Source organism: Sinohyriopsis cumingii, chromosome 11 (genome assembly GCF_028554795.1).
Source record: "Sinohyriopsis cumingii isolate HCF-2022 chromosome 11, ASM2855479v2, whole genome shotgun sequence".
Taxonomy (NCBI): Eukaryota; Metazoa; Mollusca; class Bivalvia; order Unionida; family Unionidae; genus Sinohyriopsis; species Sinohyriopsis cumingii.
This window is the reverse complement of record NC_142971.1, coordinates 93,643,152-93,715,240: the sequence shown is the minus strand read 5'-3', so window position 1 is coordinate 93,715,240 and position 72,089 is coordinate 93,643,152. Positions and strand designations below refer to the sequence as shown.

Below are 72,089 nucleotides of genomic sequence, written 5' to 3'. Positions count from 1 at the left end.
CTGCATGCATTTCAGACGCTGGTCTCCCTTTAGGATGTATGCATGAGTCAACTACGTGTGTTGGATTAGTGATTGCTCAATATTACTTCATTCCATAAGAGCAATATCATTCTCAAATAGTGTGTTTGATGTTCTTTCCACATATATTGCCAAATATGACAAACATGCTGATTTCTATATTATGTGAAATCAGTATTTGGAATTTATTTTTGGATATAGGCTGGTGAAGAGCAGATTAAGGGGCTATACCGGACTTTTTATTACCCTTTATTATAATGTGGTTTTCAGACATCTAAGCCATTTATGTTGTGTCTGCAGATTTTTGTGATGCACGAATAATGACAATATTTGTATCAGTTGTTGAATGTTCCACTTTTTATAATGCTTATCAAAATGGACAAACAAATCACCCGATTTTCACCCCATGGAATTGATGGGTAACATTTGTATTTGAAGAATAAAATAAGCACATATATGACACTGAAACAATTTAAGAATTAGCATTGTTATATCTATTCAGTTAATAAGCTCCACTGAACAATTTTTGTTTGACATGCATTTGTTGTAGCGGGTATAAATCCACGTGTTGATGAATTTCACTCTTATAGTATTGCCGGTTGATGTTGTCAGTTTAATTTAGCTATTATTCTTTAAAGCTGTATTGCAGTTGCGACAAATATCATCTGCATATATCAGAGCGACTAACTGGACATGCTATATCGTTATGCAGTTTAGCTGGCAAAAATGTGTTTTGGAATCACTTATAACCAATGAAAATATCATGAGCTAAAATTACAACCGTGTCCTACCATGAATAGACAGCTAATTGTGAATTGTTAAATGTTTCCGTAAATATATTGGGCTCTAACATTTCACGATTAGCATCTCAAGAGTCGCTTATAAAGACCCGGAGGGAAATTCGTCGGCGCCGCTTACGCGGAAAAGCGCTGATAATGTAAACATAATTTGTTCCAGACGTTGAGCGACGACTTCGCAGCCTCTACTGACCAGCTCCAGTCACCCTTAGACCACACTTGTTTAATTAGGTACTTGGGAATCTATGCCATATTGGCACATACGTGTCGATTCAAGTAGAAATGGCATGCCAGTATAAAATACTGAGCAGCTGTGACCCGTACATGCTTAAGCCGTCACACGTATCCGAAGCAAAATCGCTGACCTGCAATGAGTGTGCCTCACTTGTCTGTACAGGGAATATGCCAAACTGCAACGAGTGAACCGCGAACGTATCCACTGCGAGCCTGCCGATCTAGCACGCACTCAAGTGAATCACAACATTCAGGAAAACGATTCAGTTAGGCACAATTTTGTGCTAGGTTACAACATACACCATCTCACACGCGCCTGCGAGGACGCGCGCGTATCCAAAACCAATCTGATGAACTGCAACTAACTGAAGTACATGACAATTTGCCGAAAATCGTTGATGTAGACAAATGGTGTGCTCTAAGTTCAACAGTATAATGCCATACATATAAGTGAGTGTGAAGGAAGCAACACGCAAAGAGTCGCTCAAATCAAAGATATAATTCGGGTGGCTCTCAAGGGGAAGAATGATATCGATAACACTATTTCCATCGCGGCCCTCCAGGCCATGCGAAACGTGTTATCTGTCCACTATGAACCCTTCAACTTTTCCCTGACCTTTGATTCCATGCCTAGCGGTCTCTGGCAATCACACCGTCTTCCATGCCGACGGTACGTTGCTCGGCAACGGCAAGCGGTTCGTTAAGCCACATGTTGGGGAGGCTGTCAGGCTGGCCATCCGCTATTTGTCAACACAACCTGGGCAGAAAATGCCAACATAAACGAAATGTTGACAATACGACAATTCAGAGAAGTATGCCGAAGGCAAATACACTGGGGAGAAACATGTATGTCGACGACCAGAACTCGGTCACAAAAAAACCCACTGACGCGGCTCAAAACAATCCCTCGAGGCAAGAATTCGGCACAATGATTGCTACATTGTATGTCGAATTGGGTTGGTTTAAATGCTGACGAAGCTAGGCGTGTGACCTAATCAAACGGGATCACGCGTCAGGCGATTATGACGCGGTGAGAAACCAACTATCTCCTCGATTTCATTACATGCTGCTGCTTATATTAGTCTTTCTAGCGTTTATAAGGCAGCCGTAAACAGAGAAACATTTTTCTAATAGACTGAAAGCTGTTTCTGTTGCTGAATCAGCAAAAACAGAGATTCACTGAGACGGCTTGATAGCAATTTCAGTTCTCATAGCGTAGTCGTAGTCTACACACAATTCTCATTTTTCTTGAATCAAGAAACGTCTATGTCATAGTTTGAGTCTCTCACAAGATAGACCAGGAAATGCCACAGTCCACATTCAACGATCAAATGAGTCTGGTCAAGTCTTAAGACACAAATCCTCAGTGTTTAGCTCTAAATGTCCTTCTCTTCAATCCAGTCAGGATGGCCCATAGTTCTAAATTTTTCCTGGACTTTCATCCAGTTGTTGAGTCTCTCAAAGTCCTCTTTCTTCTTTATGCTCTCTTTTTCCTTTGTCTCTTTGGTCCATCTTTCCTTAATTTTCTTTACTTCTACTTCAATTAACTTTCTCATCAGTTCTTCAGTCTTTTTTAGTTGGTCCATTCCCATTGTACGAAAGACCACTCTGTCCATTGTAGTATATCTTGCAAGAAGTACCTGACTCTCATGACAATATCTAGGGCTTCTTTCAAGTTACCAACTTTCACATATGGAAGTTGAATGAAGCCTCTTAACTTTTTGACTTCCTCTTCTATTATTCACTGGACAAAGATCCCTGGCTAGTCTGAGACTGGTCACTTTGACTTGTGACAAAATCCTTCGTAACTGGATGCAACCATTCGTTCGCTAACCTTTCCAGTACATAGGCTACATCCATCATCCAATACCAAGAGTCCTTTAGCTTGTTAAATAGGTCTATGATCATCTTCTTTCGTTATTCGGTAGAATGGCGCGAATAACGGACGATTGAGTTTTTGTCAAGCACGGACGTAAAGGAAAACATCCCCTACACTCACTTCTCATATTATATACTATCCACACACGGGAAGGAACAAAAACAAATCCTTATCATACTATCAAAAACCAAAATATACTATCCACACATGCGAAGAAGCAAAAAATCAACCATAATATACTATCCACACACGGGAAGGGGCAAAGATCAACCATAATATATTATCCACAAACGGGAAGGAGCAAAAACAAAACCAAACTATAATATCAACACACGCGAAGAAGCAAAAATCAACCATAATATACTATCCACACACGATGAGAAAGAAAAAAATACAACAAAAAACAAAACAATTATACCATCCACACAAAAGGAAAGTTAAACAACCACACACTCTACTATCCATACAAAAGTGTGTCTGGGATCGCAGAGGAGGGATGATTGGCTTCAGAATCACAATTTTCCTATTGTGGGATTCTGAATTGTTCTTGCTTTCTTTGCCACACCCGTGGATGACCAATTTGTGTTACTGCTACATGTTGTGGTACTGCTGCTTGTGGTTGTTGTGGCTGTGGCTGTCGTGCTGATGCTGGTGCTGCCTGTGGAAGCGTCTTCATCACAGGCTTTACCTCACAACTCTGCCTTAGCATGAGGTGAGGTAGGATTCCTCTTTTCTTCTCCTCTTCTTCTTTCTTCTTCTTTTCCTTCTCCCCCTCCTCTTCTATCTTGGCTTCCTCTGCTATTGGCTCCATAGCCAGCTCATCTAGGAGTCGCCTGGAGCATTCCAGATGCATCTGGAATTCAAGATGTTTGGTGAGTCTGCTTCTCATTTTTTCAATGTTGTTGAATCAACGATGGGTAGCCAGCCTGACGAGCGTTTCCTTTATATTGGCCAAGCAAGGACGTGAAGGAAAACATCCCTGACACCAAAACTTACATTACCCATATTATCACCAAAAACAAGCAGACTTAAAAGAAACACTTACTCACTTTTGTACTGACAATCACTAATTTAAAATTTTGATAAGCTACGGAAATGAAGGGCTTATAGTCGCACTTTCTAACTAAGATAAAGAAATAATGTGCTTATAGACGCACTTCTGTCTTTTTCAAACTGACTAGCATACCATTGACACTTGAATTAGTGCTTCATTTCTAGAGTATTGGGTAACCCTGAAAAGGGCTTTTTTGTGGACGACGATCTATGGCAATCTTTTACGATGTAAGATTGTGGCCTCGTATGGCGACAGGTTTTCCCACAGGATAGGGTCTGCTTCTTCGGAAAGAGAAGGAGAACTCTTTGGTGTCGACACGGCAGCCGACAAAACCTCTGTCAGGTTCCTGCTGCTGCTGCTGCTGCTGCTGATGATGTTGCTGTTGCTGCTCTCCCTGCTGTTTCTGAAGTCTGTACTTCTCCGTCCATTCTTCTTTCTCCCTGTTTATTTCCTCTCTGAAGAGCTCTTCTATCAGGTCTTCAGTTACTTTTAACATTCTGACATTCTCTATCTCTTCAGGCTTCGGTATCAGGCTTTGCCTGACACGATGCAAACTGACGTAACCTTCGTTCAGCTTGGTTAATTTTGAGCACATCTTCATAGGAGGATGAGTCGACAAAGGATGGTCAGACTGGAGACTACCCCGCTTTATATCGTTCAAGCGCGAACGCGATCGAAAACATCCCTACACGGTTTAGAGTCAGAACGCTGAAATAGTTTGATCTGAGGGATAGAGAGAAGTCAAAGAGCATGGTTCGTGATACAAATGGCAAACAAAAGACAGACTAATTTTTTTCAAAACACAACATTTTTTATGCAAATAACTAGACTTCCACTGTTGGAATTCATTGGGCCATTGATGTACACTACGTTTCTTAGCTAATGACAAAAGTTAACCATAATGGTCACAAAACCATTAATCTACTTTTTCATCGTTTCTAGAGGAGTGACGATCAAAATAAGTCACTAAATGTTCTAAAGAATATCCAAGATTACGTTGATGAAAAAAATACACACAATATTTTCCATACACTAATGAATCTGTGCCTTGTAATTTCACATTATTGAATCGTGTTGTCTGGGCATTTCTTCTCATAAAGTCAAGGATGTCGTCTACCAAAGGGGGCAATCCATACGAATCAAAATACTCTACACAACCATCACGGGGAAAGTAGACGGCTAACCAGTGGGTTCCTGGGAGATGACTTCGTCCGTGTTGATAACATAAGCTTGATGGTCTTCAGGTTTGCGATGAGGTAGTTCATCTTTAGCACACACGACAGGATTCCAAGAAGCAGTGTACGAACTGTGGTTCAAAAGGTAATAAAGTTCGGAGGTATCCATTTTTGTGTTGTTTTCTTTTTCTTGTTTTTTCTTCACAGGTAATGATAAGTGATCAATTCAATCAGGACTTTTTGCCTGAATTTGTCTGACAAGTAAACGGCTATTAGCTCCGTCTTCGTACCCTGGGCCAAGAGAGTTTCGATGCGACGGATCTCCTGAGTAGTTAATGGAGGACAAGTATGTTCACGCAGGCCTTTATACCACTGATGAAACACGGCTTCTTCCGAGATGAGACCCCAAGCTTTGTCCAGATACTCATCCAATTTTTCTTCTTGACTCAGCATCAGACATTTATCGTGTTGAATTTGACTGGGATGATCGTTTGTCGAGGAGTATTTCAGGGAAGGATTGGGAAGAAGGTAACCGATGAAACTGCTCAATAAAATGGTCCACAATTGTTTGTCTTCTTGTTGCAAACTCAAATTGGCATTGGCTGCACCGATGACACAATACACCACAAAGGTTTGGCAGAAAAAGACGATTTAAGTTTTAGGCACATGTTCTCCACACCACACCCACAAGGGTTGCTTTTGTAGATCTTGCAGAGAAGAACTAGGTGAAGGAGTGATCGGTGTAGTGGTAGCGGTAGCTGAGGCTGAGTGGAAGGGCATGATGGTCACTTCTTTTTATAGTCGATGACTTTCGACGAGTCGATCCAAGAATCAAAACTGGGAGAATATCCTTTCCAACGTACATTGACTTCTTTGACACGTCGTTTTCCCACTTTACGGGCTCTTCGTTCGAGGATGCTTTCGATTTCGTACACGTCGTCTTCTTTTTTGGGGACACGTTGTAACTCGGGTAAGTAAAACGTTCCTTTTAACACTTCCCCGCTCATGTCTTCCAATTTATAGACGTCAGGATGACGATCATGCACTCGTCCAGTGACACAAAACTATTCGGTGGTCCAGTTTGGTAAGTAACCTTTGTCGAAAGTGCGTTTGGTTTTGCCAATGCGTAGCCAATCTCCTACAGCCAACACTCCACCTTTCGTGGGGACAGCTACCGTCGGGAACGTACCAAACAGGCGATCAGAAACCATTACTTCATTGTCGGGAGTCACATCTTGGGGCGTACGTCCAATGCTTTGATGGTAAGATTGGTTGTACAATTGAACCAGGTACGGTAAGATGTCGATGTATTTGAGAGTGTGGTGATGCGTAAAATATTTCAACATGCGTTCTTTCAAAGTACGTTGAAAACGTTCCACGATGCTGGCTTTGGTTTCGGGATTCTCGGTGGTGAAAAAATGAAAATAACGTTTCTTTAATTATTTTTGGAAAGCTTGGTTCAGAAATTCGGTGCCTTTGTCAGTTTGTCATCGAAGAGGGTGACGACGGCTTTGTTTCAACACCAGTTGGAGGGCTCGCACTAACTTACTGTTCGATTTGGAAGTGAATGGCACGACCCAGGCAAATTTGGAAAAGACATCGATGACACAAAACAAAATATTTGTAGCCACGATTGTAGCTGGTCAAATGAGAGACATCGGCTAAATCGGCTTGCCATTGATGATCGATGCCCTCCACTCGAGTGCGACTTCTGTAAAACTTTCGTCGAATGGGCTTGTGTAAAGTGTAGGTAGCTTGTTCTTGTAGCCATCGTTGCACTTGAGGTAAACGGAGACTTTTCAGTCGAGTTTTTGCAGCACGAAACAATTTCTGAACTCACTCTGTAACCTGCAGGATGGGATGGATCGTAGCAAATGCCGGCTAACACCTTCTCCATTTTTGTTAATAAGTCACCCACCCTTCTCTGATGGAAACGGATTTACGTGTCCGATGGGCCACGGGAGTAGAAGTCAAAGGTAGTGGTGGAGGTGGTGGTAATGGAATGATTTTGGTCTTCTTTTCTTTTTTCACTTCTGGTTTCCCGTCTTTCTTGTTTTTACTTCTGTCGAAGGAGGAGTGGACATCATCTTTTTAACCCAAGCGTTCATTTCTTCTCGTTGGAGTGTGGGGGATGGGGTCAACAAGGACGCTGCAATGTTACTAGCAATGGGAGCTGCTCACGGTGTTTGAAAGACTTCTCGTACCTCTTCATCCTCAGGCTTTCGTGGGGTTACGTCTCTCATGACCACTGGGGGTGGTGGTGGTGGTGCTGGCGTGGGTGATGGACTTTTCATCAGGGCCTTAAAGCCTTTCAGAGTGGGTAGAGCTGTTTCGTCTAAAGATTTCTGATGAAAGAGTTGTAGTCGTTGCAAGTGTTGACCGTACTTTTGCGATTTTGCTGTTTCGGACAAATCGTGGCGATCCATCAATGACTGAAATTTGTGTTGTAACTGGGACATCTCGGTCAAATTTGGATTGTGAGGCAAATGCGGTGTCCGTTCTTCTTGCCAACGATGGTATTCCATCCATCGTTTGTATGCCACTAAATCCAGTTTTTTTCCTTCCATTCGATTTTAAGGGTCACGTCTGAGATGTTTAGACTTCAGATATCCCTTTTTTCTTGCTACCACGAGTCCTTCCAACATGGTTTCCAATACTCCTTTCAGTAAAGGTCCTAATAACAGAGGCAAAATTCCTCCGCGTTGGAGCAACATCTTTTTCTTTTGACGAATGGGGATTTTCTTTTGAACCATTAGGCGATGAACGTGACGATATTTGCTTAAGCATTGTTTCTGGTATTTCGACAAAGGTATCGTGCCTTTCAAGACGTTCAAATAACATTCGCACACGGTATCGATGACATCTTTGGAGGCAGTTTGAATGAGTTTTTTTCGCATGGGAGGAGAAGCGTTGGACAGGACGGACAACATGTCCCCATGTTTAACTAAACGAGGAGGCAGACCTTTCCTTTTCTTTCCTTTGGGTTTAGAAGAGGAATTTTTCTGGGGGGTGACATCTTTGCTTGTTGGTTCCGCGACACACACCAAATATACACTGACGTCGATGACTTAGCACACGCCCTTTAATCTTCTTTTGACTATCGCTTCGTGAAAAAGGTGACAATTTGTTTTCCAAAATCGCCAAAGGATCCCCCATTTGGTTACTCCTCCTTTTCTTTGGACGGCTGTGTCTTTTCTTATGGTAACGTCGATGCTTGGTTAAGCATTTTGTCTGACGACGAGACTGTCTTTGTCTCTTTCCATTTTGCACAGGCGAATGATGATAGTGACGGTGTGCACTTCTTTGAGGTGACATCTTTGGGCGTTCAGGAGCACAAAAACACTGGTACCCATGCTTTGTCTCAGGTCTTTTTTATACTGGAACGCGTCGCCACTGAGTATCTTTACGTCGTATCAACTTGATGACAGGCCTCACGTGTCGTGGATTCGTTCGCAAAGGACTAAAACGGGACAGTTCTTGCTTGGACAAATCCAGTAAATTCTGTAACATACCCGATCTCTCTTGGAGGGTGTACCATTCAAGGAGAAGTTCTTGGAGACGTGGGTTTCCATGGTTTCATCAACTGAGGAAGAACGGGTGTCAAATTGGGTTTGGCAGGCATCACCAACAGGCATCACCAACAACGGAGAAGTGGAAGAACCTGAGGCTACCCGAGATGCGGTCACCGTCGGTGCAGGTCGTGGTTTGCGAATGTAAGTTTGCGTCCTGGCCGAAGTGTCTCTCTTGCGTGTAGAAGATGTTTTCTGAGGGCTTTTCTTTGTCTGAGGATTTTTTTTCTTCGGTGGGCTGTGACCTGGTCTTGACACCATTGCTCTTTTTCTTCTTTGGGCTTCGTTTGGCTTTTTTGGGAGTGGCTTTTATTGTGGGGAGAACTTTGGGGGCATTTTAAAAGGGTGCGAATGATAAAACCTCTTAGAGAACCGCTCTCTCCAGGTTTCAAAATGATTTGCTTTTTGGTTTGAGTGTCGATGCGGATATCGGCCAGTTGTGTCAAGGCTACTTTGTTTATATCAAAAAAGCGTTTGGTTTGATGAGGACCATCGTAAGAATTGTTTGAGACTGGCGTCTAAGACACGAGCACGTAATTGTGGATTTTTTTCGCGACTGATGCCATACAAGGCACGAAGGACGTCATGTTGACGCTGTGTGAGACAGACGAAAAGTGTCCGAGGATTTTATAGATTTTTTTATGGTTAAGTCGACGACGGAGACATATACAGGACAGGCCCTCCGTCATGACACCAGTGGTGAAGCAAATGGCTACGAAATCGCAAATAATCGGGAGTGGTGGGTTTCAAATATATGAGTAGATAGGCGTGTGGGGTTTGAGTGGCATCGTCGTACGCATGAGTGAGCCAAGGCGTTCCTAACTGTTTGGCTAAGGCTTGCATTTGCAATTTATCTCTATGGCTTTTAAACAAGACCACGTAATGAGCATTGAGACTGATGGTGCGATGGGCTTTACTTTGTTGAAACAAATGTTGAGTAATGTAAATGACACTGGCATTACGATGATGACCTTTGCGCGTAAACCACAATTGTATTTCTTCGTCCTCTCCTAACATATCGTCGAATATGACCAGATGGGTTTGACTGGGGTCAGACACGATCTCGTCGTCTTCGTTAGAAATGCTTTCCACAAACACAATGGAATCGCCTTGACTTTCTCGCAAGAGACTGTACGCCGATTGCCACTCTTTCTAACACCACACGATTCGTTCAGGTGGACGATCGATTAAATGATGTTTATGTTCAATCATACGTTTGACAAATTCGGTTTTGCCTGAACCACAAGGCACAGCAATTAACATGTTAAAGGGATGGCGAAGATACAAGGCCTCCCAACTGGTACGATCTAAGTGTTCGTCGATGACTTGAAAGTGGAGGAAGGGGGTGCAGAGACAGTAGAGGTAGCCATATTGCAAGGAATGTCACTTGTGTCAGGAAGACAAACAACAGAAGAGTTTTCATACTTTTTCAGGACACGTTTACTGTTTTGCAAAAATAAACACGAAAGACAAAAATACAAAAAAGCTAAAGAGTTAAGTACAATGATAAAATACACATCAAAACAATCAAAGTGGAATAGAAACAAGTCTCTGTACAACATGTTTTTGGTAACCAAGATGTCCTAGGGACAGTGTGTAATGTTCTTACAGACTATACATGGGGTAATGTCACACAAGTGTCCTCTCGGAATGGTCTTTCGGGAATGTCCACGACAGTCCTGTCCTGAAGGAAGTTGTTGTCCTTGGTGACGGGTTCTTCTGGCACTGTCACTAACACAGGTTTAAAAGTGACTTTTTTCCTAGGACGTTGGAATGGAGGATCACAGCTCTCTCTCGAGCAAAATGGGCCACTTCTTGGGTGCAAGCCTCAAAATCCCAATTTTTGCAGTCACGTACATCTGTCCAATGAGGGTCACAAGCTACATACACATCGTCGTATACATATGCGGTACCTAAAAGGTGACAAATCTTTTTTTCCCGTAGAGGTCGAGAAATATACAAATGAAAACGCAAGGCTTTGAGCAAAATGAGTCTCTCGTGGACATTTATAGGAACCACTTTCATGTTTTATTCGGTAGCAAGTACTGTTCGTAAAGATTCCACAAGGAATCGGCTGGTAAACGAAATACCAGTAAAGAAGTCACTAAGACACACGCCACACGTCGACCCCACTTGAATGGATACATTTCTCGTAATAAGTGTTGGTAATCTTCCACTGTTTGAATAGTGTCATTGATTTCCTTCCACGGAATCTGATAACGGTCGTGGCATGGTAGCCTGTTTTTATACCCTCTTTTTTCGGAAGCAATACATGTGCTTTCTGCACGGAGATAATCGTACTGCAGTAGCGAATCTAAATGGTTCAATCACTAACATACAGATCACAGAAGCTTCCTCTTCCACTAAGTTCACGTTGTGCAAAAGATTTTGGTAATCCTCCAACTCTTCTTCTGGAATTCGTTGCAGTATGTGTATCTCGTAGAAACGAAAATCATTTACATACCGATACTTCTCGTCCTCGAACAGTTTAACAAGGCCTGACCACTCTTTTGTTGGAGGTAATAAGTGTACTTTCTGAACAGCATCGGTTTTATTTTAGTTCCGTACCAATATGATTTAGTCACTAACTCGCACACCACACGTCGTACAGAAGTTTTCTCTTCAATCAAGATTTCTTGGTGTAATAGATTTTGGTAATCCTCTCGTCCGTTGGAATTCGGTGTATTATGATCGTCTTGTAAGTAGAATCAGTGTCATCCAAAACTTTATGAATGTCACGAGAATCATCAATGTCAGACCAATGGAACAACTTGAAATGAATCAGTGCTCTTATACCATTCGGGTACCAGTGGTTTAAACATCGGTGACGTAACGGTGTAATTGTTCTTTAGGTTTCACTTGTATTTTGACCAACTCTCGGTAAATTCGTTCCCTCAACTCCACGGGCAAACCCAAAATGTTATCTTGTAAAGTATCCATTCAGGGATTACTGATATCGTGCCACGAAAGGTAAATAGTGACAATTCGGAGACCATCGAGCATATTTCAGGTATGCTGAATATTGTTGTTCCCACTGGTGAAGTGACACACCGCAACGGAAGCACTTGACTTTATCCCCTTCGCCCAAGTAGAAAAATCCGGCTCTGGCTAATTCTTTGGGGGTCGGTCCTCCCAGATATTTAGGCCATTTTCCTTTGAACAATTGAAGACGATTTTCAAAGTCGCAGTATTCAGGCAAACGCACAGGGAACGAATATTCGTTTTTCACAGGTTCGTTTCGATGAGGCCAGGGTGACATCGACAGGAATTTGCTCAGTGTTGGATGACATCCGTAGGGTGGTAGACGTGAAGGTTGACATCCATAATGAAAACCAGTAAAGAGTCCACGATAACGAGTGGCATCGCTTTCGCATTCGTCAGGTTTGACACGCACATCATCACTTTCTATGGTAGGTGTAGTGGTAGTAGTAGTAGTAGTGAGAACAAAGTTCCCATGCTGCTTTACTGTATCGCTGAGGTCACAGCGTACGGCATCGCTCTCATCACAAGGCACAGCATCGCACTCCACTGCAAACTCCGCTACGCAGTTACAATGGTAACCGCATGGACACTTACAGTTTCCTTCCGGACAATTTCCGTCGCAGTGCACGGGTCTTATCCATGCACTACTAGTCACACAATGGGGAGGTGAACTTTCTCGCTTGGTCTTGGTAGTAACAACGAACTATCGATCATGGACATTGTCCCTTTTTATACTAGACTCAATGAAGTCTCAAGCTTGTACATCGTTCCTTTTTTATGTCTAGTTTTGAAAGTCTTCCATTTTTTCTTCCTGGACAACGGTACTACCTTCTCTAAAGTACCGTCATAAATGTACCGTAGTGTGATGGGTGGAGAGGCACTAGAAAGATATGGACAGTGCGGAGACCATCGAATATGTTCCAGAATAGCTGAACCTTTATAGATACATAGATCCATTCGTAACTTCAGGCCGCAACTGATACACTGTACTTCGTATCCCAATACAGTCTCAGGTCCCAAGTAGACAAATCCTGTTCTAGCTAACACATTCGAAGTAGGTAATTCTTCCCTATCCATAGGCCATTTTTGAAACGTTTCCAATCGACGGGCAGAATCAAAATAGTCAGGCAAGAAGACCGAAAAAGTTATGGTTTGAACTTGGAGTTCTCATTGGGTCTCTCACTCGATTCTTGCTGTGGCGAAGTCATCCTTCTTGTTGGTGGCTGTCCTCTTACAACCATTTTATTTATACCGACATGTGAATACGGTAAAGAGAAGTGATTGGGAAGAAGCACTCGCTTCTGGTACACGATTTGATATAGCTTTTCCAAGGGCCGACTGACGATTTGGTGAGTGGGTAAACGTACAATCTTGTGCGGTTCGTAGGTGGTAACTTTAAAGATTCCATCCTCTCCAGACTGCAAGGCTTCTTTCAATACCCCAAAGTTTACTACTCGACTGGAGCGATAATTATGAGTGAATCTTTTCACTTTACACTCTGTGTGCACTTCTCCTTGTGGGTCCCGGTATTCGTAGCCGTAAGTTTTAGGACCGCCACTAGCGAAACTTAAAATCTTTTCGTCGGGGTGTTCGTCTGTCCAGGCTCTCAACGGTCTCTTTCGATGTCAGGGTGTTGCTGACCCGGGCGATCGATGTAGATGCAACTGTCCGTGTCAAAGTACAGGACGCGTTCCCCTAACAGTTCTAAAGCTTTGTACAATTTTAAGCGAACTTGGGCTGTCACGTAAGCCGCAGTGATGACATTTCCAAATTCGTTGGCTTGTACAAAGTCCAGATCTTCTTCGCAATTGACTGAGATCAAATCCTCGCGAACGATGTCCACGTTTCTCATGTATTTGGTTTTGTCGTGAATCATCTGGAAGTACCGGGAAGGTTCTGTCAAATACTCTGTCTTAGGTAAACACGGTCGTTGTGCCATTTTGCCCCACAAACAATTTAACATCACTTTGGCAAACGATCGCCTGCCTTCGTTTTTCTCGATGTGGTCTAAAGTGATGCCTTCCTGCTCCCAGTATTTCTCTTTTGAATGTCTTTTGGTCTTAGGGAGTGTGGCACCAGGAAGGATAGCCGCTGACTTCTTGTTTCAGTTTCAAAAATGCATCAACATAGTCTGCGAAAATGTCTTTCTGATTCTCGTCACCTTTGTGGTATTTTTGTATCTTGGGAAAGTGGTAAATTTCGTACACTTCTAGCAGTTGGTATCCCATGTCCAGAGCTTTAAACAATTCCACGCTGACCCACGTTCCCGTCAAGGCGCATTCTTCCTGGGTGTGCTGACAAGGTTGGTCTTGGTTACACGTTTCAGCACAAGATCGGCACAAGGGAAACATCAGTTTGCCTTGGCAAACGTGAGGTAACATGGAATGGTACAAGTCCGTGGGAGGCAAGACTTTGCACTTGATCAAGCCTTCGTATTGTCGAATATTGTCCAGGTCAATGTGTTACGTCAGTAACTGCGGATGCCCTGTTGGAAAGTGACAATATTTGCATAAGGATACAGTGAACACACGTCCAAGTATTTGATTTATTCTCCTTTCTCATCGTCAGCGTGGTACAACAAACAGGTGGCATTTGTCTATCCTCCGTACAAACTACCCCTCGGGATCGGTTTACAAACGGTGAACGTATTCGTGTTCCCACACATAGCAATTATCATCATCATGATTGCGACCGGAAGAAGAGAGGTATACAAATTTAATTTATATCGTTAAACTATGAATATGACGGCTGGTGCTACCACTATTAACCCAAAGCACTATTATTGTTGTTTATATTATTATTGATATTATCAATACCAGTAGAAGCGGTCGTTTAAATAGTACATGTATAGTAGTATTATTAATTGTTCCTCTAATTATTATTATATACATTATTATCTGTATTACAACTGCTTATATATATATATATATATATATATATATATATATATATATATATATATATATATATATATATATATATATATATATATATATAGTGAACAGTGGTAGCGAGGGTGATAGTACTTACAATAAGGTTATTGCGTAGCTTGACAATGTCATCAGATATCTAAGATAGGTGAAATACGTGTCCAGTCACGTATAAACATGGTTCTTACGTCAACGTTATCTAGTAAAGGTGAAATTGCGGGATTAGGTGCCACGAAGAGAAAGGGACAACATGCTAAAGTTCAAAACCAGTAAGCATTTGTTTCTCTATGAAAGTATGCCTATGCATTATTCAATCATAAACGTCTATATGCAATGAAAATTGTAGTTCTATGTCAGCGAGTTCTCGTTATATTCTTATGGTTTATATCACGTGCATACAGACTAAACATTTGGTCTTTATATTTACAAAGATATATATTATGTTGCAAAATTGTTAAACAACATATACATGTCTTACAGCTACAGTCGGCTTGGAAAAATCTTTGTTTATGATGCGATATTCGATATCTTTGATAGTCAGTCTAGGCCACAAGCCCATCATACAAAAATTAATATGAACAAACATTCAGTCACCTGAAGCACACATATGCATATAATTTGTATGTTAAATACTGTATGTTGTTTAGTGTTGACATAGCAAAGAGAATATCAATAATGCAACAGTTTACTGTGTGAATAACAAAAAGATGACTGTTGGCATAAAGCCATATAATTTTGTTATCGACGTATTATTATACAAAGGTTTGTATTAGGTCTGGATACTGTCTACAAATAAAAAGTGCATGATATTCATATTCAGCGAAAGTCAACTTACCGTAATAACAACAAATTCACAAAGAATATGCAGTCGCAACACCATTTTGTCTAACAATTTCTATAAACGTTTATGACTAGAACACATGAACCTCAAAATAGCTTTATGGTCATAGATAGGTAAAACCTATGGAAATATAATTTTCAACATTTAGTAATGTTTCTTAAGTTTGATAACACCTACATTTCGACGACTGTGTGGCGTTGTCTTGCAAGATTTGAGTAGAACAATCCTTCATTCCTGAGACAGTTATGATAAAAATACACTTACATTTCTAACCGATTACGATATCCATGCAAAGACAAAACTATACTTAAATAATAAATGTCGGACTCGTGATGCCCATGTAATACATCCTTCTGCTGGGTATCCGCTCCTATATATATATATATATATATATATATATATATATATATATATATATATATATGCAACATTATACTCCAGTATTTTACATACACGGGTAGTCTATCACGTTCTCATAGAAAAACATAATTATTCACATTACGTGGGAGACACACACACACACATACAATTAAAAAGTTTGCTGAAACAGCTTTGGACGGTAGTCTGCCACACTCTCAAAGAAAAACATAATTATTCACATTAAGTTGATATATATATATATATATATATATATATATATATATATATATATATATATATATATATATATATATATATATATATATATATATAGTTTGCTGAAACAGCTTTGGACACTTTGAATACACTATGAATGCTCGTGTCCAGAGCTTTTTGAGCATTGACATAATATGCGTTTTAAATGAGTATCAAACATTTTTAATAACTAATGAACCCATATTTTGGTAACAAAATAGATATTATGAGCTAATACCGTTTCTTTAACCTTCGTCCAGTAAAAATTTCTCGTCAAGACAAGCCCCATGTATTTGTTCATGAAATTCTACCAATTGGTGCCCGATATAAACGATTTTTCATTATTCCATAGGGGTCTTTCATTGCGAAACACAATTCTTTCTGTCTTATGTAAGTTAAACACAACTGCTTGGTATTAAAATAACGTTTTTGTGTGTGACTTTGTTATTACAATGCCTGCGCTCTATCTTCGTAATTAGCTACATCATCAGCAAATAATAACAAATCGTTACTAAACAAAGGAAATAGTTGTGGACCCAAAACACTATATTATTCAAGCCAAAGTATGCATTAAAAGCTTTCACTTGACTATACACAGTACCGCAGGTTAGCATAAATTGCATTTAAAATAATTAAAAAAAATACAATTTATCAATAATACTTTTGAACCAAAGACACTTCCATAATTCCGTTGCTCATCTTGTCAAGCGCTTCAGAAAGATCTAATACAAACAGTAAAACCTGCCTCTTTTGTGTTATGTATTGCTATATGAGAGATGGAATAGTCACTGTGTTATCAGTAGGAACTATTCCAGGATTTTTGTAACTTATCTTTACCCCAAACCGAGACACCAGCTGTGTTTCTGCACCTAACAGAAAGTATTGATATTATACTAGCAAAATATTGACATCCCATCAAAACGATAGCAAATTCGTAGCTGCTACTCCTACATTTATCACACAGATGCACAACGTCGTATTTAGAACAATATTGAAGAAAACTACATGGGAGCTTATATCAAGAAAGACCTTCAATGTTCACTGATAAATTATCGATGAATACAAAGTGAACAAATATTTAATTGTATGTGCTCGGTGCATCAGAGATTTTCTTCTCAGATTTAGATGGGGAAAGGGCAACGTCCAATAACGTTTCATCACTCTCACACATAATTACCCCACTCCTTGTCCAATTGCCGTTGGATATGGTACACGTATGTTTTGTTGAGTGACCGGTGCCCCGCGGGCGCTGTAACCAAGCCCGGGCTTCGCACTTGTCCCTGTCAGGAGCAATACCACTTGCACGTTGTTTAGCAATATATAAAAGATCACTGTTATCCTCGGCATACGTATATGCTGAGTCATCAAACACTAATTTGTCAAATTTCAGAAATATGAAAACGGATTTTTTTCCAGCATCATTTAAATATGGAATAAATGTATTACTGATATCACGCACTTTATGTTTAATGTCCTCGGATAACATGCCAGTCACACCTCTCGCAAGTTGTCCACGGAATTTCCGAAGCACGTTTTCCTGGTCAGTATAGTCAAATTGATAACAATGGGTTGGTCAGACTTATTGTTTATCGATTGGAATCCAAGGGCACGCTCTATATCAATATTCCACACATCCGGCAGATCAAATTAGTACTTGATGAAAGACTTAATGTTGGACCCTGAATTCCATTGGATGACATTGTTTTCGACAGAATGCGCTTAAAGTTTGTCCAATTGACTCCGGTTTGTCTGAATATTATCTTTTTATCTTTTCTAATTTGTTCACATTTTTCAGTTTTGTTCTTTTTTTTTTAAGCTTTAATATTACTAACAATTTTCAAGTCGTAGCAAGTCTCCTTTAGTTGGTCGATTTTCGTGTTTAACATGGTGACATTGTAGTTCATTTTACTCATCTCCCATCTTATATTTTCATCACTTTATTTGTATCTAAAGACATACGTGTTTCTCGTCAGCAACAAATAATTGTGCCAGTGCGGGCCCCGGAGTAACCTCCACGTTGCCATTCACAATAAGAAATGTTAAGGTCAATTAGACTCTGAAAGAGAGCGTATATGCAAATCCACCATTCGTCATCGTCAGCAAATGCAAATCCACCATTCGTCATCGTCAGCAACATTTGTCTTCTCTTTCATACGCTGAAGATATTCAACAATTCTCTCTCGCCGAGTAAGAGGCCTTTGCCCATTTTAGCTGATTTTTTTTTCGAACGAGAGAAACACGAATGTCCAACACAATAACTAGGTGTCGCTCCCTTTGATCATGGGTGCCCTTAGATTTAACAACATTCTAGTGACCTGCTTGTTTGTTGGCACTTTCAAACTCAGTGTTTAAAACGACAGCATGTAATATTTTCCTTTATATTATATGAGATACGAATTGTATGTTCTATACTGAATGCTTTGTCACACGCGAATTGTTTGATGTTTTGGAAATACTATAAAGGACAATAAAAGAGTCAGTTTCTAAAGAAACCAAGAAAACAATTGTAATTATACCGCTTGCGCTACTTGCTGCATCTTGTTTTATCACCTGTTAGCAGAGAATATTATGTCTCGAGAACTGAGATGCGTTTAGTTTCATACAATTTACATATTACATTTTATCAAACTGACTGGTAAAGTGCTTTAGGTTCTCCTAGTAGTTTAAATGCTAATAGCAAATCACGTATTAGAATTTAATGGAATACAGCATATTCAGAATTTTCCTTATATCTAGGATTTTGAGTGTACTGTGTCGCTAATTAAGTTTGACGGTTTTTCAATGTTGCTGATTTTGATTTTTCAGGCATTGCTTATTTACTCGTACTTGCTTATCTGAGTGAATGTGGTAAGTTTATTTATTACGTTTTATTTGATTACAGCTAATATAATCAAAAGTGTTATGTTGTGTGAAAGCATTTAAGATATGAACTAGAGCAATGCTGTGTCATAATCATTTAAAGGTGTATCTTAATGACGTTTCTACAAACTGTTCATTTCTGTTTTACTTAGGTATCCTTTCTGTATGAATTCGTATTATACGACATAGTGAGGTATATATGCTTTTAATTTATTTTTGTTAAGACATTACCTATCCCTTTAAAATTCTCTCTCTGATTTGTTTTTCAATGCGAATTTTTTTTATAGATGCAAGTCTTACGTGTAATAAAACAGGATTAAACAAAGTTGCCCACTATCGTGCACAATAGAAACACATTATGAAATACAAGTTTAGACGAATCAGCCTAAAATCTCTCTCTCTCTCTCTCTATATCTGTGTGTGTGTGTGTGTGTGTGTGTGAAGACATTCCATCATGACTAAGACAATCCTTTAAAATTAGAACAACCCCTCTGGATTTCGAAACGTGTCTAACTAACTATTGTTGTCAAAATAAAAATCCACAAATTATTGATGCGAAAAATCAGTATGAAGATGATTGCATCAAAAATTAGTCAGCAGGTAAATACGTTTAAATCGCAAAATTTCTATATGTAATGTCTAATTCTGTGTGTTTGGTTTGAAATGGTGAGGAGGTAACTGATTTGTGCCCGGTCACACGATGATTTTTTTTTCAAGATTGGGTCAGTATCTGGTCTTGATATTTGGTGTGAAAAATGAATATATTAATTATGTAAAGACATATGAGGTTGAGGTTTATATGCTTTGCAACCCATGCTCTCTATAATGTATTTCCTCTATCTCATTTGTTATAAACTTCCTGTTATCTCTTCTCTATATATTCTCTGCTGAATATCCATTCAAATGTATATCAGTAATTTCATGAAGAGAAGATATTCAGATAGGTCTGAAGTCAAGCGAAATGTAGGAATTGAACCTGATCTCACTTGTATCAATAACACAGTTCGGGAATAATGCCAAAGTTTTAAATAATGTTCTACTTTATCTGATTTTTGTTAATTGAACTGTCCGTAACTTTAACCTGTCGTACACTTATCTGATATTCAAACTTACCGTCAACCAGAACCTAAAATGTAATGCACATTATCTTAGTTTATAGTATCAAGCAATTATTTATTAAATATATCTCTGTCTAGAATAAAGAAGATAATAATGTATCGTGTACAATATGCGCATGATTTATTTACAATTTCGAACAAAGATAATATATAAAAGTAATTTTATTTCTATATAGATGGAGGCTTGAGCTGCTTTAAGTGTTCCTACATTTCAAATGCTGCAGACTGTGACGATATAGTACAGTGCGGCTCCAGCCAGGTATTTAGTATATTTTGCATCAGAACTTTAAAACCATTCCATCACTGACTCGTGGCTCAGTACAACGCTGTCATTAATTATAAATGTTGTATCAGTTTGCAATAATGTTGCAATCTAAATTGACATTAATATGCATTTTCGTGGTAAATGAGATAACCTTTGTTACGTTAAATATAATTAGCTATCGTATATTGTATGACAAGAGAAACAATATATTTTGTGTAATTTTATTTCAGAGTTGCTTCATACGTCGAAGTTACACACCTTCTACCGCTACATACACACTTGGTTGCGAAGAAAATGAGGTAAAATAGCACACTGAAAGTAATACAAATAATTCCAAAACCTTATAAATCAACAATTTAATAAGATAGTTAATCTTTATTTACCTTTACCCCTGGCATACGCACACACACACGCGCGCGCACACATAGACACACATAAATTACTACTTTTTCGACGAGCCACGGCACAAGATTATACGTGTTTGGGATATTTGTTCTGTTTTTCAAACATTATTATCATCAATACCACAGGAAGGCATTTTGACAAATGCGGTATGGTGTGGGGAATTAACATTAACTAATGTTCAACATATGGAAATTTCAACAGTCTACTACGTAATAAAATGGGAAATTAATAGCAGATAGCTACGTTGAACTTTGTGGGGATCAGTGCAGTGGAATTTAAAACGGGAATAACAAGATCGGGCTGAAGTGTAATTTTGACATGATAATGGCAATAGGGATCATACGGAGCAATTAACGTAGGGCTGCCATGTTGCGGATTTATTGGGTCATGGGTTAAGTAATGCTAAATATCCGTAAGTGTAACAGTGTGAAACTGTGATCAACGGGACTTTTACACGGGTATTGATATACAGAGTTCAACTGGATTTGCAGTGTGAATACTACATCTAACACTGATCAACTATTGAAAACCTCACACTATATCACCAACACACCAATTGGAATGACACAAGCCCACTCACACACATAAGGAAAGCAAATTCCCTTCCTCCCCATATATAATCATCACCATCGAAATGTCTATACCTTTACTAGTGTAGTGAAGGGACAGGGAAACAAGTAACAACCAAACACACACAAACACATACATACGTAAATACAAGGAGTTGGCCTACTTTTTACAACTCATTTACAAACATATCCTTTGGGTAAATCCGTTATTGTAGCCAATGGAGTTGTACATGTTTTCAAACTATTTTTCTAATTATTTGTTAATGTTTGAAAGCTCTAAATTTACGGTACCCACACAAAGCTCTCTTTATTACGTACAATACATAGGGGCACACATATTTATTGGTATATTCTTTTTAATAAGAATCACAAAGACATTTCAAGAGGCAGAGATCGTATGTTTTTCTCTTTCTTTATTGGATATTTCCACTGGTATAGGTTCTTCTGCTGTCTCTTCTACATGCCGTGCTTTAAATGTGTTCACTGGCTTGGGATCTGTCATATGCCTTAGACATGTCATTGGTGTAAATTTATTTGCTGAAACTGGTTTTCGGTCTTTTTATGAATTTCTTCCTTAATCTGTTTTCGCGCATTCCCAAGGCACTCTGTAGGCCAATGTAATTTTTGCAGATATCTTTGTGTCTGTATATGTTTTCTTCAATTTTAGATGGTTGTTTTTTTGACGTTTTTGAGATTGTGCAACCTCTTTTCTGCATTGTGGCTTACGTGATCATTACCCGGACATTTAGCATGACAGGAGAATTCTTAAGTATCTCCAGAAGTGTTTAAAGAGGTGTACGTTCCAATCACTCTTTTGTAATATCATAGGAGAAATGTAATCCATTGTGTGTCTTACATCTTCACAGATTGAAATCTCATGGGTGTATTCGTATAGATAAAGGCGGCCTCGACAAATGTTGTGCCATGGCAAGCCTTATAACGTGCTTTTGGAAGAGTCTTTTCACAAAATACAAAAACAAGTACTTTTGGTCTTCAAGTTGGTTTATTCCTTTACTTCACTTTGATCGGATACAAATCGTTTAAAATTATGTCTCAGAGTTAATTGACATTGTACTTTAATTCTTGTGCCGTGCATTGCCGCGGTACTTGCGTGTGTACTTGAATAAAGAAACACATACATATTTCTGTATAGTACTATATTCCCCAATGGCTTTAACCATGTATAATGAAATACATATATGGTAAAACTTAGAGAAAGTCAGTTTCTACCGGATATTAATTCCACCTCTCTAACAAAATTTTAGACTAGTTAGATTCTAAGTATTGTAGCAAAAATCAAATCTCAGTTTGCTACTTTGCGCCACACAGCGATCAATTCTTTAAGATCTACGTCGTACAATACAGACTCCATTTGACGTGACCAAGATCAGTTATTGAGATATGCTATGCTACAAATTTAGATAGGTTAGCTTGAGAAGGTCTCTATGGTCTCTAACGAAATTTTGTTTGTCAGTTTAAAGGCCTCTAAAGGATATTAACATCAAACATAGGTTAAACATGTAAAGACTGATATGACTTCTCACGGGAATAAAGTATTAAACGTACTGTCCATAGGTGTAACAGCATGGATACATAATGGTGACCGGAAGACTGGTTTGACATGCACTTTGACTCTTAATCACCCAGACTTATCATCAAACACGCATACTACCCCATAAAAACGCCGTATGGAGTGACCATCACCCATTTATGTACTGTTTATTACCTAGTTATATGGTATTTAATGCACAGTTTCCATTAACCGTCACCCAGTTATATTCTATCCAGCATCCCAGTTCTCTAATATCCAGCCCTACTATCAAACACTCACATTATACCATCAAAAGCCGTTTTGAGTGACAAGCTCCCAATGGTGTCGGTTCTAGGTGTTACTATTCATTATCTTCTTTATCCTTTATTTTATATCGCTATTCAGAATACGTCCTGCTTAGTAAAAGGGAAGGTTGGTTTGTAGGTACGGATACTTTTCAATTAGGCTGAATGTTGATCAGCGGAAATGGATTCTAGTTAGTAGAAGCTTGTGCTGGTCGAACAGACATTGTTTTAGTAAATAGGTGTATATTATATCTATGGGCTAACGTAAAAATAATGTAGTACCATACATTACATTATTGTGTCCTTATACATAAGTACAAATGGAAATGCAGTCCAATAACAAATTCCGCTTTTACCCCAAGTAAAACCTAACAGTAAATTCCCCTTCAACGCCAAGTGACATCTTTCAAACCTCAAGCGAGATGCTTGCACTCAAAGTGACATACGTAGCTACTTGAAATTGTTCCTATTGTTTGTTTTTAAAACACCATTATATATTATCTACAGCAGTTCACAATCTAACCAAAGCTTATACGATTTGAAATTTACACTGACAATTTTGACATAAATAAAATACTCCTATATTTGATTAATGCAATGCATGTAATATATCACAGATATATGTATAAAATCATTTCAATTGGTGCGAGTCGAAGTTACTCTTCAGACTTGCAGTTTTTAAATTCAGTTTATTTCGAATCGTTTCACACATTTCGTATTGATGACGTTACTGTTTAGGAGTTTGTGAATAATCTCTTAAAACCAATACTGGCAGTCTAACGCTGTATAATAATATAGAATAGTAGATGAGAAGCAATACACGGATGGTTGATATACTATATGATGACTCATTATTTTCAAACAGAGATGTCCATCATCACAGTCGTTTTCACTTGTCGGCAGAGACATAGATCTTAGGGATACCCAGGAATGTTTTCAGTGCTGTTCAACACACGGATGCAATAAACATGTTTGCGAGCTTTCAACTGATCATGTCGGAGGTAAATATCTATGAACTCGAAGAATAGACACTTACCTAGCGGTAAGCAGTCCGGTATTGAAGAATGTGACGTTAATGCTAATTTCACTGTTTTTTCTGAAACGGATATGCAGTCCAATAGCTATTTTAAAACAGATATAAATCCAAAGTTATTCAGAAACGCTATGTTTCATATGATGATGGATGTCAGAGAAGTGAAAATGATGCATTAGCGTCGTCCATAAAAAACTGATATACAAATGAATTCGTATCCCATTTATGGCATTATGTGCATCTTTAATATGAGTACTTATTTACATATAATTCAACGCTGCTCTAATAACACATTCAAATCATGAATGAGTTCGCAAAACACGTTAAGCATATTTTACAGTTGCTTCAAGAGGGACAATTCAAAAATAGTAACAAAAGAAAATGGATCCCTTCGTGGTGAAGAAATTGCCATGCAAATATTGTGTGAAAAGTTTAAATAATTCCTCTGTACTAAATGAAAATTTGATATTAGCACAATCAAATCATCTTTGTATTCTTGTTTTGTCAGGTACCAACACCGTGGGTTGTTCTGACAAGCTGACGGATTGTGATGTATTAAATACTTTGGAACATGTTTGTACAAATATTAGCCATGCCAAGACGATGTGTAAAAGCTATTGCGGTTTATGCAATCTAGGTCTGAGCATTTATCTACTATTAAATATGAATTGGTATTAATACATTTGCAAAATTATGACTTATTTTCAATAATTTAGAGCACGCATATAATTGAATAGTCAAGTTTAGAATGATTACGCATTGATAATAGTACTATGAAGTGGCCTGGGGTCGAACTGTAATTTTCACTAAGTCCAAGGATTATATTAACTGTCAAATGGGAATTTAACATTGAGGATACATAGTTACCTTGTTAGAAGCTGTTAACTTTAGTAATATGGAGCACTTGAGTAGCCTGAGAGACTTAACGTTGTGATGTTTTGCGTGTTGAATAGCATTATAATTCATTGTCGGATACAAACATATCATCTCATTTGTCAAAGCAAATTTAGAGGAATAATGTGAATTACGTTTCTCATAGACACACCAAGTATATTCAATATAAACCCCATATTACAGACGTAAACAGTTTTTGACAATGAAACAACGTAGCTAAGTTTGAAGTCATCAACTTCTAACATTCAGTAATGTAGCCTCAACGTTAAAGTCAGGTTTGACCCAAGACCATTCCCAGTGTAAATATGCGGCATACTGTTAATTCCAGCTTAATCACATTCCGCTCCATAATGTTATTCTTAAAATACCGGGATAGAAAAAAATCTTTCTTTAAGAAATATAGTACTAACTGTTGTATTTCCGTTTATCATAGTTTATTTTGTATATACTGCTGACATATATCTTATATCAGCTCCATATGTATTTATAATTTATGTCAATGTGCAATCATCTGATTTTCTTCGATTTCATTTTATTTCTTAACACATCATATGGAATCGTATTTTGAATACTTGTGTTACCAATGCTAGGTTTTTAACACTTATATATTTGTACAAACCATGTGATATTTTGATAGCAGGCTAGTGAAATGTACGTGTCTGATAGGATGTATACGAAACATTCGTTCTAAAAATGCATACCTTGAAATTCAAATCTTCCGTAACCATTCTCGATGGATAGATACTTAACATTCAATCATTGCAATCATTTTCACAAAAAGGACGTAATTTAGATTCTTTACTTCAGACTTTAATATAAATGTTTAGCACAATAATGATAAAGAAATACTGTTTAAATGTAACGTAAGTGCATTTTAATTAGCATTATAAAAATGACCATTAATAACCCTACAGGAATGAGCTTAAATATTATACTTCTGATGATAGAATTGTCAATTTAATACATAATCAGTTGAGTTATGTTTAATGTCTTACAATGTTGACGTAATATTCTTTCTTTTATTGACATTAAGAGTTGTAATGAGTCATCTAGTACATTAATGTGATAATAGCAATTTATATTACAAGTTGACGGTGGCTGGAGTGCTTGGTCAAAGTGGTCTATGTGTAGCACGAGTTGCGGCCTAGGGTTTGAATCAAGGAATCGAACATGTTCAAACCCATATCCAAGGAACGGCGGAGATCCCTGTCCAGGAAATGATACTCAACATACATCGTGCTTCCTAAGAACCTGTCCAGGTGAGTAAATGACTTATACATTAATGTTTCGTGCTACAGTATAGGTTAGACATGATTTTGATACCTGTGTACTTCACAATCGATAAAATTTGGATCCATATCTCGCGGAACGGAACAGGATTGAAAACTTACACTGCACATGTCGCAAGCAATCAATGATTTCAATCCTGATCCATATGTATGGCATATAAAATATACCTAGCACATGACGTAAGGCCATTAAAAGAAGCTTTTACGATGACGGATGCATCATTCCATTATTCAACCTACTTTCCTAGGGCAACAACTGTGCAAGAGAGCACACCAATATTTAAAAATGGTACATTGATTTGATTGATCTAAATAGAAAGAAACGAAAAAATTATACAACAATCCAAACTGTTCACTATGTATATAACGTGAATACCTATACATTTATTTATGAATTAATTATGTCAGCATTGTCTTTTTATTGCCCATATTTTGATTAAATCAGGATTGACCACGAAGGGTATTATTAATGAAAGGATTCTGGTAAAGCATTAAACAGACACAATATGTTTACAAAAATAAAACAAAAGAAGTAAAGTTTAAAACTCCACAACAATATTACAGCTGCTTAACTGCTAGTGAATTTCTTTATTCTCGATCGTAATGATGCATTCATTACTTTAACGACAGTTGACATACAGATATATTACGTCACCCTGCTAAGTTTTGCCATTATATGTTTCGCCTTGCTCATAATCAGTAAATGTACGAACATTACGGTACTGTACACACTTTTTGTACACCCTATATGAAGAAATAATTGGTCATTTAGACCTACTAAAGTGGTCGTTCCTTTAATAATGCATGGGAAAGGAACCAATCCAACGAAAATCGTTATCTCGTCTGTCAACCTTTCAAAAGGTTACAAAGAATGACCCAACAGTGCATTGTAAATAATCGAATAGAAATAATCCATTCGAACTATAATTTACTTTGTATGGGTGTTATCATATGTGGAAAAAGATAATGCACACATGAAATTTCATGCCAATAGATGCAGACGTGTCTATTAAAATGAACTACAACAGGGTATCTGGAACTACTTTGCAAATTACGATTCATTCTGTAGATCTAATCACATTATGATAGACAGAACGTTATAGTGTATTCCGTTCGTCCGCAAAATGCAAAAGAATCCCCATGATTTAATTGCTCAACAAATGATTTGCTTTATCCAGTGATCTAAAACAGCTGAATCAATATTGCTTTAGACCGTAAAGAATGCATTATTGTGCACGAAAACTATCACATCCCATTGGCGAAATAAGTAAATAAGCTTTTTGGGGCACAAATAATAATTGTAAGCATATGCAGATCTACTTGCTATTTGGGTTTCAGTATTAACTATCTCACAGACTACTTGAAGTCATAATCTATTTAAGATGTGTTGAAACCATACTTAAATGAAAATCTTACCATCGTTTAAACTAAAGTCTCGTCCGATAGTTGTACATCAAACACAATCCTCATTTTACGATTTTTCAATTTGAATCAGACAGATCAATTATATTCAAATTATAATTTATGTAAATTTATAAAAAGGTTCACTTTTGAAGTGTTGCCACTAAGTTTAGATGCTTAAAATAATAGCGTGCTCTAAGAAAACTTTCCACATAACAATTTCGTGCAGAACACATGTTTCCACAGAAAATATAAATTCAAAATCTGACTGAAGAAGGCTGCTTTGTAAGTACGATTAATCTGTCTGTAGGAAATTCTTGTTAGTTTGCTTTTAGACCATGCAGTTTGCTTTAAAACGACTGCTACTTTCTATGTTTCAAACGATCTATCAGCCCTCTTCATTGTTCATCCATGCAGGCGGAAAAGGATATACTATCATCGATACAAATATATACCTGACGTTTACGTGCTTTATTTTTGCTTTGTAAGAGGCGATATAAATAAATGAATATTATAACATGCGTCTTTTTGCATCAAATTGACAAATTCTGTTGAACGATAACGGCACACCATTTCGAAATTATGGCAAAGCTTTCTTAATCCACTGGACACAGAAAGTAGAAAAAAGAAGTACCCTTCTACTTCAAGAAACTTAAAACGCCGTAAAATAACTATATACACAAAAGGAATATATATATATATATATATATATATATATATATATATATATATATATATATATATATATATATATATATATATATTTCCCGAGTCACGGGTTTCTCATATAAGATATTATTGCATTTTTGTATCCTATAACTGGTTCAATCATAACTCAGTACCGTTGTAGAAGCTGTGGTCAGCGGTCCAATATGTTTGTATTTGCATCTTCTACACAGATAAGTTAGAGGCTTGTGACCAATCGTGAGAGCTAATTCCCTTCAATGAGATAAAGACTCATGAAAACATTACTCATATCAAATACTGTTTCCTCATTGTCTCTAAGCCCAAAGTATAATATTAAAGTCTTAGCTGTATATCTCCTCCAGCACATTATCACATGGAATGAAGGCGAGGAGTCTTATGCTGTAATAATCTATATATTAAATCAGTTCTTTACACTCCTTTGCTACTGTACTCTGCAAATAACTTCGCAATAAGTTGTGATTCTGATTGGCACAGAGCCTTATTCGCCTAGCAGGGTAGTCTATCCATTTTCGTTTAAACGGATCGTACCATATGTACCTATATGAAACATGTATCGCTCCGATATCTTATTTGCTGACTCGAAAATGAACAGATTCAGTCAAGATGCTTGTTGCATTCAGTTAAGTAGCAGCTTCGAAATATTCGTATACACATTCACATCCTTTCAGGAAGCGTCTACACTTTAACGTTTTGGGATGGACATACCAAAATGGAAAGATAGTTAATGCCTTACAGGTCATGTAACGAATTAAATTAACAGGTAATTGATTTCCCTTAGTATATCAATATCCCTTGCATCTTGCAGATGAATTTATTGCGAAAACCGTATTAGCAGTTTACAAACACAAAGGATGAACGCGGACCGAATAGTTTGATGACAATTTGCACGCGAAGACTGTTATGTATATGCCCTCTTAATCAAAATATTGAGGCCATCAGAAAGAAATTCAAGCATCTCTTGTTCCTGACCCGTATGCCCTGGTAACTCAGCTATATCCCATATACTCCATCCACTCGTTTAAACTAGATACTCTCAAGAAAATCCCACATCAAGGTAATGGTTCGGTTCATCTTCTGTTAACACAACACAGCTTATGCAAACAAATTTTGACATCTTGTGCTCTCCTAACAAATGAAATTGCATTTATCTCATCCATGGTTTATATCCAACAGAATAACACCCATAATTGTGCAGAATAGCAAACGCTTTTCTAAAGAACAACCGAATAATTTTGTTTGACTCAAATGGACTAATTATAAATCAGGTTCGCTGTGGTTCTCTTCCCCCAGATCACGGCGGCTGGTCTGATTGGCAAGCATGGGGATCTTGCAGCTCACGGTGTGGTGTAGGACTAACAAAGAGATACAGGCTGTGTGATAATCCACCTCCGTCTCTATATGGGCATTATTGTATTGGAGATCCATATGAATACGAACTTTGTAACGGAACATGTGGAGATTATACTCTTGCACGTAAGTAGTATAAACAAACTTTAGCATTCTTAGAGTAAACGTAATTCGCAATGCAAAATAACTTCGATATACACCAAGTTGCAGTAAATTATTAGTGTCGATCGCGATATCTTCAAGATCGGCCCCGTTTGTCCTTATTATTCTCATACATATAAATGGCTGTTCAACAAACCAAGAAAAACAAACATTCTTCAAAGTAATTTTTCACATCCGACTGATATAAAAAAAATTAAAAAATACAATATCCTTTTAACATGCAGTTGACCTTAAATATACGAGATACGTATGGAATACAGTAATCGCGAAGTATTGGTTTTCTCCGAACGTATTAACAATGTTTTGAATATATTCTTTCAGCTGCTCCAACAGGATCTTCATCAGCCCACTGCAGAGACGTTTTGGATAACTGTGACACTATTCAACATGCTGTTGATATTTGTGCGGAGGTGGAGAAAGCCAAGGAAATATGCAAACGCTTTTGTGGGCTCTGTTCTATCGGTAATATGTAAATATTGTTGCCACTCCTTCAGTTGTGAGGTGTTCATCTTGCTAAAATCCAAAAATGAACGGACGTCAATATATACTGTACGTTTAATTACTTTAAAAGATGCATACCTTTTTATAAAAGTATAATTGTCGATTTCGATACAATTTATCATGAAGCAGCTTTTGAATTTTCAGTTCTAAATAGTTATATTAAAGAAGTAGTGTTTATATTTGTAACTAGAATATATGTTAATATTAGTTTTGCATTTAAATTAAATGTAACCATGTGTACATTTTCTTTCATTTTGATCAAACGAGTTGGACCAGCAGTGATCACTTCTGTTCATATAAATCGTGAGTATGTACGGTTTAGGCTACAAAACGAAAATTTAAAATCTGATGATTCATTAAATCGTGTACAAGGTGATCAGAGAAGGATCTAATCTAAACTGTTTCGTTATTTATGTCACGTTCCTTTTGTTGGGGGGGGGGGAGCGGGGTATTTACCTAATTTAATAAATTTGTAACAATGTAAACGAACGAAGATATAAAAGTTGTAATGAATACATGAGTATCTTCGTGGAAAGACACGTATTTTTATAACTGTTAGTGATTACAGCAATTGTATTATCCCCACCCTTCAGTCTATAACGCAATTTTCGTCATATACGTGTGAGCTGATTTGCACAATTTTTTAATCCTGGAAAAAATTTAAATATCATACTTGATAATTAATCTTCTGAAATTTATAGAGTATAAAGAAAAACGATTGAAAAGGAAGTAACAGGTGAAAATTAAAACGAACTGAATGTACAATTACTTGTAAGAAGTCTCATTCCATGCATTTTTTCACATAAGAAACGATTCTACGTAACAATATATTATGCACCATAAATTGATTGTATGTCCCATGAGAGAACCGACTGACCATTCCAATAATGTATCCAATGCTTACTTGGACATATGGTGTACAGTTAACAACAATATGATCTTCTTCATGATAAATTCTAACTATGTATCAGCTGTTACACTTACTATTCATGCACTTTTTAAAAAGACATAATCTACATCCTATAACTCTATTGTCTTGTCCCATGTACGGACATCACTCACGCAATCATTTCCACTCTTGTTAGAACATTCTAACATCTCGTCATAACATAAACAACAGAGAAAAACCTACTTTATTAATTAAAGCGATTAAACAGCATCGTATTTAGTATCAGCTGTTCCACCATGGCTGCCAATGTCCTTTATTTCCTACAACAGTTCAGTTACTATTTTTCTTATCATATGCTTTTGTTTAACTTTTCTCTTTTAAGTTAATATTCTCCTTGAACGTTCTAATAATATGTAAACGTCGATAAGATGCATCCTCAAGTGATCAGATATATTAAATAAGTATGATGTTTTACCCTTCGTTGTGTGTACGTCCATCACTTCTGTATACAGAATGACAAAGTGTTTTAATTTTGTCCTTTTAATGAACATTTGGACTAATGGCATACTGAAACACGTGGAAGTTTAAAAAATTTAAATAACATCGATAGTTTGAATACCTCCACATGGTAAAGAAGCAACGATATAAAAGCTCACACTAACTACGTTGGGTACGATCGGAAAAATACATGTAGAATTTAAGCACCGACATCGTTTGCATTCAATAATCGTTATTAGGTAGCAACATTATAAATGGCAAAGGCATAATAACACTGTTAGTATCGAGAACAATAACTGTCGTTTGTTGATAATACAATGTAAAACATTGTGCTTTCAGTGGACGGCGGATGGTCTGACTGGACAAACTGGTCGAGTTGCACTGTAACATGCGATAATGGAACAACAACAAGAACACGTGATTGTACAAATCCAGCACCAACTCATGGAGGGAAAGATTGTCCAGGGAATTCGAAAGAAACATTCCCTTGCTTCCTTTATAAATGTCCAGGTATGGAGTACTTACACGCTGCTAGCTCTTCCAGTCGCTATGACATTTAATACTGATATAATAGCATACATGTATTAATGTTACATGTGCAGCCCGTATTTTGTATCGTTCTGGGAGTTGCTTGCTGTTGTTCTATCGTTTCAATTCTTTTTATTAAAAGTAACGAATCTTCAGTCATGGTATACTGTCAATGTTAATGTTGTGTATATTATCAAGGGTCCCCCCATTATTTATTGTGCAGGGTATTTCGCTTTCTGTTCTAGGCCAAGCCTTTATTGTAACTTTAGTATAACTACCAAGTACTGTCTACTATTTATGGGGGATCTCTTTTTCAGTTTACGAGACATTTCTCAGTTATTTGGTCAGGTTCCTGGTAATGTCTTTTTCTGTGGTAGGTCTAGCCTGTTCGGTAAACTTATGTTCTTCATATTGCCACAGATTTAATAAGGTATAGGCATCAGTGGTACCAATGTAATAAGTGTGATATCTGGTTCAATTTTCTAGAACTATTACTATACAATGTTACATTTTCATGTTCATAGTGTGGAAGAGTCAACCGGCACTGTAAAACGTATGGCAATGATCTTGAAATCAGGCAATAATTTTGTTAATTTCCCAATTTCCCAGTGTTGTATTCGTATCGCTTACGTTCTCATTCAGTCCAATATATTTCAGAGACACCTGCAAAACTAGACATTTTTTATACCAATGTTTGTACTTAAGCTGGTCTAGCTGGTTACATTAACCGATTGGGTGAAATAGTGAATGACTATTAATAGCGCACATTAAGAAAATTTATGAAAAGCCTTGCATTTTAATCCTTGTATCAACTGCCGATTGCGAGTGCCTGGTCATGAGAATCTTTATTCATCCTTTATTTTGTTTAAGACGAATCCTCTTCAGGGGTTCGACTTTAACTTGTCAATGTATTTTCATTTATTACAGACGATTATTTTCGACGCTGCACTCATTCTCACTTTCTTTGTGAAGGTAATGGTCTGAAACCATGTAAAGAATTAATTTTCAATGTTATGAGCCTCTTTTGGTTAAGTTCTTCTTCTTCTTCTCTTCCTCCTCCTTCTTCTTCTTCTACTTCTTCTGCTTCTTCTTCTTCTTCTTCTTCTTATTATTATTATTATTAGTAGTAGTAGTAGTAGTATTGTTATTTTCTTAGTCCATGGTGGTTGGTCCGTTTGGAGTGGCTGGAGTTTATGTAGCGTGACATGTGGTATGGGGCTTACACACAGAAGGAGGAACTGTGACAATCCGACACCATCACATGATGGAAACATGTGCTTTGGGGATCCGATTGAATATAACCTTTGTACTAAGGGCACGTGCGCAGGTATGACAAATAAATTGCGTTTGACATGTACAAATATTATTTTGGAATCAGGTGAGAATTTTAGAAGGTATTATACATTCTTTAAATTAATGCATTTAGAATGATGTCTTAAATTAAGTTAATTACTATTTTAAGGGAATGTCTCAAATTAAATACCGTATTGAGAAGGGGAAAGTGCATCCCAAAATAATTATGTGTTATTTTAAGAACTGCGTTTTATACTTGTACTCAACCCAGCATGATTTCTATAAGAATTCTCGGACAGCAAAAATCGATTTAATAGTAGCATAGCTAATTGTGAATAATAAATCATCTTCCTACACACAACTACGTGCCTCTTCAAAACTCTCTGCGATTTCGATTACTCGAAATAGTTTTCATTTATCTCAGAATGCTTCCATTTGAATGGTAAATAATTATATTTGAACATAATTATGCAATATCGGTGTATATAGGAAGGTAAGTTTGAAGGTAGATCGGTAGATAAAGATATTTCTTAGCAATTGTATTTGTTATCAAGTTAAAAAGTGCTTTTGTAAGGATTGGTACATAAGGTTGCATGGGGAAAAATCATTATAGTTATTTAAATCAAACTATACTATGTTGCCGATATCTACGTATTAAAGAAGCTTTATTTCAATAAATGCAATGTTTGTTTGTATTTTGGGTCTAAAACCATTTTCACCAGACAGCTAAGGTCCGGATGTCGCAGGTTTGTACGCAGACAGAGTAAAACCAAGGACTTAAAAAATGGTACTTGCAGTTGCCTTGCTTGGCACTCACCGTTAAGAGGTTAGGGTTAGGACTGGCCGATCTGGTGTCAGGGTAATGTAAATGGGTGTGACATGATGCTACATGTCTGTGGCACGATGACCCAGTACTAGACATCACTATAAAGTGCCACACTGCAGACATCGTGGAGATACGAATGCAGAATTGTTAAAGCTACGTTAAAACTCCAAATCACTCCACCCACTTTCATCATATGATACGCTATAAATAGCGTCCAGTATATTTGGTGGAGGAAGAACCTTGGATATTACCCAGAATGAAGCCCCGACCAAAGGGAAGCTACTGGCAAACATTCTCGCATAGTCTGATATGTCAGTGACCCGTAAAGGTTATCGCCTTAGACCTCACTTCCACCAGGAGACCTTTTGCGAAGGCAATGCGTTGTCTGTGATTAGCAACTAATTATATACATGCATAGCCGACATTTGTTAAGAGGGATGTTTAATCATGTGTTCTTTTTTAAAGATAGGCTTTGTTGTAAAAGGCTTTGCATTGTTCTCTTATAGTTAGCACTTTTGAGGAACCTCTCATTAACTGAGAATTTGTATCAATTATTATACAGAAACATTATAGAAAGTACATTACGCGAAGAAGGCTATAAATAAAATCGATTCTAAGCATGGTCTTTTGATGTGATAATCATTTAATGATAATAAGTATGATGGCCATGTAGTGGATCAAGCATGCAATTCACACATATTGAGCGAATGGATGGTGCATATTACAGAATTAGAACAATAATGTAATTGTTTTAGGACTGAATAAAACAAAGCTAGGGCTTATGAATTAGGACCCAAACTGACTAGTAGAGTTGACATCGAGGAATTATTTATGTATGGAAACTCTTTTGTTCAGTAAATGGAGGCTGGACGGCATGGGGATCATGGACGAGCTGCACATCCACGTGTGGGAAGGGTATTAGCCACAGAACACGCACCTGTTCCAATCCTACACCAGCAAATGGTGGGGACTACTGTGTTGGCGATCCGTTGCAATATAATGAATGTCAAATCAGTTCTTGCACAGGTTAGTGCTGCATTCCTTATAAATAATTAACCAGTCAACAGTACTGTTTTAAAAATTTGCTTGCGACAATATAATACAGGCGTAAAAGTAACATACATACTGCCATAAACGAAACCCTACTTGGTAAATGGCAAAGCTTTCAGCAGAAGATGGAGGTAGTTATTAGCAATTACATTTCAATCTTTGCATAAATGTGAATGCCATGTGATACACTGTTAAATCTGTATCAGTTCATAATTAAAAACAATGTATTTAATAATGGAATAAGCTTATATGTATATACAGCAGAAGTCTCATAATGTTCTTGAAGTGTAAATACAGAAATTTGCGCGGTTGCTTTGGGTAGCATACAGTATTTAATAAAAACATTATTTAATAATTTGTTATATCAATTTATTTTTTCTTCAAGTAAATGGGGGTTGGACATGGTGGGGATCATGGTCGACTTGCAGCTCCAGTTGCGATAATGGCATACAGCATAGAGATCGGACATGTACGAATCCAATTCCGGCTAATGGTGGACAGTACTGTGATGGCCAGCCTACAGAGTACTCTAACTGTCAGATACGATCTTGTGAAGGTGAGCATAAAGGTATTACTGAAATGAAACGTTAGAGTAGATGCCAATTTAGTCCAGCATAAAAGGTGATATATTTTGTGAGATTTCGAAGACATATTTTGTTGTTCAGTATTCATTATAGCTGATTCTGGAGAATCCAAAACAAGACTTCAGTTAAGTATTGCGTATTGTGCGTTTAGCTCATCATCACTAATATATAATGCACATTTAAGATGGAGTAATGATACTTTTATCGTCGACGTTCCTAACTTGGCCATTTGGGTTCTATATACGTTTAGGAAAGTTAAGACAGTGTTAAGATTCATTTATTAAGTACTCCATATGCATAGAAGAAAAATTGTGTGATTGCATGTCTTGTTAATTATTTGAGAGAACATAGTATTATACATTGTCGGTAATGATGTTGGCGGTGGTAGTACAGGAGGTTAACAGCTTTAATAGTTCTACTTTATTACTATTCTGTATATAAGCACGATAAAATAGGCATAACATGTTTAAGTTGCCAATATCCAGTGTAGTAAAACGATGTTGCCTTGCAACTGCTCTTACAGCCTAAACTGTGCGAGGACACTCATAGTTTCTATAAATACAATACGCTCTAGTTCCAGCAGAACACTCATATACATCGCAGTAAGTTATGACAGTAGAACTGATGTCTTACGATGATATTTGTTATATAACGGATAACACAATAGAACTAACGTACTGGCCCATGAACACTCTATAAGAAATAGGAACTCCCAATGTATTAAATCTTAACTTATTTGGGACTGTTTGGAATTGATGCTTAATCCTATATTTAATGATTTTCCTCAAATACAGTGTCCATTGCATCTATTGTATCTAAAATCTTTCATCACAAAGTTGTACATTTGCACGATCAGCGACACTCGTAGTTCAAAATGACCTAGTCTTGTTAAGTTACCTGCGTTCCTCTTTACATCATCTAACCTCGTGTATTAGACCGGTAACTCTAAGCACTTAAAATATTATCTTCACGAGAAGATATTAATCGTTTAGGTAACAACGTTCTATCGTATGTTTTGTTGCACAGAAAAAAAGAAATATCATTAGGATACAAAAGAAAATCGAAAGGGTATATGTGTTCAGTCCTTTGCAGATTTAGATCAGACATAGTGATTTCCAATTTAGCTACGAGACAAATTAGCACTCTTTGATATTATTTGACATATATTTATCCACTGGAAAAATATGCGCTTTGCATATATAAATAGCACCAGCTAGGCCACATAGTGATAGTTACAACATTTTTGCATGCTTTGTTTTTAATATCTACTTGACCATCAGACATGCAAACAATATACATCGCATTAGCTTCAGTATGTGTTTTTCTGTTCATTTGAAAGTTAATGCTTTATGGTACATTGGCTATCATCCTATATATAATCAACTTAAAACCAAATCTCCTCTTTCGAACCTGTTGTCATAAACTAAGGAACATCTTAAAACAACACCAAGTTTTGTACAAAGTAACTAACATTGTATGAATCATATAAAATGGAAACTTAAATGGAACATATATTATCATGAATTAAATGCAATACTAATCCTGAAAAGGTTCTGTTAAAGTCCAAAAAGAACAAAACGTTCCGTATAGATTTTAGATCCACGAATATACTGGTCCAAAACCAGTCCTCACGTTTCAAAATGGTGCTGTCCAGAACTCCTTTAAATATTTCGCAATACTCCCAGAATAATATTATAATACAATGACCACTTCACAATATCTAAACAAAGCGTTAAACATATCAGTAGAGTATTTCAACGCATGAACTAAGGATCGTAAAAGGAATGAAGCTTATTGCTCATTTTTCATACCACTATATGTCGCAAGTATCTCCACGTGGCTAATCTTCCTACTCATCTAATTTGAAAAATGACTATTCATGTGACCTAGTGGGGAATAACTTCATTGGTCTAAGATGCCACCTGACCGAAACCCAATGAAAAACAGCCCGCAACTTGTTATCGTGTTTACTACTAATTGTCTTATCAGTAACTGTCAACAGGCACGTAATCATCTATTTATAGATCGTATGCAATGTTACGTTCTTAATATCTTAAAGAGAACCTATATGGGTACGGAATTTTAACTAAAACTAATTAATACAATTTACAGCCATGAACACGTTCTACATAATTATATATAGATATACATAACAGTCCTGGAAAACGTTGTTAACACCTATGCTATAATTTTCTTTGCATGTCTGTGCATTTGTTTTTCTTACTCGAGGAAACAATTTGTTATTTGAGGATTCCTTTGTCATGGAGCAAATGCTTCACAATTTCTGCTGCCTCAACTGGGAACTCACAGAACGGACAACGTTCGGTATACTTTCATGGAGACATTATTTTCAAATGATGAGTTGGAAAACACTTCAGACAACCTTCTCAACTAGTTTTTGCACAGCATGAAAAGAACTCTCCAATTTCTTATGGGAAAATAAAAAGTGATGTTAGGTCTGCTGGTTCCTATGTCAACGGGTCTCTCCATGAGGGTGTAGACGAAAGCGGTTCCATTTCTGGAATTATCATTAGCCTATTGCCATTTCAGTCAGAAGTAATTGAACCATGCTGCAAACATATGTGCCAGTTCGTGTACTTGTTTCAACCTTATATCACTTCCTACGTACATTGCTTCATTGTTTAATGTTATATTCGACTAACTATCCATATATAGTAAGAATTATTGTTGCGTTATGTAAGGTGCACTAGCGTCTATGTGGATGTGATACAGTGATGTATTGGATTGCAGTATTCAAGTATTTTTCATGTGTTGACTTCTGGTAGAGAATCTTTTATGTGTGTTTTTAAAAGAATAGAAAGTATGGTCATTCTTTTTATATATTATCTTGCTAGCAAGATACCAATTAAGAACCAGAACAAATGCTATGAATATTAAATCGTACTTGATGGGGTCTGTGTCAACTTATGTGTGTAACTAAAAACATACGGGGTTTGTATCAACTTATGTGTGTAACTAAAACCATAGTCCAGGTTTCTGAATTACTAGTGCAGCAAAGCCCTGTGCTACGACTCTTTTCACTGATGTAGCGAACTGTCTTTTATGTATCCGTTGACACTTCTTTTGTTACATGGTATTAAACAACTTTCGTGCCTAATTATTTGATTAGTATAAAACCTCTCAAAGCCCCATTATCACACCTTTTGTTTTAACCAAAGGAGCGTGCAATAAGGGTGTTTAATTGCAAAAAGCAACTAAGTTATGTTTGACAATCCCATAGATATAATATTGATAATGTTTCGAGTTCATGCTCTCAAAATAAGTAACAGAAAAGTTGAAAAGCAACAGGCATCGTAAAAGTTAATGCATAATTTATTTCCAAAGAATACATAGTGAAAATAAAACGAGAACTTAAGTTATTGCGGATTAATTACCCATATAACCATAAAATTACGGACACACGACCTAATGATAAAAGTTCTGAATGAACTTTAGTGGAAACCCAATTTTGAGACCAACGCTGAAGGTTTTGATGTGCCCTTGGCGGCCTGTATTGTGTTGATGTACAATCAGTATTTTGTTGTAAGCAAGTAATATAATTTCATGTTTGAATATTGAAATTCGCTATAAAAAGCAGTGAAGAACTCTGATCAAGAATACTGTTTTATAAGCACTCGGTATTTCCAGAGAACATAAATCACTGAATTGAATCATATGAAGAAATTAATTTCCAGCCAAAATGAACTTCTTGACACAACAATAATACAAAATGTATTATGTTAGATCTTAAACTACGAATGAGTATATTTTCATTTGCAAGATTATATAGTTCTGTAGCTTACCTCAGGTCACAATTCATAAAACAAATTACATAATGGAAAATAACCTTCTAGAAAGTTCCATTGTTTGCAAGATAAAACGTTTGTTGTAAGTAGAACGTCTATTACTAACGTCTGTTACTAAAATTATAATAAATAACATGGACTATGTAAGGTACACCAGGTAAATTGTAGGAAAATTCCAATAACGTAGACAAAGACCGAAATAAACAATTTACTTCTTTTTAATAATGATATTGATATTGAACCCAAGTACATAATGATTATGTTATCTATTTATTAGATTTTTACCCAATAAAAATCAATAATTCAGGTCAAGTACAAAATAAATTTGATTTTGGAAAAATTAAAGTTCAAAATACAATGTTACATTAATACAGCATATACCATAATAAAAGAAAGTTTATAAAAACTTTTGAAAAAATCAAATGACATATACATAGCAGCAAAAATTTAAAGTTTGTCCGAATATGAACCCTTTTAGCTTTTAAAAGTTTTACACAAGTTTATTGCTGCTCCGTTCATCCGACATTGTAACGGAAATGATGTCCAATGTTGATCGATTGGTATTGAATATAACCCTAGCGATTTACACTGTTTCTCGTTGACATATACTGACATGTCGGAAATGATATATCCTTGTTAAAATGTATGTAATGCATCTTTCGTTTCGTGAATTTCAACAAAGTGTACAATGCCTCCGGGCGGCTACAACTATGTGCCCTTAGAACCGAGCACTTAATCTTATCTTTATTGTACCAACCGTTCTGTAACTATCAATATTCATGCATCTCGATCACACCTCGAACAAAACAGCCCGATACTTTCTTGCTGTTTATTCCCGTTCTTTTGGGGTATAGTATTCTTTACAATCCACTTGCATGAATCATTTGGATACACCTACATTAATTAGAAACATAATACTGATAAAACAATAATTTCTACGAATTGTACAATGAAGTCAGCCTGGATCAGTTACCGTTGTTTGTCTATGAGCAAGGCACTTTAGTCCAAATATCTCGCTACTAAACAAACTACTTGAGTAGATGTCACTTAAAACCCCAAACAAAAACTACAGTAAACCGGTATTTTCCAAACATCGATACGTTGACATCATATTGAAATGTTACAGTTCATCCACAACCCTCAGGTAGGTCGAAAAGCACAGTAAGTTGTATAAATATAACTAATTGAAAATAGCAGTTGTGCGAATGAAAAGCTTCAATAAAGTTTCAAGCAAAGCAGCAAAACGTTAATAAATGAAAGCAAAAACATATTATACCTTTCTTGTCTAATCTGAGAAATGGAACATAGTTTAAGCTGAAGTCTGATAGGAATATGTCTAAATCATAGACAGAATTAAAAAATCAGAAACAGGCCAAGGGCAATGTATGGTGAATTGATTTGTTTAACATCGACTTACCATTTGTGTTAGGATTTAACATGTACCCTGCATTTGATGCATCCTTGTATTCAATATCTTTTACGTGTGATTCTTGCCTCATAATGCCTAAGCTTTGTATTAGGTAATGTATTCCTTCAAAGTCAAATGATAACAGAAAGTATTGTTTCAAATTTACTATTATTAATATTTGCCATTTTGGGGAAAGAAAGTAAATACCAGAGATGTCATTTCAGTAAATGGTGACTGGACCTCATGGACGGCCTGGAGCACATGCCCAAACAGCGTGAAATGTGGATCAGGTATACAAACAAGGACCAGAACATGTACATTTCCTCACCCCTCAAATGGTGGAACTTACTGCGATGGACCATCCGCAGATTACAGGGATTGCTCGGAAACCGAAACCTGCACAGGTATGTACAACGACGAAATTGTGGAAAATAACTGGTTTCTTCCTGAGTACCTAATGCTGTTCCTCTGTTACAATATAACAAGTTCAATTAGTAGTTCCAAATTAGATAACTGATTCAAAGCTATAAACGACTCAATTAAAGTTCGTCACTGATCCATATCGTGAAAAAACACTGAAAGAAATAACGCTTTTAATATTCGTCAATCAACGAGGAAAATATTGCATACGTTTATAAATATTATAGAAGAACGCGTCATTCACTGTTTAGAATAGCATTACACGGATATTTAATACCCGCTGAAAGTTCGGTAAAGATGGTCCGAATTGATACCACTCTGTTGCACCGTCCGAGAATTAACATAGAAAATTTGCATCAATACATCGACCTAGCACGAACCAGTATTTAATATATTTTATTTTATCTCAAGACATGTGTTTTTCTTTTTTCTTTTATTTGACCCACACACTAAATAGACCAGCAAGAAAGGACTGCTATAAATTATCAAAATAAAAACTGCTATGTGACAAGAATGGTCGAAACTGCACAAATTAGCAGGAAACAAATGCTTCCGTGGAAAATCGGACTGAGCGAGCAAATTAAGTATACAACTTTATAAATCCATACCAAAAGTCTAGAAGGCAATGCAGAATAATAACATAGGAATACTTCAAACCATTAAGGCTTGAGTAACAAGTATAATAATACAGAAATGATCAACTGATTCATTAATGTGTATATACATCCGGTATTTGCATCATCAGCTAATATTCTAATGCTTTGTCAAATGTTTCCATCCAGGCAATAACATTTTGACCACTTGATTATGCGAATGAATGACAGACAGGCATAACAAAAAATTGCAAGAAATCAATTGACTCTTGATACGTTAGTGAATTTTAATCAATTTATTTTAGGATTAACTTTATCCGCACCTAGGGCTCCATTGATTGCATTCTTGATAAAAATCAAAATTTATTTTCAAAATAAATAGAAGAAACACACGATGCAAAAAATATTTGAAAATATATATGCCCATGACAAATTATTATCGACGGATATCTTTTGCTTTGGACCACATTTGTGACCGATGTGTTATTACTGCAGTGTACATCTAATCGTATTGTTCAGATTGAGCATGCAATCTAAAACAGGCTAAAACGTACGATCCATTTATTCGTCAGTGATATGGTTAGCAGTTTTCAAACCTTCACTTTTCTATTATCTTCTAATATGTTTTCTCTGAATGACATTTATAGTTTTTGAATCTGTTATTACTATTGTTCACGAACACAGTGCTCGTTAAGTGAAAACAAGTTACCTTACTATTCTGTGTCATACAGTTCATAATAGAGAGAAGGAATGGCATGACATATATTGATATTTTTGTTAGGAACACTTTTATCCGTTATGAAACTTAATCATTTACGACATAAATAATTTGACGAAATAAAGAGTATTTTCAACTTCGTATACGATATGTTTTACTTTTCTGAATGCTTCTAGTGCTGCAACACTTAATACATTCAGTGGTGTTTAATAGTGCAATTATTGTTTATATATTTAATTAGATATTCTTTATTTTCTTTGTTTGAATTAATTTAGATACATTATTTGGTTGCAAGCGTTCGAATTGTACAATTTATATCTTAAGGTTTCAATTACTCATAATTGTACTATCAGCTTAAGTCCATCTCGGACCTTTTAAACATGTTCATATCTGATAGATAGTTTGTTTTAAATAGATAGAAATAAATAGAACGGAATAAACATGTAAGTTTAAAAAATAAAAAGGTAAGATAGCTTCAGGAATAAAGAAAGACTTATGCAGAGCTGACCCTGCTAACCAGCAAGGGGAAGGGTCCTGCGCGTTAATTAAAGTAGCCAAAGGAGAGATATTATAAAATAAGAGTGCCTCAAGGAAAAGATACTACTGGACATGTAATGGCATTGTCGTCTTAGATTTGGCATCAGTAAATACAAACATAATATCCGGACTTGTTTTGAAACCTATCAAAGAAGACCTAAATACATTTCTTACAGTATTAAAAGAAAACACATTTCTAAGATTGGTCTGAACGAAGGGAAACAGTATCGTACAATTTCCAGTGTTATATATATTTAATTTGTTTGTTAGTTTTATTTTACTTCATTACATGCTATTGTAATGTAAAATTGTATGTTAGACTTGACCTTGTCCTAGACTGAGTTAATTTCTGCTTGACCCAAATTGAATTTATTTGTTTTATTTTATTCATTGTAAACAACTAATACATAGCTAAATTATTCTCTATATGTATAGGTTTACAATCAGTATCATTATTAATAAAAGAAGTAAATATATTTATTTGCTTCAAAATTTTTCAATTTTCTAGGTGAATTATACATGATCCAGGTTATTGTTTTATAAGCATCAGGATCAATCTAGAAGGTTATTTTCCATTAGGCAATGTTTTTTTTTTTTAGAAAATGATAATTGTGACCCGAGGTCAAGTAGAGAATTATATAATCTTGCAACTGGCAGTACTTGGTCATTCGTGATTTATGTTTTAGCAGAATAAGGTTGCATGTTGGGTCCAGTATTTTTTAAATTTAGAGCAGGAATCTTTTTTCAAAGTATTGAATTCAAGTGATTATTTTCTCTGGAAATACAAACGTGCTCTGATACAATTATTGGATATACACATTCACTGGGATTTACAGTGAATTCAAACCTGGAATTATATTACTGTGATTCAACAAAAGACTGTTGGCAAATCAACACAATAAGATCTATAACAGACACGTCACCGCCTTCAGTTTTGGATTTTTTCTGGATTTTTAATTTTATTTTGGACTTTAAATGACTACGACTTGTGTTTGTAATTCTTTGATTTTTAAAGGTTTCAGTTCACATTAATCTAAGTTTTTTTTTTCATTTTCACTTTGTATTCTAGGGAAATAGATTATGTATTACATTTTACAAAGCTTGTTGTCTTTCACTTTTTTCTGTATATGGTACTTTTTTATTTCCAGAGAAAATAATCACTTAAATTCAGTAATTTGAACCAAAAAAATTCTAGCCCAAAACTACCGGTCACAAGATATAATATACAATTTGGAAGTGCTAGATGCAAAAGCACGAATGACCAAGTCTGCACAATTGCATGATTACACAGTTCTCTACTTGACCTCAGTTCGCAATTAACATTTTCTAAAAAAAAAACTATTATCAAAAGGAAAACTATCTTCTAGAATGATCCTAATGTTTACATAACAATAGCCTAGATATGTAAAACTTGCTTAAAAATTTCCAAAACTTGGAACCAGATAAACATATTTACCTCTTCTATTATTAATATTAATTATTTTAAACCCATAGACATAAAGCATAATAGAGCAATGTATTTCTTGTTTATAGAGAATAACATTTAAAAAGTCAATCAGGGTCAAGCAGAAATAAACTCAATTTTGTACTACGTCAAGTCCAACATACAACGTTACCTTACAATACCATGTATTGAAAAATAAAAATATAAAAATATATAGCAAAACAAAGGAAATCAAACGTACATAACTCTTCCACTCATATAGAAAAAAGATTTTAGCAATAACCATTTCGTTTTATTATTAGTTAATTATACATGCGAAGTTTGTTTATACATAGATGAAGTTTTATGAATGACAAAAAGTATACCTGAAACCATATATTTATTTGCACGTGAAAGTTAATCTCCTATTAAATTGTCTTTTCCCTTGATGTGCCTGATGTTAATGTTATATACCTGCGTCATCAAACTCTACCTAAATAAACTCTGATTTTTTCTTGTTCATCTTGACAATGAAAACAAGGGGGTTGTGATCACTAAACACAATAATCGGAGTAGGAACTGAACAGTTGTAGAATTCAAACAGTCGTATTGCCATTATCAAAACAAAGCATTCCTTCTCAATTGTGGAATACTTGTTCTGGTGCTTATTTAATTTCCTAGAAAAGTAGCAATCAGGATAATGCACACCCTTTTTGTCTTCTTGAATCGATACAGCTCCAACCCAAACATCACTTGCATCAACAAACAATTTGAATGATTGACTGAAACTTGTAGCTGTAAGAACTGTGCATTTAAAGTATGGCCTTTACCTTATCAAAAGTCTCCTGATATTTTTTTCGGACCAATGGATTTCTGGCTCAATGCATTTGTCAGGTGTCCAGCAATTATGGAACAAAATTTCCAATATTATCAAAACATACCCAACTATCGCATCATGTGCTTGTTACTGCCCAGGGAATTCAGAGATAGTCTTGACCGTATCTTCTATAGGTTTAACTAGACCTAATACCGATCCAACCCAAAGATCACTTGCATCAATAAACAATTTAATGTTGCACAAGCACAGCAAAACTCACTTTTGGATACATTAATTGTCAAATTTGCATCAGAGAGAGCCTGTCAAGGAATTTTCGCATGACATCATTGACATAAGCATCACAATTATCTAGACCAGATATAATCATGTTCATTAAACGTTGCAAAATACTGGGCGAATCATTTATCCCAAGCGACATTACTTTATATTGAAACAGTCCATCTGGAATCACGAATGCTGAAATTTTCTTTATGGAATTTGACAAAATACTTTCAGAATTGGTGACAGACTTGGCATTTCCAATTTTATCAATGCAGTCATCGATTCTTGGTGACTGATTTTTGTCACAACACGAATTTACAAAGAGTACTATTATCATATTAATTAGCAGAAATAAAGGGATAGGTGTAAAAGTAATCGTTACATCATAAACGTAGCGTACAATTCCAAGTGATCGTCTTTACAAACCCTAGAGAAAACCAATACAATTAGTTCACATCAGATCAGTCAATAATGATTTACTTGATTTTTAATATGAAGTATATTAAAAATGTACGTTAGCCGAAAATAGCTGACGCAGCAAGTAGACATTTTGTATAATAATATATTAATATGCAAGACAATAGATGATAAGAATTTGAGAATTATATGAGTATGGACAGCACATTTATACTACAAACGTTTTCTGTGGCACATAGTGGTGCTGAAAGATGACAAAAATCCAACAGTTACGAAAGCAAGAAAAGATGTTAAATGTGTATATCTTGATTAAGCAGAGACTTGATCCTTGATATAATGCTGTTGCTATGACTCTTATCTATGATAGAACAAAGAGCAAAGCCAAACTGTTTTGTATTATTTAATAAATAAAATTATTTCCCTAAAATACAAAGTGAAAGAACTAAAAATAACTTACCGACTGGTCAACGAATTCCTATTTTTCTAAATGTTATATGAGCGCTAATAGTTTCAAGTAATCCTAATAATTTCCAATGGTATTCTGGATAATGTCTATATCGTACTGCTGTACCAAAAAGACATAAGAATCATGATGTTATAAATCAACATATCTTTATATGAATTCCCGGTAATCCCAATATATTTATAAATCCAAATGTCTTTGAATGTTTTCATATGAATTCTGTACAGCTTTTATAAAATTATCTTTACATGAATGCTGTAGCACAATAACTCCAACGAATTAGTTGAAATTAAATAAATGAATCAATACACCTAATAACCCTTACAAAGTATTAATGCCCTTACGAATAATTGATTGCGAGAATTAATCTCTTTTACAGAAAAATAATAGTCAGTAACAAAATGCAATACCTAGGGATTTAAATGAATTGCCTGTTTTTTTTTCTAAATATTCATTGTAGTAAATAAATAAGTTGTTCCAGTTCTAAACAATCAGGAAATATGTTTGTCTGACGTTCTACAAAAAATAATGTCCCGGTTGGATCATGTGATGTATGCCTGAACCATTACAGTAGATTTTAACCTTGAAACTTATGAGCTAAACGTCGTATGAATTATACATGACTCATTCACATGTTATTAGCATTAAAATGTCATTAAATAAATGGCCATTACAAAACTATATTTATGAAAGTAATGGACATAATACAGATTTATATGAAATAATAATATGTTACAGTACTCTCCAAACATTTAATAACGGACAAACTGTGAGAGAGATAAACAATAGAGTGCTCTGGAATTAATAGTAGGCGATTGGAGGAATAATACAATATTTTTATTTTGCAACCATAATGAATTAAAAGAAGAACAAAATAAGAGTTATTTTGTCCAATCAAATATGGAGCGAAATAATGAATTCTGCCACAGATGGATCTAAAAGGGCCACACATTTGATCTTATCATTTTTAACTTTATAACAAACACGCACGCGAAATAAAAAAAATACTCCAAGTTGGTATGGTGAACCCATTACGGAGCAATGAATAAATACTACGAATGTCAATCTGGTTTTGGGGATATTTAAAGTATTTACTAATTTTGTGCTAGTCAAATACATCATAACACCATAAATTAACCTTTCATTCTGGTGGAGATATTATCCAGATACAACATGAAAAAGCGTTTTTAGAGACAATAATGCAATTGCTATAGCGTCTCTGCTTGGTAATATGGTAGTTTAGCCATGCACTAAGTTTCGGTCAAATATTTAGGTAACTAATAGAGTCTGTGATTAATTCTAAATCGACTATACCTATATATATATATTTAGAAAGTCACATAATTAGCTTGCCCAACTAAATAAAAGTAGCATGATGGACCTAGATTGCGATTATTGATAAAAGACAGATTTAAGAAAACATTGAAGTATCAGTCATGTAGGTAAATGAGACATTTAAATTCATAATGGATCAAATTCTTAGCCATAAATTAACCTTTCATTCTGGTGGAGATATCCAGTTACAACATGAAAAAGCGTTTTAGAGATAATAATGCAATTGCTTTAGCGTCTCTGGTTGGTAATATGGTTGGTAATATGGTAGCTTAGCCATCCACTAAGTTTCGATCAAATATTTAGGTAAGTAATAGTCTGTGATTAATTCTAAGTCGACTATATCTATTTACAAAGTCAAATAATTAGCTTGCCCAACTAAACAGAAGTAGTATGATGGACCTATATTGCGATTATTGATAAAAGACAGCATAAAATCTGCCGAGATTTCAGAAAACATTGAAGTATCTGTCATGTAGGTAAATGAGACATTTAAATTCATAATGGATCGTGATATACATCATCCTCGAAAACTAGAGAACAATTTCGCGATTTGTGGCAAGTTAGTTTCTTGAAAAATGAAATGTCTAATTTCAAATAATTGTTTATGATTGTTGAGTATAAAATATTTAATGTTCAGATAGTCTGAGAACTGTATACAAATTTGACTGACCTTTGTAAGGCAAATTCTTTGCCATTTTATTTTAGATATGTTCATAATAGAGTCCTTACTAAAAGAAATGTTTTGTTTTAAGCAATTGTTGTTATTATAATCATATTCTGAACAGCTGTATTTCGGCATTGAAATGAGTTATATATGGATATGGTTGGCATATCGGAAAAAAACACCAGTTTGATAAATCCTTTATTCGAAAGCAATTATAGATGCCTTCATCCACAACAATTATTATACGTCGGTGCCCGTTTCTTTCTCTTTCTGTGAATATAAATTGTGCTATGAATTTGCGATTCTGCAAACATCCCAATGCACATTATATTTAATATTTGAATTCGCCAGTGCCAGGAATCGTGATGTGTAAAAGGACAAGTTTTATGAATTTCGATGATTTTTATTTATATTACAAAACCAAAACCTCAAGCTTTTCCAACGTATAATCATTTTCAAGTATGGTTCTACTTCTTAGAAAATATATACCAGTCTTAACCATTTCCACCATGCAATCTGCACTCTTTTAAAGCTGGTAGAAAGTCTGTTTCTATTTTGTTTATTTATTTTATAGTTTTCCTTAAAGGCTGTTGTAATCCTCTTATTATATTCAGTGATATCAGAGACATAATATTGGAAAGTCGTGTCTTCCTAGGTATTCAGTATGAAATGTATCCTTCTGTGATTTTATATCGAACCTCCTGTTATAAGTTTTTTTTCCCCAGAGTTACAAGTAAATCTTTTCTGATTATTGTCTCTGATGAGAGAATTTCTTGTAGTACTATACCAGCTGCATTTCAAAAAGTTATAATTATCTTTCATCTTGTATATTGTGTCTTGTGCTCTTCCGTCTGGTAAACTGATATCGTATTTTACCAAGTTATAACTGCTAATTCACATATTAATCTGATGTTGTTATTGCTCACTGAAATAATTGTACCATATATATATATATATATATATATATATATATATATATATATATATATATATATATTGCAAAATGAATTGATCAAGATTGTGGAGTTGAGATGAATATTTATGACTTTCAAGCTGTATGAGAAACGTTATACGTTAATCTTCTTATCTTTCACAGCAACACGAACATTTGGTCATGTTGGTGAAGGAATAATTGCAGATACTATTTAGTGGTGATGACTTGGAAATTAATATAAATGTTAAAACAATGTTCTACTTAGGAATGAACTCTTTCGTATACATTATGTAGCCTGAAAACCTTAGAATAGCATTGCACAAATCTAGTTTGAAACGAATTCACTTGTTGACTTGTTATTATCACTTCAAGAAGATCTTGGTATTCATTCATACATTATTTCTTACAAAGTAAATAAAAGTATACAGACAATTTAGAAATCAAGATCATAAACCAATTATGCTATTAATTTAATGCTCGTTAATTACAAACCCTAAGCATTACAAATGGTATATTTGTAATTGATCAAAATTACGGCGAAACAATAATAAAGACAGACAAGACATCATTGACCAAAAGTACATATTCTATTGTTTGCAGAACAAAATGTACTTTTGGATGTATAGGTGAGATCATAATGCAAACTGTAAATAGAAATGTAACCAGGAAAACAATCAACAGGTAATTGATCAGAATGCACATGGTGCACAGCTAGTTCTGAAGAGAGATGCTTTAGCCAACAGTAACTCTCCTTCCGACTCTGTCTGTCTCTGTCTCTCGGTCTTTCTCCCTATTTTATCTATCTATCTATATATCTATCTATTTATCTATCTATCTATCTGTGCGTGTTTGTGTATGTGTGAAGAAAGCAGTTTCAGTATTATTGTCATTATTGATGTTATTATTATTATTATTATTATTATTATTAACATCATCATTATTTTCTGCAGGTCGCATTGTGGAAGGCCGCCTTGAAGTCATGTATCATGGTCAGTGGGGAACAGTGTGTGATGACCACTTCACGGAGAAAGAAGCCCAGGTCGCTTGCAGAATGATGGGAACCACGTCCGGGTAATTACAGTTATGCATAGTCGTCGTTTCCCTAGTCGTGAAAATCGCCATTTAGTATGGTTACTATCCATTTCCATGACATAGCGTGAAATGTGTATAATTGTGTGAGCAGGAACGTTAAACTTGTCAACATTTTTATGGTAAATAATTTCAGTTAGAACGCTAAATATTCAAATATACAGGGAACTGGATCATCTATCTGCACTTTCAAACAGTGCTGTTCCTTCGCAATGTTAAGTATACGAAGTTAGGCTTTTTCTAATCATCCACCCAAACCGTTTTCCCGAGTTTTCCAAGATTTCTAAATCACATATATGTCCTTAGAAACCTTAGACTTACGCCACATTAGCCAGCTTATGTTTCGCCGCTAAGTCTCTTCATAGCAGTTCAGCAACTTTTCATTGTCAAGTTATTAGGAAGCTCTAAATATCAAATACTTTTATGAAAGCAGCGGCGATGGTGTCGTGAACGTTTTATTCAAAGTTTGGAATACGTTTCATTTGTATACATTCTTAAACTACTTGACCGATTCTCATTAAATTTAACAGTTGTCATCGTGAAGCTATATGAATCATTCACATTTTTGACCTCATGGTCAATGTCACAGGCATGAAAATTATCACTAAGGTTTTGGGCTCACGTATCTACGTGTGCATATTTCTATTCAGGCCATCTGATGGATTTCGAAGGTTCCTCTTTACAAAGTTAGACTATTCATTAGTCGACACACTCGCTTAACACCTTGACCTTAGGGTCAAGGTCTGGTAATTTACGAAAAGTTTTCATTTGTGGGTCTTGGCATCATTGTTTACTTAGACCTGCATTATAAGTTACTATATGTGAATTCCACACTCAGATAAATACATTCCGTGTCTGTCAGTGCAAATATATATATATATATATATATATATATATATATATATATATATATATATATATATATATATATATATATATATATATATATATATATATATATATATATATGTTTATATTTATATTACGACGAGCAACCCTTGAAATGACCTGATCTAAAATACTGGACATTTTTTTACATTGGATTTATATGTTAATCACTCAGGTCTTGTAAATTACCAGTAATAACCACATACGAAAAAAATTCCAAAAGATAAGAGAGTTGGTATAAGGTATATTTTACAACAATCGTCCAGGTATTTAGTGAAACAAATGAATTATACTGAAGAAGAAAGTTGAATTGGATTCATTACCTGTAAAATGCTGCACGTAGTTCAATATTTAACACAGAGAGAGAGAGAGAGAGAGAGAGAGAGAGAGAGAGAGAGAGAAACCGAGTGGGAAATACCCTTAGTTATAAATATGGTAACGAATATTATAAAATGATACAAACATGCTAAATGATGCACACCACGGAATAAACATTTGATCTGTACTTTTGGAAAATAAAAGCAACGAACTGGACAATTTGAAATTATATAATGTCTGAGTACAGATTTTGAATTTTACTTTATACGCAAAATGTATTACAGGACTTTGAACACTTTGAAAGAAATATTTGCAAGGAAAGAATATGCTAAGCAATTTTAGATTTTCACAATATGAAACACACAGAGCATAAATATGTTCTTTTATATCAGTATCATTTAGTACAACTGCCTTTCTTGCCTGTTAATCTTATAAAAATGACATAGGGCCGTGATTGCTCAGTTGTTAGCTTGCATAATTCCATCGAAGTTAGTAATGGATTCGATATATAAAAGCAAACGAACGACATTAACATAACTGCTACATATATCTCAATGCATTTTTAACTTTAGATATCTCCAGTTTTTAATACAGTTAATTTTCAAAGTGGACAAAAAGGCTAGATATATTGCAGTAGCAACAGCCACGGTTAAAACTACACATAAATATTTGGAGGAAAACGGATCAATTTACTTTTGAGATACGTTTTCAAACAAAGCAATAAATACCCCGATATTGACATATGGAAATTCCCCGGAAAACAAATTGATTTCATATGTGCATTCGTTTAAGCCAGAAATATTTACAATTTTGCGAGGAGATGAGTTATTGCTAAAAAGATTAACTAGTAAATCTCAGAAAATAAACAAAGTTAATTATACCAATTTACCTTTTATCTTTCTCTTCGAAGACAATCATAAAACGTCGCTCCTCTTGGTGAATGTGGACCTTATAATACTTATATTGACCATTAGATATACAAAATACTGTTGTAAATTGGTCCACGTGCGTATATATATATATATATATATATATATATATATATATATATATATATATATATACACACACACACACACACACACACACATATATATATATATATATATATATATATATATATATATATATATATATATATATATATATAAAGAAAAAATATAGTTGCACATGCTCGTTAGAGAACTTTCAACAATTATAGTAAAATGTAAGACAAAAATGTCGATAAGGCACAGAGAAAATGATTTTGTATGTGACAGTTTAGAAACTGAAGTTAAGTTCTATTATTGTTGAAATGCCAAACTCTCTCAAAAGAACCAATGAAGTTCTTGTTGGACGTTTGCGGTGGATTTACATTCTTTGATTCTAGTTTTGTATCTTTATACAGCCACTAACACAGATTTGTCGAAATATCTACCACTCTAAATTAGTTCCAAGCGACATATTCAGATTTCGTAAATCACTACTCCTAAATAGGGCAGATTGTCCTTATAGATTTAAAGTGTAATTGCAAACATTTCGCATCTTTCTGGATCTAACATAACCATATATTTAACAATATTCAATAGTAAGCATTCGGACTAATGATATAAATTTTGTAATCGCAACAGTGTATGCATTCCATGATATAGTACAAACATAATCCTTCTCAAATCTGGAACACCATAAATTATGTCATGAGACTTTTTAAGTCTTGTAATCACGACAGTGGATTTCATCATTCAAATTTTTCTTAATTTATTCCAGTTGAATTTGTCATGTGACATGGTCATTGAGAGTTTGTTATAGCTTCTGTGTTGCCTCGTCAATGATCTATTTCACCGTTTATCATGATACAATTGCTTGCATATACTGCTCAAAGTTTGGTATTTCATCGTCTTCTGCTAAGTATATAATAACGGCTGGTTATTAAGTTCCAAATATGAAATCAATCTGCTTCTAAAAGTGGAATCAAGACTTGTGTTCTTTCCTGTCTTTGTACAGTATTAAACATTTTGTACAGGAAAATATCAATGTACTATTAGGTAATCAGTTGTGAAATTGGCAAGTAACAATGAATTAAGAATTTTAATAACGTTTGGTATAACGACATACCCCACAAGTTAATTGAATATGCTCCTGAACATTACTGTATACCAGAGAGTGTATATCAGTTAATCAGGAGGTATTACACCAACATCCAGCTACAATCGTCGGTACACAAGAAGGAATGCGGAATATGAACAGATCAGGACTTGAAGCATTGCCTTGTTGTGCCTTGTTGTGGTATACAGTAATGTTCAGGAGCATATTCCCCGGAAATTCAAGGCATGGATGAAACAAAATGGACTTATGCCTAAACTGGTTTGGCAGTTGATTGCATGCGAGATAGCAAGCAGAAATATGGAGAGCTTTGAGAGCGTAATCAGCAAGTATCTGCACAGATGGCATGGATGCACTATCATTCACAGGAGCTGGGATCTATGCCAACCCTGGAATGATCTGAGTACCATTGTCATCAGTGGTGGAAAACTACAGAGTAGCCAAATCAAGGGTACTAATTATTGTAAATAGTACGCATGACAAGAACATCGTTCCTGCAAGCGTTGAAGTCATAACTAGTACAAAGTGGCCAGTGTTCTATGCATTCAAATCAGCAGAAAGTAGAAGATCCCTGTTCAAGGATAGAGTGAGGACAACATGCACAACAAGGCAATGCTTCAGAGCAGGTCACACAAAGCGCATTAAGGAACTGTATCAGCAACACAAAGTTAAATGCCCCAGGACGATCTACGAAAAGTGGAGGAAGAGAGTCGACAATCAAAGATTGTCAGCTGAGAAGCCAGTGAGGGGACACTAACGTGGTCTGATAACTGGTAGATGTTCTGTGGTCTTTGAGAAGGACAGCAACGTTGCGGTTCAAATACTGGAGACCACTGCTAAACAAGCGTTTAGATCGCTATGGATGAAGCTTGATGAAAAGAGCTGGCTGCCTACAACAAACAATACGAGACTGATCAACACTATCGCCACCTAGCAGCAGGGTGTTCATGGATGAGGGCTAAAAGCAACGAAAGGTGGTCCCGGCTGATAATGCTGTTCATGCTGCAACGGATACACTCTATATCATTAATGAGGAGATATTGTAATAATATACGTTACCCTACATTGTTGTCTGGAAAATTTTATTGCATAAGCAACAGCTACTCTTGATTTAAAAATAAAAAAATAAAAAAACAACATTACACATTTATTTAGGTTTATTTTTAAATGTATTCTGTCGCTTGTTTATTGTCGTTATCTTTGATATTGATGTAAGCTTCCAGGAATGCAACGAATCTGATATTTACAAATGTAATAAAACTAAGAACCATTGAGATTGAGGGGTGTGCAAGTTAAATGAAAAAGATATATATAACTAACAATTAATCCTAATCTCAACATAAATTTCATATTTGTTCAAATCTATTAGATTAGGAGTCCATATATAGGCGTTATCAATCATTGCGGCCAAAACTTTTCAAAGAGACTTCATCCCGTTCCCTTAGCCCATTTATATTAATGGCACAGCATGGGTTCTTATATATTCGGTATTGGAAAAGTGGACGCGCCGACAGCAAATTTAAAATGATGCAAGCGAACGACTCAGGCAAAGAAATCTAAGGGCTAACCAAATATCGGGTCGGAGTGCAACATTTAACCGGGGAAATCTGGGCATACATTCGAAACTTCATTCAATTTGGCATTGCACTTGAGATGGACGTGTTTACTATCGGGTTCTGGCTATAAGGAAACAGGGTCGATTAAAAAGAAAAAGCTCTGAACGGTAAGATGATATCCTTTCCAAATTGAATTATGTGTTGAGTTAGGTAGATCATGTTGCATTCAATTACTCTAATTGTCTTTGTTATGAATTAGATATGCATGTATGAGAATGTAACAGGCATAGAATTAAACTAATAATTATAAGAACCCAGACCCTGTGTTCGTTATAACTGTAATAATTCTTATGACGCATGCATTATAAATACTTCACAAATTATGTCGTACATTACTGTATATAACTATATCAAGTTTTAGACGGTGACTATTGCCATATTTATTTATAAAGACGTATATTGTATCCAGTGGCGTAAAGCTGTGTAAACTATGCAATTATGTTTTGTAAGTACATAGGACATTGTAAGGATGGTTGCAAATTAAAAATATAGGAAAACTGTGAGAGTTGTGGGTCGATTACCCGAAGGCAGTTCAAGTGTGCAATGGGTTATCATCTTTGTCTTATTCTTAAACGAAGCTTTAACGGTGCCACACAAGAGGAGCTAAAAGAATATAAGTAAGAAGAAAGAAAAAGAAGTGTAACGAAAGGAAACAGAAATGTAATGAAAGGAGCTACACGTCGGAAAATTGGGGATGTGGAGAACAAAAGGACGAAATTTGGGATAGACAAATAGAAGAATAGACCAAGAAATATTGGTCCTCTTACAAATATATCGTAGACTTCCGTATGGTGAATTAACATGTTAACTGAATATGTTTTCTAACTGGATACCTTACATGTTTTTATAAAAAGTTTATATCTATTTAGTCTTCAGTTATTATCTGGGTTTAGAGTGCTAGTTTAAGCTGACTGGGGCTCACAATTATTTAATGCACACGTTCCTGTAGCAATTATCATACTACTATAGCCAGGTCATGACAATCCAGTGAGGTATCTAACACCATTGGAGATCATTTTATATTTCGAGTTTTGTGTACAGTTCCTAATTTGTCCGTTTGAGGAAGCATGTTAATCAATAATGAAACAGTATAAATTAGAAATTACGATTTTGAAATTATAGGAAGTATTGTATTTGCAAATATGTACTTGTATGTACTACATTTATCTCATTTTACGCATGTTTCCAACATTTTGTCTGCGAAAGTTGCATAGGTTATTTCGTTGTAAATTCCACATGCCGCAGTGTATTCAACTTATGTTTGTATTCTTTGCCTCGATAGCTAATATAGTTTAGAGGAGATATTTAGAGAGGAAGAAAACACAAACTATTGCTCTTGGTTTGTTGATAATGACATATTTGCAAGTTGATTATTAGTATAGCAAACATGTTAGAGATAACATTTGCTCTAAATGGTTGAAATAATATTCATTATGTGTCTTATCATCACAGTACCTAAAAAGAAATATTTATTTTGCGTCTCTGATCCAATCGCATGCTATTGATATCAATTGATCTCTGAAATAAAGAAAGTTACATTTAGCACTCTACAATAACACACATATTATGATGAATTATGTTCTTCGGACACACAATTTGTAGTTAAAGTGAAAGTAAGTTTTAAGCGCTTTAAATAAAATACTAGTTTAAATTTGATAATGTTATAAATATAATGTAATTCTTACAAAAAACAAATTTCATGCCTGAATGTTCACCTTCAAGTAGAAATGACCATTATTGTCTTGAATCATTAGTGCAATATGTTCTTGATGTCTTGCGCAAACCATAAATCTTAAGTTGAGATTTTGAGGCCTTGTATTATGCCTCTTTAGGCACACGACAAAACTGTACATATATAAAATGAGAGATATTTAAATTGATAAACAAATAAAATATGTGCATACATTTTACCAAACATTGATTGTAAGGAGATTTGAAATTGATGGGACTGCTTTACATTCAAAATACAATTTGTTTTGCAGATCTGGTACTGTTCTAAGCAGTGATAATGTTCCAGACGGCACAGGTCCCATTTGGCTCGACGATGTTTACTGCGTTGGAACTGAATCAAGTTTATTTGAATGTTCCTATAGTTCACATGTAATTGGAAGCAATAACTGTGGGCATAACGAAGATATTGGATTGCGTTGTTAGATACCCTAGTCATGAATACTGTTACTGATATACCGTGTGTTAATAATTGTGTTTGAGCTATCCGCAGTAAAAAATAAAATTGCGATCAAACATCTGCATATAACATATTGGTAGTTCAATAGGTTTTGCTTAGGTACAATTTTACACAATGTTTTTTGTTAATCATTTTATATTACGTGTGACCAGATTTTATAATTAGGGGTACGCCAAAATCCATTTTATCACACATTAATTATGTCTGTTACTCTGTCCGTATCTCTCTCTCTATCTTGTCTAACACAGTAACGAGGCAAAGAGATGCCCCCCTCCATAATGAGTAACAACAAAAAAACATACTTTAAGTGTATATCACACCTTGAAGTTCGAAGTAGAGCACCGTGTTTCTGAAATAGCATATAATTTTATTGACGTGTCACTTTCGTGAAATTTACACAAGGCCTGTTTCGTACATGGCTTCAAAAACTTATATATATATATATATATATATATATATATATATATATATATATATATATATATATATATATCTGTGTGTATGTCTGTGTGTGCATTTTTACGAGTCTATGTTCTTAGAAGAAGTAACAGAAAAGAGTGAAGACAGCAAGCTTTGTAAAATTTAAAAAATAATTTTTCCCTAGAATAGAAAGTGAAAAATGAGAAAAAAGAACTTACGGCATTGGGAATTAAATCCGAAAATAATCAAAGAATTAAACACACAAGTCCTAGTTATAAAATGTGCTGAATAAATCTCAGTTCATTTCCCGAAGGGATCCAAAATTCAAGGCGATGACCTGTTTGTTATAGCAGAAGAAGTACTCATGCGTCAACAGTCTCTTGTTGAATCAGAGTAAATATTATTCCAGGTTTGAATACAGTATAAATTCCAACGAATGTTCTTATCCAAGAATATTGGCAGAGCATTTTTGTATTCCCAGATTAAATAATCACTAAAATTCAATAAAATGAAGAAAATAAAATTCAGCCAAAACTGGACACAACGTAACACAACTTAAAATGTTAGATGTCAGAGTACAACTTTTAAAATCCTCACTGTCACAAGATAATATAGTTCGTTGCTTGACCTAAGGTCACATTAGAATTTTTTAAATGCAACCATTACTGAATAGAAATTATCCTTATAGAATGATCTAATGAGTCTTGTTTATTTACAGCAATATAGTCTAATAAATTCACTTAGGAATCTCGAGAACCCTGGCCCTGATCAACATTTTTACCACTCCTTGTTTACCTGAATAATAATTCGGTCAATAAGTTCATACGCATAGAGAATAATGAAGATATTATTATAGTGTTATTTGTTTAAATACATTAAATAAAAATCAATTTAAAAGGCCAATCAGGTCAAGCAGAAATGAACTCAACTCAGGACAAGGTCAAGTCCAGTAAACAATGTTACATTACAATAGCATCTAGTTAAATTTTAAACAATTAAACTAAGAAACAAACCATTAAATTAAATATGCATATAATATATGAAACATACATAAGTGAAAGCAAATGTTTGGGTAAAGTCAATAAACAATTTAGGTGAATTAGATTTCAAGTAATCCTAAATGTATTGCAAGTCCAAAATATAGAATGTTCAGAATGAATTCCAATATGCTTTAATGCCTTGATATATGTAACGGAATTATGCATTTTTAAGGTTAATGAATTATACTTGAACTAAAATGTGCTTGGGTTTCATTTCTGCGTACAGCTTTACCAGATACTGGTTTATTTACGTCTTATATTTTTTTATAACACTCTGTTCGGTTCACCTGATGGTGAACGAACAAAGAGTCAGCAATGAGACAAACGATTAACTTAAGCATCTAGCAGTGGATGGCATCTTGGCCAGACCATTGATGGCACTAAGGTAGACAGTAACATCATAAAACGTCACAAAATATCGTCAGGAAAATGTCAGCATTACGGAAGAAATCTTTAGTGTAGAGGCAAGTGACTTATAAAATTGAATTGTCTTCTTGTCATTCGTATATGCAATACAATTGTTTGATGTATTGGATATCTAAATTTTACAGATCGTCAAGCCTGTTTTATAACACCATATTACATGCGCTATAATATTTTCACGTTAGTCATTTTATAACCGAAAAGAGGAGTTTAATTTATTTCAAGGTTTTATGAATTAATGTCTGAGAAAATGTTTCAGTTTTGTATGAGTATTCTTGTTGGACACATATTCATATTCAAACCTGATAATGATAATGTTGCACATTAGTTCCAATTAAATAATTTAATGTGCAACAGCCAACGTCTTGTGCGCGCATGTGTAACGTGTTTCGTTGCATTTCTACATGTACGAGGTCTCATGTGCTGCACTGCATTAGTCATTTTTTCAATTGCTTTGGGTGTCAAGATGTGACCTTGTTTCTGAATTTGCGTGTCTGATGCTTGATTGTTTGGATGTTCGGCTGTCTATGTTTGCACGGTTTGACTATGTTTCTGGATTTGGAGATGTGAGATTAATGGTAGAATTAATAGTTTGGATACAGAGTAAAAGAACTCGGTGACTTTTTGAATAACCTGTGTGTTGCTGTCAGTTATGACGTTGGCTCAGAAGAAGAATGTGGTTGTCTCTTGTGAGGGTTCAAAGCTTCAGGTCCAACAGGTATGCAGCAAACATCCCTCTTGAGCGATCTTTCGGCGGACTCTTATGCGTGGAGAAAATTTGATCATCCGACAAAGCAGTTAGACTAATGATCTTTGCTATCGTCAACTGGACACCACCAACTATATGTTCCGTGTTTGTGAACTTATAATTATTACTATTGTAGTGAGACTCAAGTATATATTTGTGTATATCCTTATCAGAATTTATGTATTTTTACAAATTCCATTCTGTATTGTGGTGAATAATTGCATATTCATAGTTGTGAAGATCCCCAATTTGATCATCTTACGTGATAAATCAACCATTGTTTATTTTTTAAGTTCTGATTATCCATGTAATAAATCCATAATGCAATCATATTTGTTTGATTTCTGCTGCTTGGTGTTGATTACTTGCTAAAGTTACATGGCATGATTAGTTCGAGTTATTAACAGGATACTTTTCCTTATATCATTTGTTTATCTCAGTGGACATTTTTTTTTGTTTAGTGTCCGGTGTAATCTATTTTCAATCTCATTATAAATAAAAATATCATTAATGAAATTGCTTTTAGTGTCTTCGTTATAACATAAACGGATCATACTGTTATATTATGTGAATATCATGCAACTAGAATTTTTTTGAATGAGTTCACAATAATTCCAAAGTAATGTACATCCAAAAAGAAAAAAGGGAGGTGGGTGGCGTTAGACAATCATACGAACATGATTGTTTTAAAAACCACATATTAGGGTTTAAACGGTGACTTTGAGCTAACGCTGGCGAGATTACTATGATAAACATAGATTGGAGGAGGACTTAGTATATATGGGACTGAAACCAATGATGGGGAACGAAATTAAATATTGGTCTTATCTGCACCTGACGTTTGATTATGCCTTATGCATCATTATCGCTAATGTTTGTTAGTGTGCATCCACGTTAAAGTATAATGGAAAAATATATATCCCTGTCGGTTCAAAATCGCAGAACTATTTTAGGGACCAATCATTTGATATTCGGGATGACGGTGCATGGCATTTGCTTTCTAGCAAGGATTTATTTTGCTTATCTCAAGATGATGTTCTTGCAACTAGAAAAATTGATCATTTTGTTTGCTTGTTTGTGATTTGTGCATTATAAAACGAGACCGAGATGCTTTAATGCGAGCTATTTGTCAAGCACGTTTTTATATTAATAAAGGTGGAACACATTATTCGCCGCTGGAAAGGTCTGTTTAGGACAACACAAATTTGCAGATTTCATTTTCATGGCTTAAATAAAAGTTATGAAAAGGGTTTAAAGAATGAACATGACAACTGTTATACAAAGAGTTTGTTCAAAATTGTCATTGTTTGATTAACTTACAGGCCTTAATAATGATTTCTTGCCCGTTCTGTATAGAATCATCCATGAATTTGTATGTACATAGCACCTCTTGAGTTTATGTTTTATATCTTATTTTAAATCAGGATGAGTATCATGGAACCTAAAACTAAAAAAAAGGGATGGACAAACGAGAAACAAGAAATCATTAGATGTAAATGTTGAAGAGTTAACGTTCTTCGTACACAATAGCATAATTCTATTATTGTAAACGGTTTCAAAAATATGAGAAGATAATTGCAATCTGAATCTTTGGTACACTTGTAATCAAACAATCAAAGGTATTAGCTATTTCATCTATGACAAGCTATTGCATGCACTATGTAGATTTGATTATTTTGTCTATTACGATTATTAAGAATTAGGTATCCATAGTCAAACAAATGTAGTAGTCCCACAGTCTAAAAGAGATGTCACTCAGTATAAGGCCGCACCGTTTGTATCACGGCTACATTAATCTCATGCACAGCTATATAGCAAAACACCAATGTGTATATATCTATGTGTGCATCTGTCTGTGTATGTACCCATCTGTATACAACTAAATATAATCTTGTTTGCATAGTACAATGCATTTTCATCATCTTCTATGAATTTATACCTTACCCTTTTTCACAATTATCGGCATTTCAGTTGATGATGGAGTAGATTGGGTTGACATTGTGTAAGCATGCATTAAAAGTGTTTTGGTAATTGCAGTTAGCTCCTTTACTTTAGTTGTGCGTGTTTATAGCTGACTCTTTGTGAAAATTGAAGACCGTTTTACCCATCGTGCTTTGTTTAGAACTTTCTTTGTGAAATGTTAAATGTGCTTTTAGAACTTTTACTTTGATAGTGTTTGACTTGAATCATATAAGAACAGTGTCTGGTATCTGCCACAATCCGTGAAAAATAATTTCATGAGTTATTATTTCCTGTTCTTTGAGTTTCTTATACCATCCTTATTAGTGAGCTTACTCTTGCTCGTGTTTTCTTTTCTAACTTTCCTCTTTATTTCAGATCTTTCTTTACAAAATTATTCCTAAATACAGCATTGTTTCCTTGCTCAAGCTACACACACATACACACACACACACATATACATATATATATATATATATATATATATATATATATATATATATATATATATATATATATATATATATATATATATACACATATATATATATATACACACACACACACACATATATATATATATATATATATATATATATATATATACACATATATATATATACACACACACACACACACATATATATATATATATATATATATATATATATATATATATATATATATATTTTTTTTTTTTTTTTTTTTTCTTCGTTTGCTTTCCTCCCAGGACAGTATCAACAAGTGGTCGTGTGCGTCCACTCAGAGCATGAAGTCTACAGCATTGTCAGCTGAATCCAGTATATACATTTTGAGCATGAAATAGTATGTGTCCATGTCAAATATGTTATTTGTCTTGTTCTCAAGAATAAACCAAAATGGCGTCTTGATGAACCTTGACGCTAAGCCTAAAGTCTTATAAGCATCAATTTAATCAGGTACATTCAGATCATGCAATCCAGATTTTGTCATTATGTTAAGCTCACCAACCATTGTATGCAATATACAATCTGCACAGCATTGTGCCATAACATCTTACAATGTTTGCCTCTAAGGTACTCGTTTCTGTGTTTTATTAGTTCTTTTCTTCCTAGAGGTAATCTTCTAAGATTGTTGAAAACGACATGTTACAGCCAGAATTTACATCTGCGCAAAGGTTTTGCTCGCAGTCTTGACCAATCTATCGTCATACCTTATTAGCACTGTCTCCAAAAAATGGGTCCTTATTGACACTGATCATTGAATATTTCGTTCCCCTCTTCAAAAACTGGTACAACTGATGTTGCTGTAAAATATATAAGTGAATTAAGGCCACACAAGAGTTAAAAAACTTGTTCTCGAACTGTTGACTTGCCTCGTCCAGTTGTTAGTAGTTTTGGATGGTATATGGCAACATTGAAGATAACTTCACTTCAATACTGGCACTGATAGGCATTGTATATCATATATTTGACAGTATCTATCTGGAGATCTTACTATCTGCATCGTGAGCATCTGTATCAAACAATATTTCCTTAAGTGTCTGGAGCGTAGCTGTGGCTGTTTCAGAATGTTATTTTATAAATTGTAACGTTATTTTCAAACTTATATAATAATTTCGATTTGAGTATTTTTTTCTGCATTTGTTCCCACTTCTATTTTTAAAGGATGTAATCTGTTCACTGACATCGCATAAATGATTCTTAAAATCAAACTACCTTAATCTTGTGTTTCCTTTTAAGGCGGATCATTATGTATTCAAGTGTTTGTATTTGCAGTCTGGCGTGCATTTAATTCGTGTGTTAGAGAGGGCGAAATTGCTTTAAACAGATTACTTTGTTCCTTTAGAAATGTTATATTTTCTTTTTTTATATCTTATTATGCATGTGTCTCCTTGCAACAAGGTGAAGCATATGGAACCACAAGCTTTCAGACATAAAATTTTCAAGTCTATTCTTTTCATCTTTTCTTGTAAAGCATTTCTTCAAACATCTTTAATCACCAAATGTCTTTTTACAAAGATACTAAAATGTTCAACGTGACTATTTACTGTCTCATCAGTGTCAGATGTCAAACACCCATTCAACACATATTTTGGGCCCATCCTTCTTGTGCTTTATAATTACATTTGCATAAATTACTGATGCCATTATAATATGACTTAATACATCAAATGTGTATCTACCTATACAGCTTACAAATATTCACAAATTAATAATGTCTGAGCAGATGAGTTACGAAAATGAAAACCTTGAGGTCATGAAATTGTCAATGACATAATTTTGTATGTACAATCTGGTTATAAATAGGCCCTGAGTAGTTTGATCAAAACAATCTTAAAAAGACAATCGCACTCACCTGTTTGTGTATCTTTGTTAATCCAAAATTAAAGTCATTGTATGCCAAATTGTTTTCCAGAACAAAAGAGTTGTATTGTACTAGGTTCCCTTTAATAACTTAGAACAATGCCGTTTCATAATTATGTAAACATTGCAAACATGTTTTCACATTTAATATAAGTTCCTTGGAATACCTAAGAAAAAAGGAATTGTCTAATTCGCAGCATAAAATAGGTATTCCCAAATAAATAAGTATAATGGAAATGATAAAAATGAAGGATAAAGAAAGAATGGATTTACATAAATATTAGACATAGGTTATTATTGAAAATCAGAACGTGCCATCATAAAAATGAAAATAATGCATTTTTATTTACATGATATAAAATACAATGAAAGATCTAATAATTTAGTTTTTTCTTGAAAAACTAATATATATTTAACTGAAATAGGATCACATATACGATCATAAGCTATTGTAGGATACATAAATCAAGCTATACGCACTGCTACATGTGCAAAAACAGGGTATATATTTGTGATTAATAAATAATATCGTTGCATGCATTCTTGATATAAGCCACTACAAAGTATAATCACTTCTCCGCAGCTATAATAACAATTACGATTTATTCTAAGTGTTTTCAACTGTTACATCAATATAATATTGTGCAAGTTTCTGTGAAAATTAATTTAATGAATACTTTGAAGAGAATAAGGATCCCCTCTTCTAATTACTGTAAATTATAATATTACTTATATTCGTAAAGAGTTAGTACATTTTGTAATTAACAGTTCTTTTAAAACGTAATGAAAAATCCCAAAGCATTATTAAGCTGACTATTATGAGTGTTCCAAGTAGGATGAAACAATAAAGAAGCAGTGTTTTACAAGGGCCACTGGAAGTTTTGAGCAATGCTATTGACAATCAAAGTGTACTATGGATAAAGAGAGGGTGCAAAACAGATGCACACTTAGAAATAAGGGCTTGAATTTTCACAGCTCTGAATTTTATGGCTGGTTGGAACATTTTTAAGCGATTTCTTTTAAACACACACCAATCCAAATTATATGTTCTTTATTTGAAAGCTGTTTTCACTTCTTTCTTCTTTTAAACATAGTATAAATAGATACAATTTTATTTATTTTATCGGTAATATTATGCATGATTATATTCATTAATGAAAAGGAGGTAATCCACGCTTATCGTAGTAAGTTTTATAGTGGCTTTTAGACCCTTGGCAACTTTCTCGTTTGATCAACATTCACGGTGTTGATGCAGATTTCTGCCACTCGTCCGATTGAAAACAAAATATCTTTCTAATTTTCTTTCTAAAAGATAAAATATTTAGACGTAATGAATGAAGATTAGTTTAAAAAAAAATAGAACATGAGCAACACCGCAAATTTTGGTCTAATGGGAAAATTGTCAATAATCTAGAAATCCCTTGACCATCCCACTATTTGCTGCTCTACGGCTGCTTTATTTTGTGTCACACAATTTATATTAGAATCATAACATTCTATTATAAGCATGAGCTGTTACATGAAACCAAAACCTGTTATTGGTTTTAAGATGTGCAAAATCATTACCTTCTATGAAAGATGTGCCGAGATATGTTGGTGTTTCTTCAACAATGATTTCTGACAAAAGGTATGGAACAATTAGACACTAAGAAATATTGAACAACTTCGATGCTCTTAAATTAGGATGACCCAAGAATAAAAGGATGCGAGACTAAACCAAAATCTGTTATAAAGGGGATCATAGATAAACACGTGGCAAAACACACACACGCGTTATTACACCAGAACCAGCTAAATATTTTTTATTGAAGATTACTTGGGAGTTTTAATGAGTGACATTAGTATTTAAACTATATTTATTGTTGCACAAATTAACTTCTGAACATGTTTGTTTGCATGCTTATTGTGCCCATGAGCAAATGTATTAAAACCATCTGCACTATGTTTGTTATTAAAATTACATAATCCAGATTTGTAACATCTGTTTCAATATTTTGACAATTTGATGGGATCTCCATGATCTTAACGTCCCCGAGAGATCCTCTAAACGCAGGTTTATAATCATCAAATCTTATCACCTTATTAACAATTGTCACAGGATGAAGCCGGGTTGGGACTGAATAAGGGAAGACACCAAAAGCAACTGCGTTTACAAGATGTTTATTTATAAACGCAATTTAAATATCAACAAATCTGACACCATTATAAACAATAAGATAAGGAAAATTATAAAGTTCCTAACTTGGAACTATCAACAACAATTAACTCAATGAGAAACTAAAAACATGAATTTAACAAATGGAATTTCAAAACAAACGTGAATTCCTATCACCGATCAACAAAATAAAAGTGATCTATACCCAAATATAAAGAGTCTTGAATGTATCATTCAAATAACGATTTAGAAAAGAATGTAATTATGAATGTATCGTTCAAATAACGATTTAGAAAAAAATGTAATTGCAAACCTATCGATCGTTCACATAACGCTATAGCAATAGGAATGAATGAAATTAAAAACCTATCGATCGTTCATATAACGATAAGAATGAATGAAATTACGAACCTATCGATCGTTCATATAACGATAGGAATGAATGAAATTATGAACCTATCGATCGTTCACATAATGATATAGCAATAGAAATGAATGAAATTATGAAATGCCATAGTGGAAATAACATGGAACACTATAACTATCGTGGCGCCCATTGACGACCAAGATGTTAATTCCAGTTCCACGCGCTCTAGTCAATGGCCAGAGAAGCACTCACGCATGGTCCGCTCCTCTCAGTCTGTTGAAGGATCCCTCAAGAGCCCTCACATCACAGACCCGATGGTAGCGAAGCCCTGATCCCTCGCATCGAGAAAACCAGTCCACTCTTCCGATCCAACGTCACCAAAACACAGCGTATACGTCACACGAAACCCCACAGAGTTCTGTGACTCCACATCAAACGATGTATAAGGCATGGCAGGCATGTATAAAGTAGCTCTACAGCTGGTGACCCCACATCAAACCATATACAAGGCATGGCATAAGGCAGCTAAAATTATAACAACTAAACTGTGTAGTACATATGACACGGATATGTACTTCTGCATTGATATATGTTGCGCATGCGCGCACATGAATTCGTTACCCATTACATTAATCGTTTAATGAATGCAGCGTATAATTAAATATAAATTTGTCTGTTCAATTACAACAAATAGCTAACTCGAACCAGAATATAGTATTTCTAATATGGCGTTGTATAACCTAGGTATTGACTCTGTAGAATTTAGAATAAATATATGTTTCCTGCTCGTTAGCTACTGCATTCAATGAATATGTTTGCAGAAATAAGTCTTTGAAACATTAAATAAGGTTCTAAAACATCTAAAGTATGAAAAAATTTCTGTCATATAAACGAATAGTAATAAAGAAAATTTCATTACCTCTGCAGCTGGAGATTCGCTTCCGTAAAGGGGTAAGCTTTCTGACAAGACTCGGCGTAATGCGATTTGGTTATAGAGAATTTGCTCTATATGTACACTAGCTGTGACAGATATGCGCAGCTAGGTACCTAGGTTTCCCGCTGCAGGCAATTTGCACGTGCAGGGGTCTGAGTTTCGCTCAGGATTTCGAAAGAACTAGAGCCGAAAAAATATACCACCCTCGGGTGACGATGTACGCGGCAACGAAACCCGAGTACATTTTTGACAACATATACATATTGATATGCCTCGTACACAATTTCGTGACAACAATTTCTTGTTGTTCCTTTTGTTTGTTTCTTAACGTATTCTTCTACTAACGTCAGACAATACGTTTTACTTCTTAGTCAGATAAACTGACATAGTTTCATCTTTAAACTTTCCTATCTATTTCTTGCTGTCGTGGCAATATTTATTGGATAATCTGAAGAAGAAAAATATAGTTCTTATGTATCTAACATCTCATCTCTGAAAGTTTCGAAAAGATAAGAGTACCTCTGTTACTGAATAATTCATGATAATCGCAAATGTTCTCACAATCAAGCCATACTCTCTTTTATTAATATATCCTAAGTTCAGTTTCGAGCAAAATGAATCTTTATTGGGTAAACCTCGTTCTTGAAACTTATTCCAATCGTCAAGGTAATCGTAAGGAAAAACAACGTTTATCTTTAATAAATTTCCTTGCTCACCAAAATTGTTTGTCTTCTCTATCAAAGCTGTTGCTTCTTTTTTAAAGCTCATATAATGACGCCGCCATGAACTGTAAACTATCAATAAACCTCAACCTGCGATACGACACCGACATATACAATATTTATCGGTTACTGCATTTGTATGTGAAATATGAATGAGTTTTTTTGGATGTAAATATTACACGACCTTGGGAGTGCAGTATATTCATCCAACAAAACGAGTTCATATTTTCCCATAGAAATGCAGTAACCTTTTTATTATATGATACATTTTTTAATTCTACCTAATGTTTACTTATATTAACAAAATACACAAAACAAAAATAACCGAATGTATGCTGTATTCCAAACTAAATACACAAGTGCAGATTCATCATTACACAATATCAAACATTATTAATGCGCCGAGATAAATTTGAACGGACATAACTTTCGAAAGAAAATGGCGCGTCTAGTTAAAATTGAAATTTGGAGTCATATTGTATATGAATGCACATTGAAACAACTTTTCCATTTGATCTGGAATGAATATATTTTGTTATTTTTCGAAATTTTGAGATTATCGACTGGATTTATATGACGATTCCACATGAAATACATTGGATTGAAGAAGCGAGCAAGAAGCGTGTTGACATCTGCAAATGTGTTTCTGTTTCTGTCATTGAATGTTTGAAATCATGATCTGGGAAAAAGATGAAGTCTTTCAATTGCAATTATCAAAACGACGCCATGGAATTTAATTCTTATTTCATTTTGAGTGCAGCAAGGAGGATGTAATTGCACTTATATTCGAAATTGCAGTACAATTTCGAAATGTGTAATCAAGATTGAGAACCTGTGACATGTCTAACGTAATTCGGATTTGCAGAACTAAGAAAGGACATTTTGAGGAAATTCAGGATCTAAAATTGTAAGTATATTTTTTGCCATTCTAATCACCAGCTAAAGAAGACAGTTTATTGCCTTTTCACTTGTATGTTATTTGTAAGGACCCGTTCTTGCGTCTATTGTATAGCTAGCCTCAGACCGAAACAGTGTATCAACAAGTTAATGCGGAATGTGCCAAAGCAACTGGTATGTGGCAGTCCACGAAGGGCCATCGGTGTTGTTAGACAAAGGAGAGAGTTAATATACTTGGCACATTTTAGCTATTCCTCGCCGCAAGTTCTGTCTCACGGCAGGACCGTAGAATAAGGCCATTGCATTATTTGTGTTCTAGGTCTTTTGTTTGGTGCTTTTGTCTTGTGGTAGTGTTTTTATTTTACAAGTAGGCCCCTAAGTTACACGTGCTAATTTGCAATTATTTTACTAGTTTCTTTTCTGAATATAAATTATATAACAAACCGAGTAATACTTTTGCATATCATTACATTTATATTGTAATAATGCATCAAATAGCATACATTTACGGTGGGAATGAATGTGTAAAATTAGTCTGTTTTTTTTTTTACATTGCGGGCTTAACGCCATTTTTAATTCCTGATAACCTATGTATAGCGGCCAGAGTTTCAGTGGAGAAGGAATAGTAGAAGAACCATTGACCCACAATAACAAGTGGTGCGGTCTCATTAACAAACGCTTGTTGAGCAGAGACTCGATCTGACGTTAACGAATGTGAGACAAGTGAGTGACCTCCTTTGATCGCTCATTCATTCAGGGCACACACTGGAATACCAGCATTGTTTGCAACGGGTTCTAATTAGTACATATAAAAGTATAATTTTACGAAAACGTGATAACCTTTGCAATAAATGATTATATAAGACCTCTATATTACAGCGACCACAGTCGTTTTCACTGCACAATATCTCAATGTCTGATGTACATAATTAATATTTTAATGCAAATAATACTAGCATATAGGTTAAATAATTTTTGATTCGTACTCTACGGAGATTCGAACCCAGGTCCGCATGTAAACGGCAACCATCGCCTTGCATGCACACACGAGCCAGTATTCCCTCACGATTAAACACACATCTCCAAAAAATGAAGTTACTGAATCGGTGTTTTATGCACTCGTGTGTAGCAGACACATTCACATGACGACCAAGTAATTAGGTCTCATGTATCTACAGTCATTATAAATATACACCAGACTGCTTCTGTCTGGTGTATATGTATAATTCTCTATAATTAAATGGTTATGTCTAGTGTATATTTATAATTCTCTATAATTAATTCTATATACCTTGATTTCTTTCGTAGGATTCCGGAATGACTGTGTAGATACGTGCGAATTAATTACTAGGTCTTTATGCGAACGTGTCTGCTACATACGAGTGCATATAACACCGACTGAGTAAAATCATTTTTTGGTGATGTGTGCTTTGTCATGATGGAATATGAGCTCGTGTGTGCAGGCAAGGCAACGGGTGCCGTTTACCCGTATACCAGGGTTCGATTCTCCGTAGAGTACGAATTAAACATTCTTTAACCTGTATGATAGTATTATTTGTATAATCAAAAATTCTTTAACTTGTATGATTGTATTATTTGTATTAATCAATATATATATATATATATATATATATATATATATATATATATATATATATATATATATATTGATTAATACAAATAATATATATATATATATATTTGAATTGTTGCATATGTCTGCACAAATAATAACCGTCAACATTGCGCTTGTACTTAACATTCGGCGCTGACAACAAAGCTAGGTCAGACCAATTCTGTCTAAAGAGGTGAATAATTATATGAATGATCCAAAATAGAGGCAAGAATATGAGCACTTTAATGTTTTATCTTGAAGCACAATTATAATGTTCCATTGACGCACGGTGCACTTGTCAAACTTTATCGGAGTAA

General features: G+C 35.1%; 1 protein-coding gene across 2 annotated transcripts; it reads left to right on the top strand.

Moving 5' to 3' along the window:
- The first annotated feature begins 14,820 nt into the window (after positions 1-14,820).
- LOC149789020 (coadhesin-like) lies at positions 14,821-58,207 on the top strand. Of its 2 annotated transcripts, none has more exons than XM_089975182.1 (16): positions 14,821-14,907; positions 18,900-18,941; positions 20,248-20,330; positions 20,567-20,635; positions 24,012-24,147; positions 24,688-24,816; positions 26,162-26,332; positions 29,762-29,944; positions 30,302-30,442; positions 32,208-32,378; positions 33,553-33,723; positions 35,371-35,541; positions 35,951-36,121; positions 41,588-41,767; positions 50,917-51,037; positions 57,942-58,207. In XM_089975182.1, the coding sequence occupies exons 1-16, from the start codon at positions 14,889-14,891 to the stop codon at positions 58,111-58,113; spliced, it is 2,130 nt and encodes a 709-aa protein (XP_089831308.1). In that variant the 5' UTR covers positions 14,821-14,888; the 3' UTR covers positions 58,114-58,207. The 2 variants fall into 2 exon arrangements, with proteins under 2 accessions (XP_089831308.1, XP_089831307.1); XM_089975181.1 differs by having other exon boundaries at positions 35,951-36,133.
- The last annotated feature ends 13,882 nt before the right edge of the window (positions 58,208-72,089 follow it).

Excerpts from the sequence above, each read along its gene's own strand:
- LOC149789020 (XM_089975181.1), top strand. Across the intron at positions 24,817-26,161 it reads TTGCGGTTTATGCAATCTAG|TTGACGGTGGCTGGAGTGCT; the intron begins GTCTGAGCATTT and ends TTATATTACAAG. Across the intron at positions 35,542-35,950 it reads TCAAATCAGTTCTTGCACAG|TAAATGGGGGTTGGACATGG; the intron begins GTTAGTGCTGCA and ends TTTTTCTTCAAG.